Source organism: Nyctereutes procyonoides, unplaced genomic scaffold, assembly GCF_905146905.1.
Source record: "Nyctereutes procyonoides isolate TBG_1078 unplaced genomic scaffold, NYPRO_anot_genome, whole genome shotgun sequence".
Lineage (NCBI taxonomy): Eukaryota > Metazoa > Chordata > Mammalia > Carnivora > Canidae > Nyctereutes > Nyctereutes procyonoides.
The window spans coordinates 70,773,169-70,830,529 of NW_026575126.1; the positions used below are offsets into that span (position 1 = coordinate 70,773,169).

At 55.7% G+C, this 57,361-nt stretch overlaps 2 protein-coding genes across 2 annotated transcripts; both read right to left on the reverse strand.

The window, feature by feature from the left end:
• Nucleotides 1-15,882: 15,882 nt before the first annotated feature.
• On the reverse strand, nt 15,883-17,279 carry HSPB1 (heat shock protein family B (small) member 1). The gene is made up of 3 exons (XM_055339310.1): nt 16,809-17,279; nt 16,323-16,386; nt 15,883-16,202 (listed from the first exon to the last, which is right to left on the reverse strand). Exons 1-3 carry the CDS (start codon nt 17,182-17,184, stop codon nt 16,013-16,015), a joined length of 630 nt encoding a protein of 209 aa, XP_055195285.1. The 5' UTR covers nt 17,185-17,279; the 3' UTR covers nt 15,883-16,012.
• A 5,421-nt stretch (nt 17,280-22,700) lies between these two features.
• Nucleotides 22,701-57,035, reverse strand: SRRM3 (serine/arginine repetitive matrix 3). Its single transcript, XM_055339215.1, is given in 16 exon segments — nt 22,701-24,241; nt 25,598-25,630; nt 25,632-25,677; nt 26,014-26,151; nt 26,254-26,478; nt 27,317-27,705; nt 37,907-38,084; nt 38,483-38,587; nt 39,059-39,109; nt 40,917-40,952; nt 41,072-41,134; nt 41,552-41,581; nt 42,047-42,127; nt 42,213-42,341; nt 50,659-50,760; nt 56,803-57,035. Coding segments are annotated over 16 exon segments (2,340 nt in total). The 3' UTR covers nt 22,701-23,740.
• Nucleotides 57,036-57,361: the final 326 nt, after the last annotated feature.

Genomic DNA, 57,361 nt, shown 5'->3' on the forward strand with positions numbered 1-57,361 from the left:
TGCAGATGGCAGCTGTTACACTGCTCCCACCACGTGCATCATGTCCCTGGGTGTGGGGGTGTTCTGCTTTCTATAGGAAGGAAGAATGCCAGAGCAAAGGCTTTCTTCCATCAGCTTGGGTGTGTTCCAGCAAAGGGGTAGAGGCTGCAGGGCATTGAAAGAGGGTGTGGCCTTTTAATTTTTTCAGTCGGAATTCACATTTTAGGAATAATTTGTGTGACCCAGGGTTTTGCCATGTACTGGATGAATTAACTTCTCTTGGCAATTTGTCACTCAGGACCACTCTAAGTGCCACTGCTGGCACAGCTGTGAACATAGAGGTGGCCGATGTGCCTAAGTTCCCACAGTCTCGGAGCCTCCTGAGCCTTGCCTACAAACACCTAGGCTGCTTCAGCTCAGCTAGGAAACTAAGAAACTGAGCAGCAGCCATGTGGTGACAGCTCTTGCAGTGTGGGAGTTACTGAGGGTAGAGAGACATCAGACAATCTCTTACTCTCTTACCAATAGGACGGTACACACGTGGGCAGCATCAGAGCAGTGATGTAACAAATTCACCAAAGCTTATCAGAAAGAAGGGTGGCTGCTGGAAGTTGCTGCTGTTGCACTCTTATTTCTTCTGTGGAACTTCCCATTATTTCTAAGTGCCTAGAATTTGACAGAAGACTGGAATTTGCCCAGAGTACTCCCACGTACATTTAATTTTCCTTTTTTTTTTTTTAAGATTTTATTTATTCATGAGACACACACACACACACATACACGGAGAGGCAGAAACACAGACAGAGGGAGAAGCAGGCTCCATGCAGGGAGTCCGACGCCGGACTCGATCTTGGGACTCCCAAGATCACACCCTGGGCTGAAGGCAGACACTAAACCACTGAGCCACCCAGGGATCCCCATTTAAATTTCTCTTAAGATAAAATGTAATCTGTTGCTGTGTTGCCATCCAGTTTGGAAGAGTTCCCCTTAATGCAGTGGTTCTCAAACTTTGTAGGACTCCTTTTCACAACTGTAAAGAGCTTTTGTTTATGGGGGAGATGGATCAAAAACCAGAAATTAAAAATATTCATCTAAAAAATTTAAACGGGATGCCTGGGTGGCTCAGTGGTTGGGCGCCTGCCTTCGGCTCAGGTTGTGATCCCAGGATCCAGGATCGAGTCCTGCATCGGGCTCCCTGCGAGGATCCTGCTTCTCCTTTTGTCTATGTCTCTGCCTCTCTCGTTAATAAATAAATCTCGTCTGTCTCTCTCGTTAATAAATAAATCTTTTTAAAAAATAAATAATTTAAAAACCCATTACATGTTGAGATAAGTACAGTTTAAGGGACACCTGAGCATCCCAACTCTTGGTTTCGGCTCAGATTGTGATTTCAGAATTTTGAGCCTTGTGTGAGGTGCTGGGCATGGAGCCTGCGTAGGATTCTCTCTCCCTCTGCCCCTCTCATCCCTCTCCAAAAAAAAAAAAAAAAGAAGAAGAAGAAAAGGAATTGTGTTGTCGTCCTTGCCCCCTCCCCCCCAAAAAAGGGAAGAGAGGAGCATTATTTTGCAGCTTGGGTGATCTCTTCGTAGAAGTTAACTGGACTCAGTCCCTGTTACTGCACTCGATCCACTAAGATGCTTTTGAGCTGAAGCATTTGGAAAGAAAAAAACCTGGCATTGCAAGGATAAGTAGTTGGAGATGGATGGCCCTAAAGAGTTTAAGAAAGTTCTAATTCAGGAACTGAACGATGTCCCCATATTAGGCTCCAATGATTACGGCCTTCCTCTGCACTCCAGAATGTCAAGCTAACTGATACTGTGAAGCAGTTAAACAGTGGTGATGGGTAAGGGGGAGGAGAGCAGTTAGGACTAGATTCACTCTGCTTGGGTCATCCATAGAGTAGAATTCTCCATTCCCAGAACTTTGAGGGTGGGGTGGAAGGGCTGTCAAATGAGATTCAAAGTGGCAGGGGACTTTGAATGTAGCAAATACGTTGCTGTTGAGTGCCAGTGCAGTTTCCCTCTACTCTATTTATGTGTCATTACCACATGCATTGGCCTCTGTGCTGGTCAGCTGAAACTGCATGTTGACTCACATGCGCTGATCAGAGTGACTAAGAATGGCAGCTACATCCTCCCGGGTGTACAGTTCTCAAAGCAAGCTTGGAGAAACAACCTGCTGAAAACTAGCTGGGTAACACCTCTCTGATTCTAGGATTTGACATTAAGTGGTAAGCCAGCCTAACCAGAACATTGAAATATGGTCTGCCAGCTTGCTACTTAGCCTGCTGGTTTGAATTCTCCGGTTCTGGTGTGGATCTGGATAAATGGTTTGAATCTGAATGGCCACAAACTCTATTCCCTGATTAACAGGATTACCTGTGGTCAGTGAGTGGGTGGGGCAAAAGTGGCTGGGTTACAGTGACAAGAGTCTTTAGTACCAGGTCAAGTTTTTTGGTATCTCATGTTTGTGTTCTGTCTACACCTGACAAGACAAATGGGTTTTTAAGTAATAGTCTGAGATGGTACTCAGTTATCCCCCTGTGGGAGAGGAAAGTCAGGAATTGGGGGAACATGATACGATTTTTTTGGTTTTTTATTTCAGTAGGTAGTGCAGACACATTAAAAATACAAAAGTGCAGTCTAAAACAGGTTTTTGTACTACCTTTGAGCTAACAATGTTTTCCACATTTTGAAAGGGCTGTAAAGAAGAGTGCAAAGGGACAGTGTGTTGCCTGTGAAAAAATGTTTACCACCTGGCCAGTAGTTTGGCGACCCCTGGTTTATCAGTAACTCATTCTGTGATGCCCGTTTTCCAGCCACCCATTTCTCCTTCATAGAGGTAACCACTCCTCTGTTGGCTTGGTTTGAGAGAATGGAGTTGACTCTGGCTTTGAGATGGAAGGATTTCTGCTGCTTTTAAGCAGTGGGTGACCTTTGATCCATAAAAGGTTTTGCCTTGTGGTTTTTAAATAGGGTTCATTGAAATTTGGTGGTTCCTTGGGGACACCTGGGTGGCTCAGCGGTTGAGTGTCTGCCTTTGGCTCAGGGTGTGACCAGAGTCCCAGGGTTGAGTCCCACATCGGGCTTCCTGCAGGGAGCCTGCTTCTCACTCTGCCTATGTCTGCCTCTCTCTGTGTGTCTTTCATTAATAAATAAAATCTTAAAAAAAAAAAAGTGTGTGGGGGGGGTTCCAGTAGTAGCTCTCAAATTAGATTTAAGCCTGTTTTTTTAAAGGGTAGCTAGGTGGTGTAGGGTAGGGCATTTTACCCCTAACATTTTTGAGAAATTTCAAACAAAAGGTGGAAAGAATGGTACAGTGATAACCAAATACAATTGGTACGGCAGTTAACATTTTTTTTTAAGGTTTTATTTATTTATTCATGAGAGATGAGAGAGAGATGGAGACACAGGCAGAGGGAGAAGCAGGTTCCATGCAGGGAGCCTGATGTGGGACTCGATCCCGGAACTCCAGGATCACGCCCTGGGCCGAAGGCAGGTGCTAAACCGCTGAGCCACCCAGAGATCCCCAACATTTTTTTTTAAAGATTTGTTTATTCATGAGAAACGGGAGAGAGGCAGAGAAACAGGCAGAGGAAGAAGCAGGCTCCTCCCAGGGAGCCTGATGCGGGACTCGATTCTGGGATCACGACCTGAGCCAAAGGCAGACACCCAGTCACTGAGCGTTTTGTTGCAGGTATCCCAGCGTTTTGTCGTGTTTGCTTTATATTTCTCTGTATCTTGTGGAACCCTTGAGAGTACTCAGTGGAGTCTGCTTCTCCTCACCCCCAAAAAGACCATCTCTTAAAGATGCCTAGTTTCTTGAAAAAGTCATTATCCTAAAGAAGGGGGAAAGAATAGAGACTAAAAAAACCCTAATAATGAAATTATTATGATGAATCAATTAAATCCGAGCTAGTGGTGGGGAGAGGTGGCTAGAGCTATCAAAGGCATTCTGGGGGCAATATACTCTATATTCATCTCTCTTAAAAATAAGGATAGTCTCTCACATAATCACCTCATTATCAGGACACCTAAGAAAATCAATAATTCCCTGTCAACCTATTTTCAAATTGCCCCCCAGAATGCCTTTGTTCTAAGATTTTATTTATTCATGAGAGAGACACACACACAGGCAGAAGGAGAAGCAGGCTTCCTGCAAGGAGTTCAATGTGGGACTCGATCCCAGATCCTGGGATCACACCCTGAGCTGAAGGCAGACAGTCCACCGCTGAGGCACCCAGGCATTCCCCCAGAATGTCTGATAGTTCTAGCCACCTCTCCCCACCACTAGCTTGGATCTAATTGAATCATCCTAATAATTTCATTATTAGGTTTCTTTAGCCTCTATTCCTTCCCCCTCTTTTCTTTATAATGACCTTTTCAAGAAACCAGGCATCTTTAAGAGATGGTCTTTTTTGGGGGGGTGGGGGGGAAACAGACTGCTGAACACAAAGCCTGATGCAGGGGCAGCCCCGGTGGCCCAGTGGTTTAGCACTGCCTTTGGCCCAGGGCGTGATCCTGGAGTCCCGGGATGGAGTCCCACATCGGGCTCCCTGTGTGGAGCCTGCTTCTCCCTCTGCCTGTGTCTCTGCCTCTCTCTCTCTCTCTCTCTCTCTCTCTCTCTCTGTGTGTCTCTCAATGAATAAATAAAATCTTTAAAAGGGGGGGAGCCTGATGCAGGGCTTAATCCCAGGACCGGGGATCCCTGGGTGGCTCAGCGGTTTGGCACCTGCCTTTGGCCCAGGACATGATCCTGGAGCCCTGGGATCGAGTCCCACGCTCCCGGCATGGAGCCTGCTTCTCCCTCTGCCTCTCTCTCTCTCTCTCTCTCTCTCTCTCTCTCTCTCTCTCTATCATAAATAAATCTTTAAAAAAAAAAAAAAAAGATCCCTGGACCTTGGAGATCATGAACTGAGCTAAAGGCAGATGCTTAACCTGTTGACTGAGCCACCCATGTGCCCCTTTAAGATTTTATTTTTTAAAGATTTTATTCATAAGAAATACACAGAGAGAGAGGTAGAGACATGGGCAGAGGGAGAAGCAGGCTCCATGCAGAGAGCCCTACGTGAGACTCGATCCCAGGTCTCCAGGATCACACCCTGGGCCAAAACCCGCTGAACCACCACCCTACCCTGGTGCTAAACCGCTGAGTCACCCAGGCTGCCCAAGATTTTATTTTTAAATAATCTCTACACCCACTGTGGGGCTTGAATTTACAACTCCAAGATCAAGAATTGCACTTTACCAGCTAAGCCAGCCAGCAAGGCACCCTTCAAGAGACAGTCTTGTACAACGTCCAATGATCTGGGTTTGTCTAGTTTCCTCGTGTCATTTTAATTTGTTCCCCCTCCTGTTGGGGCACATTTTTGTCTTGGGTAAGGCTTTCACTTTGCCCCTCCATCCAGTCTTTTCAGTGGTTTATGTCAAATTGAATTTGAAATGGGAACCTGCCAGTGCTTTACTGGAAATCGGGTGATCTTAAGCAGTAGTCACCAACAGGGTCTTTTACGTGAACCCGTGAGGACTGAGCTGAAGGACAGACTAGAGAGAGTGCCTCCCACCCATGGGAACCAAATGTTTAGGGTCTCCCAAGCTAGGATATTTTGCCTCAAAATCCTCTGCTGCCTCTCCTGGATGGAGAAAGTGTTAGATACGTGCTCAGACATTACTTGCTTTGACTTAGCAAGCCAGCACATGCACCCCACGCGGTGAGTCCTGGTGGTATGCAGCAGTTCTGCCCTATGCCTTGCGGAGGTGATGAAATGGCGGAGACCCTGCCATGTTCCCAGGAGTTCTCAGAGACATGCAGGCATGTCTGAGAGAGGGTGCCTTTATACTGAATCTATCTACATCAGGAGAAAGAATCTTGACACAATCTTGTTTTAACACAACCTTGGTGTTAGCTGGCTCTTCCCACAATGATAAGTTCTTCTACTTGCTGACTCTTGGGGACCAGAAGGGACATCATACCCTAGTACCTGTTTTTCATTTAGCCTGAAGCTATATTTTTAGGGATGGGGTTGTGATGGCTGGGAGGTTCCTTAAAGCCTGGTGGAAAATTCGTTTTGGGTACCATTGGGTTTGTTACCAAAGCCTTCTGAAAGGCCTTGCCTCCCCAAATATGGAGGTAAAATGTCATTATGGTTTACAGGTCTTTTTGCCTTCTCCATTTGGGACCTGCTCAGTTTTTAAAACATTTCTTTTGGGGAATGTTGTCCCAGTGAAAAGTTCTAGGTTGCAGAGGATTGGGTAGTGGGCAGACTAGGAGTGAAACATTCTCTTGCCCTAAATTAGGAGATTGCATTAGAAGTAGAGACAAGATAGATTTAGGAAATAGCTAGGTTACCCGTATAAAGGATGAGCAGCTTATGGCTGGCTGCAAACATTTTTGGGCGAGTCCCTTCTATGTCATTTCCCCAAATTATATCCAGATCCCCAAGATCAAACAGTTACTACAGCCTACTACTGGGCGAAGGCGAAGGAGCAACAATAATTACTCCCCACCGTATATGGGGTAGAATTTAAGGTTTCTTTAGCCTGCTGGTGACAGGGCCCAAAATGAACCTGACAGAGCTAAAGAGAGACCCCAGAAATGCTCATTGTCGACTGGTCGGGTCCCTTCTGGGCCATTGTTTCGGGCTACCAAATGGTTTGCTGGGTCCTGGAGTCGGTGGTGGTGGGTGGTGGTGGTGGTGGTGGTGGTGGGTGGTGGTGGTGGTGGTGGTGGTGGTGGTGGTGGTGGGTGGTGGTGGGTGGTGGTGGGTGGTGGTGGGTGTTCCCGCATCCACCCGGCCCGTAACCACCTACGTGCTGTCCCCGCCGCCGGGCTCTGCGACACCCATGCTGGACCCAGACCTCTGGGCCGCCGCCCCGCGCCAACTCGTGTGGGAGCCCTGTCCGCGGGCTTCTCTCCGGCCACCTCCCACCCCAAACACCTGGGCCGCGCGGGCGAGCCTGCCTGAGGGCGCCGCACGGCCCCCCGCACCCGCGAATCGCGCGCTTCGGCCGGGCGTCCGTGCGCGTGCGCCCCGCAGGTGCTCGCCCCCACGCGTCCGCCGCGCGGCCACGGACGAGCACGCTTCCTGACGAGCTGGGGGCTCCCCCGAGCCGGGCTCGCGAAGGTTCCAGGATCGGCCAGACACCCGGATGTGAGGCGGGCGGGACACGGCCCGCCTTCCCAGCTCGGACGGTGGCGAGAGCCAATCACAGCCTAGTCTGTCCCGCTCATCCAATGGTCGGCTTGTTGCTAGCCCGGTGCTGGGATCTGCCTGCGCGGCTGCCCGGCCGATCCGCTCCGACCGCGGGCCTCGGCCCTCGTTGCCGCCCCCCGCCGGCCCGCTCTCGCGCTCCGCGTGCGCGTCTGTTACCCGGAGTAACTTCGTGGGGGCGCTGCGGGGCCTTGTGTCGCGGTCTAGGCCGTGGCCACGTCTCTGCGCGCTGTTCACCGCCGTGGTCGGTGGAGGGCGCGTGGAGGTGGGGGACGGGGGAGACAAGTCCTCAGGCTACAGCTTTCCCGCAGACCTCGGCCCTGCCCCTCGGTTTCTGAACCGCGGGCCCAGCCTCAAGTGCCCCCAGCGGGTTTCCTATACTCTCTTATCTACGCAGGCGTGGCCCTGGCACCAACCCCCGGGGGCTGCATCTCCCCAGAGTGCAGAGGAGGAAGCCGGGGCTCCTTAGACCCTGCTTGATCCTCACCATATCCCAAAGGGCTCAGGGCGGGTGGCGACTCGGGTCTGTCACACGCTGGCCCGATGGCCCAGTAACCTGGCATCGGGGTACATTGAAACTGCTCCTGCATCTCCTTGGCATCTCCTTGGCATTCAAGGCATGTCCAGCCTCACCTGCCGCGCCCCTCGCGCCCCTCGTGTCACAGCCCGCCCTGAGGGAGTGCTGGTTCCACCCCTGAAGGCCCTCTCCCCCCACACCTCTGGACAGACGCCCCCAACTTTGGAACTGAATGGTGGCCGCCCAGGGTCGGCCCCAGAATCAGACGGCAGAAATGTTAGGGAGCTCGGGCACCCCAATCTCTGCTCTAAACATAGAGCTAGTACAGCCTGAGGCCGGGGAGCGGAGGCGGGTAGGTCAGCTTCAGCCAGGCTAGCTGCTGTTTACGCAGGTGAGATTTCTGTCCCCAGTGTCTGTCTTGTTCCAAAGGAAAGGGCTGTTGGGGGCAGTTTCTGAATTCTCACCCTACCACGTCCCAGTTATGTGGTGTAACTTCTCAAGTTCCTTAGCCTTTCAGACTGACAGTTTCAGTATCCGTAAAATGGGAATAACACAGTCTACCTCATAAAAATTGCCTCACATTGACTGGTGTTTACTGTGTGGTTCAGGCTCTGTTTCAGAAACTTCACTCACATTAATTCATATACTCTTCACTTGGCAGAGGAAGAAACCATGACTTAGTAACTTGCCCAGGGTCCCACAGTTACTAAGTGGCCCAATGAGGATTTGAACCCTGGACAGTTTTGTCAGTGTGGGAGAAAGCATAACCATAAGGCTCTGCTGCCTCTCAGCAGCATAGGGTTGCTATGAGGATTTCATAAGCTAAGGAGTGATTGGCAGCTAGCAGGTGCCCAGGACATGCCCGTTGTGATAACAGAAACAGTGGTGAACACCTATGCAGCAGGGCGGAGCAGGGGCCCCAGCTCCAGGACTTGGCTGCCAGACCCTGCAAAAGCAGACACGGGGGTGGCAGCCAAGGGAGTGAGCTGGGTCCCCCAGATAGGATCTTCTGGGAGGCTTGAGAGTTCTCAGAAAGTGAAGCCCAGAACAGAGAACAGGACCAAAGGTATAGAAGGTGGGGGGGGGGGGTCCTGGGAGTGTGTTTTCCAAGACTGGATCTACTGCCGTTTCTGCTCTTGGCCTTCCAGGACCTAGAACTTAGGCAGAGATTCCTGAAGGTTCTGGTAGGCAGTGTTAGATATCTGAGTGTCTCTGGAAGAGCACCAGGGGGCAGTCATTTACAAGTCCTGTCTGGGGGATCCCTGGGTGGCGCAGCGGTTTGGCGCCTGCCTTTGGCCCAGGGCGTGATCCGTGATCCTGGAGACCCAGGATCGAGACCCAGGATCGAGACCCAGGATCGAGTCCCACGTCGAGTCCCACGTCGAGTCCCACGTCGAGTCCCACGTCGAGTCCCACGTCGGGCTCCCGGTGCATGGAGCCTGCATCTCCCTCTGCCTGTGTCTCTGCCTCTCTCTCTCTCTCTCTCTCTCTCTCTCTCTCTCTCTCTCTGTGTGACTATCATAAATAAATTTTAAAAAATTAAAAAACAAAAACAAGTCCTGTCTGGGCCTGGGGGAAGGGAGGGGAAGATGGGGACAGCCAACCCCAGGGGATCTTGCAGGGGGCAGTCAGGGCTTGCCTTGTCCCTGCTCCCTCCCCTTTGCAGGTGGGGCCTAGGCTAGGCTTCCTTTCCAAATCTGACCCGTACAGAGCTGGCAGGGCTTGCAGCCTGCTTGGTAGGGATTAGTTTCTCCTCCAGAATCTCTCAAACCCAGGGCCTTGGAGTGCCAGGACCCCTGCTGAAGGATTGGGGGCCACTCCCAGGGTTCAAGGCTTTCAGGCTGGTCACACTGTTCAGGCTCAGAGAAAGGGGTCTTCAGGATGTTCAGCAGGCCCACTGAGAGGATTGTAAAAGCATAGCTCACCCACCAGGGCTCAGAGAGGTGGGGGTGGGCTTCAGAGGGGGAGAGAGGCTCAATGAAGGAAGGGGGTGTGGTGAAGTGAGAAAGTACAATGATGGGTAGGGGTTCAGTGAAAATGGGAGAACTCTGGGCTGCCTGGGTGGCTCAGTCTGTGGAGCATCCAACTTGATTTTGGCTCAAGTCATGATGATCTCATGGGTTGTTGGAGCCCATGGCTCTATGCTCAACATGGAGTCTGCTTGGGTTTCTCTCCCTTTGTTCCTCTCTGCGCTTATGTGAGTGCTTGCTCTCAAATAAATAAATAGAATCGTAAAAGAAAATGGGACAACTCTGAGAAAGGGGGTGGCTCAGAGAAGAGGGTTGAGGTTGGGAAGGGGGATGCAGTGAGGGGTGGCTCTGAGTAAGGAGGTTCAATCAGAGAGGGACAGGGAAGAGCAACCAGGGCAGTGGGAGGTCAGAAGGGTCTTGGAGAGGGCTGAGAGAGGGTGTGATAACTCAGGGTGGGGGGCTTTGGGGAGAAGGCTCAGTGACCTCTCTGGTCATTCATTCACCTAAATAAATCCTCAACTACCCTGTCCCATTGTCCCACCAGCCTGAGCACACAGACTCAGCAGCCATTCTGGAGGAACTCTGAGAAAGACTTTCAGCCCCTCTTGTGGAGTGGGGCGGGGGGGGGGGAACAATGTGAGAAGGAAAGGGTTACCCAGACCTGCCCTGCGGTCAGGACCAAGACTGAAGGCCTTCCCAATGCCAGGCCCTTGTTGGTCCTGCAGAGCTGTCCTTATATCCTTGGGCACCCCTGGGACTTGGGCCTTCCTACCATTGTTAGGAGACCCTGGGCAGCTGCCAGTCTTCATGCTTTTCCCTTGATTCCCATCCTGCAGAGGGCCGACAACAAGGCAAGAGAGGCCTCAGAGGTCACCCAGACCCCCAAATGGAAACTGAGCCCAGAGCATGGTGGATCCCAGACCATACCTTCAACAGGGGTAGAACTGGCCTCAGCCCGGTGCTTTTCCTGCACGGAGTTGCTCCTGCCACCTCAATCCTGTCTTTAATCCAAGTCTTCCTGTTAGACTCTACCCTGTTCAGCCCAGGGGAGGGAGGAGGGATAGACTTTCTGACTCTGAGGCAGCCTCTGGGCCACCAGTGCTGCATCTTGATCCAACCACTGCCACCACAGTTTGGACAGAGTGATGTACCAGGCCAGTATGTGTGCAAGGCTGGAAGGAAGGATGAAGGGGGTCATGATGCTGCAAGACTCCTTGCAGGGGTGGTGGGTTTTTCCCAGGGTCCCCAGACAAGACCCTTTCTCTCTGGATGTTGGGAGCCCTGGCTGGGCACTTCCTTTGCCTTCAGTCTACCCCTCAAAAAAGATTGAGATGAAGGTGCCTGGGTTGCTCAGTGGTTGAGCATCTGTCTTTGGCTCAGGCTCTCTCATCCTCCCACATCAGGCTCCCTCACAGGGAGCCTGCTTCTCCCTCTGCCTCTGCCTCTGCCTCTCTCTGTGTCTGTCATGAATGAATAAATAAATAAATCTTAAAAAAAAAAAGAAGAAGAAGGGATCCCTGGGTGGCACAGCGGTTTGGCCCAGGGCGTGATCCTGGAGCCCCGGGATCGAGTCCCACGTCGGGCTCCTGGTGCATGGAGCCTGCTTCTCCCTCTGCCTGTGTCTCTGCCTCTCTCTCTCTCTCTCTCTCTCTCTGTGACTATCATGAATAAATAAAAATTAAAAAAAAGAAAAGAAGAAGATGCCCATGAGGACATGGCTCATCCTTGGGATATAGAATCAGGTGCACACAGTGAAGTCCAAAGTCACCTGGCCGGGTGGAAGAGGTGGAGAGGACTTAGAGCCCTTAGCTAAGAGGATTGTGTCTGGGATGGAGATATTTCCCACGTGTATGTGCCCCCTCCCACCATGGAACCCTGCGCTCCTCAGGGCTGGCACACAGGGGCATTGTTTGGTGGACAGACAGTACATATTTGGGGGTGAGGGGCCCATGCTTGGCCACTTTCCTGTTTCTGGGAGGGCAGCATGGGGGTAGGGCTTAGCCCCCATTTCACCAGGCCCAGTGCCAGATCCTGGCTAAGACCAGCCTAGGCTTGCCTTCACCCATACAGCTTCTTCCCTGCTTTGGTCCTGAGCTGGCAGCTTATTGCTGCTATACAAGTCTGGGCCAGAGGCCAAGCCTGAGCTCCAGGGCTGTCCCAAGTCCCCAGGTCCCACTGTGTGCATGGAGGGTGGGCAGGGGAGGGAGGTGTAGGGGAATCCAGGATAAACTGAGCAGACAAGACCCTCACCATCCTGATCCCTGCCCAGACTTAGGCTCTGCCAGGGTGGAATAGTGCTTGGGTGGCTGCCAACAGACCAGGGGGTCTGGGGTGTCTTACCCCATGGCCAGTCCCTGGGCAGGGTTCCAGTCCCTCCTGACCCTCCTCTCCTTTCTTTGCTTGGTTGCCCTTCCTCCCATCACAGAGGCACTCTGACCATGCCCTTTGGACCCAGCACTAGGGACCTCTGCAGCCACTGTCCAGGAGCTTTTGCTTCCCACACCACCCTCTTCACAGAGCAGTCTGTGCCTGGCAAACCCTCGGTGGTAGCAGGGAAGATGACGCTCCCTGGAAACAATTCACTCCTCCAGCAGCAGAGGTCTAGGGTCTGTCCGACCTTGCAGAGACAGGTCAGCAAGCCCTGGGCAGAGAGCCATGAGAATCCAGGGCTCAGGGCCTCAGCAGATCCCTGTCTTCCCCTGCCCCTGCACCCCCACATCCCAGTCTGTCACCCCACACCTGACCTCCTTTCTCCCTCTCCCCCTTTCCCTGGCAGTACCCATGCCCAAAACGCCTCAGCAGCACATCCTCCCCTGCCTCTTGACTGGTTCCTCTACCCACTCTCTAAGATCTGGACATTTATTTATTTATTTATTTATTTATTTATTTATTTATTTGATTTTATTTATTTATTCATGAGAGACAGAGAGAGAGAGAGGCAGAGACACAGGCAGAGGGAGAAGCAAGCTTCATTCCATGCAGGGAGCCTGATGTGGGACTCCATCCCGGGTCTCCAGGACCACACCCTGGGCTGAAGGCGGTGCTAAACCGCTGAGCCACCCGGGCTGCCCTGGACTTTTTTTTTTTTTTAATTATTTATTTATGATAGTCATACAGAGAGAGAGAGAGGCAGAGACAAGGCAGAGACATAGGCAGAGGGAGAAGCAGGCTCCATGCACCGGGAGCCCGACGTGGGATTCGATCCCGGGTCTCCAGGATCGCGCCCTGGGCCAAAGGCAGGCGCCAAACCGCTGCGCCACCCAGGGATCCCCTTTTTTTTTGGAGATTTTATTTATTTATTCATGAGAGACACAGAGGGAGAGAGAGGCAGAGACACAGGCAGAGGGAGAAGCAGGCTCCATGCAGGGAGCCCGATGTGGGACTCGATCCCAGGACTCCAGGATTACGCCCCGGGGTTAAAGGCAGTTGCTAAACTGCTGAGCCACCCAGGCTGCCCAGGACCCTTATTTTTAAAGCGGGGATGCTGGGGTAGCCTGCATTTAGCAGTGCACTGCCCCCACCTGAGACTGGTCCCACCCACCCCCCTCACTTGCCCTCTTGCTCTTCCTCCAGCCTGCCAGCCCTGGCCCATACCATTCCCACTTGCCCGTCCAAGGGTCATTTCTGGAAATCTTTCAAGATGCCACAGGATGTCCCGCCCTCTTGCTAACGGCATAATGCTGCTGGTCACTGAGCTGTTTCCTCCATTTGGCCTCTTGAGCAGGGACTGGAACTGGGCTGGGTGCCAGGCCAAGAGGAAGTGCAACAGGGAGGGCAAATTTCACAACTGGGAGGGAGAGAGAAAAGGAGAGACTCAGGGTTGGGCCTGGAACTGAGGATGGCTTGTGTACTCCACAGATCCTTAGGGAAGCCAGAGCCAGTGCAGGGTGCCCAGCAGCCACAGGCACTTGAGGTCCTCAAAGAAGCCTTAGTCATCAGCCTGGAGCACAGAGTATTGCCCCTCAGATACCCTTCACCTGGGCACTTGGATTACTCAGTGGCTGAGCATCTACCTTTGGCTCAGGTCGTGATCCTGGGCTCCACCCTGGGATGGAGTCCCGAATTTGGTTCCCCGCAGGGATCCTGCTTCTCCCTCTGCCTATGTCTCTGCCTCTCTCTGTGTGTGTCTCTCATGAATAAATAATCTTAAAAAAATTAAAAAACATACCCTTCAGCTGAGTGGTCTAGGCCAAGGTCTTGAGTCTGCAGACCTGAAGGACGTCAGAGGCCTATAGAGAGGCACCCGCTGAAAGGCCCGGAGAAGTTTAGAACTGTTCCTGCCCCACAGCAGTGCAGGGACTCACCAGGTGTGCCCATCCTGATCCTCCAAGACCTCAAAGCCGTTGTCTTTGGACTCACTCCTATGATAGGCACTGACAGCCTCCTGAGCGCTGACCCCTACCTGTCCCAGGCTGTGGCCCTGGCTCCCTGCAGGTCACTTGCAGCCTGGCTCCCTTGAGCGGGGTTGGAGGGGAGAGAGGGTGGGGAGTGCTGCATCTGAGTCCTCTTCCTGTGGTCCCATCAAGTCTCTTTCAGAAGCACTTAGAGCTTTACATATGGAACACTTCAACATCCCCTCCCCTCTCCAGTCTTCCTGTTTGATATAACCCTCCCCTTCACTGCCAGTGGCCACACTGATGTCCCTCTGCCCCTCTAGGACTAGCTGCATGGACCTCGCAAGTCTGTTTACTTTGAGGCTCTCTTTTGCCCAGGTGTTAGGCAGGATTTACCACACCTCTTCGCAGACTTGATGTGAGGATTACCTTGTCAAAGGCTTGGCGTCAGTTTTCCCACACTTCCAGAGCACTGGCAGACGAGCTGGCAGCCTTGCTATTGCTCGCTCTGATCTGACAAGACTGACAAGATGGGAGGAGGCAGTCACACCCTTGCAGGCCAGGACCATCCTGTTGCCAGCCAGCAAGGAGCTGGCGAGCAGAGCAAGGGTGAGCCGTAGACAGACTGATTCAGCTGTGACCGCAGGAATGTGGACGTGTCCAGGAGACACCTGAGATGTGGCATGTCTGTTGTCAGGGAGGAGGATGGCAGATTTAGGAGACTGGAGCTCAGGAAATGAATGGTGGTAGGGCTGGAGAGACTGGGCAGTGCCCTGGCCGGTAGGCCCAGACCTGCGCTGCCAGCTGGGCCAGCACACCCCTTGTTCCATGTGTTTATTTCCCTTGTTGGCCTCCCTCCAGGCCCAGGGAGGCCTCTGAGGGCTGGGACCTGCTTTGGCTTCCTGCCTGCTCCAGATTGTGGTATCTCAAGGGAGCCCACACCAGGGAGTGGAAATTAAGAAGCTGGGCGGTGTTGAGGGTGGCTCACACGTGGCTCTTCCTTACAGGGTGCTGCTTCTCTCAGAGACCCTAGGAAAGTAGGGCTGTGGGCTTAGAAAAGAATGTCATGGTGTCTTGCCAAAGCTTCAGGCTCTGTGACCTTAGTAGGTGGAGATGGAGTAGAGATGGTGATCTCTCAAGCTCTTAGGGACCAGGGACTTGGTTCTAAAGCCCCTATCTGCTCTACCCCTCCTTCAGGTCCCTCCAAACCCTTCTTGGGCCAGGTGAGAGGGTGGTGGGTAGGATGAAGGCAAAGGAGAGGACCTAGGTAGGTGTGACTTCCTACCTGTGCTAATCTTCCCTATCAGGGTCTTTGCTTCTCTTCCACCAAAACCTTGGCCCCCTGTCCTCACTCTCTGCAGAATGTCCTTGACCCTAGAGCCCCGGCCTCATCCTGCATGCATGAGCAATGGGAGATGGAACACTGCCAACCTCCTCTCAGAAAGTCACCTGGAAGGCCATACCTCCCGTGCCTTCTACATGGTCCTGCCCCTCTATGGGAGAAGAGTGAAATCTCAAATTCAGTGATCAAGGGACTCCAAGCTCCTAAGAAGCTCTCCCTCCACCCCGGCCCTGCTCTGTCCCCCTGTACCTGAGTCCAGTCTAGGGGTCCCCAAGTGCCCCAGTGTGGGCCAGCCACCTCTCCTGGTTTCCCTTATCATTGCTGGTTATGATCATTGCTTCTCTCTTAACGAACGGACACCGGGCTAGAGAGCTGGGGTATGCCCTTGCCATACATCACTGTACCCACAGGGCCTAGCATGGGGCTTGGCACACACACAGTAGGCCCTCAGCAAAGGTGATCAATGTGTGAGCCAGTAAACGGCACCAAGCCCCAGGCCTCCACAAACACCAGGATCTGAAGCAGTGGCAGGCAGTTGCTTTGAACTTTATTTGAGAAAAACAAAAGGTAAATGTATCAAAAGAGCATACAGGTTAGTGTGCAGGGATGGTCAGTGATGGCTACTGAGGTGAGGATGTGGGCTAAGCAGGGCTAAGGCCTTTACTTGGCTCCAGACTGCTCCGACTTTCCAGCTTCTGGGCCCCCAATCTGGGCACGTGCCTCGAAGGTGACGGGAATAGTGATTTCTGCCGACTGGGTGGCTGGCTTGGGCATCGGAGCCTCCACCGTGAGAGTGCCCTCAGGGGACAGGGAGGAGGAGACCAGGGTAGGATCCACACCAGGGGGCAGCCTAGACAGGCAGAGAGGGAGGGCAAGAGTTACACACCTGTGCCGCACTGCTGCCCACCCCCACCCCCCACCCCCCACCCCCGACTCCCTGCATGCCCCTCCATCTGGGGCCAAGACTCACGTGTATTTTCGAGTGAAGCAGCGGGAGATGTAGCCATGCTCATCCTGCCTCTCTTCGTGCTTGCCTGGGGGTGGGAGGGGAGGAGAATGAGGTCAGAAGCTTCTGGGAGGGGCACCCCCACACCCACACACGCCCCAGGGGGTGGTCTGACTGCTTCAGGACCCCTCAGAAGCTTCTGGAAAGTTGGGTTCAGTGTTTTGGAGGGTGGAGTGGGGTGGGGCTCGGCGCGGCGCGGCGCCAAGAAAGCGCACACGCCCTCTCCGCGGACCGAGGCTTAGGGACCGGGAGTAGGGACAGCACCGGGGAGACCTGGTCATTTGGGGGCGGGGCTGTGGGGGGTCTCCGCTGGAAGGGGGCGTTTCTTCCCTCACTGGAGCGTTTTTCGGGCCAGAGGGGCGCTGAGTCCCAAGTCTTCCGGGGCCCGGGGGGAGTTCCCCTGCCCAGTTCGCCGCCCCACCAGCCGGGTCCGCGCAGGCCGGGGCTCACCAGTTATCTCCACCACGCCGTCCTTCGTCTTGACCGTCAGCTCCTCGGGGGCGAAGTGGTTGACGTCCAGGGACACGCGCCAGCGGTCGGCCGTCTGCCGGATCTCCGACACGCCGCTGCTGAGCTGCCGGCTGAGCGCGCGGCTGTAGGCGGGCGCGGCGGCCGCGGCGGCCGCGGCGGGGCCCTCGACCGCGGGGGGGATCGGGCGCACGTAGCCCGGCCAGCCGCTGTGGCCGAACCACTGCGCCCACTCCTCCGGCAGCCGGGGCAGCCCGAAGGCCTGGTCGAAGAGGCGGCTGTGGGCCGGGTACCAGTCGCGGAAAGGGTCCCAGCTGGGGCTCCGCAGGAGCGAGAAGGGCACTCGGCGCTCGGTCATGCTGGCTCGGCTCTGCGCGGCGGCCCGAAGCTTAGACAAGCGCGGGGCGTCGGGCCCGCCGCGCTTTTATGCGCCTCCAGCCGGGTATTTTTAGCAGGCGGTGTTTCAGGTCTCTATTAAAGGCAAGGACGGGCTGGGGGCAGCCCCTCCCCCTGCATTCCTCCCCCTGCACTCGGGCGGGGCGGGGGCGGGCCGCGGAAGGCCCTGCCCACATCTGGAACCTTCTCTTGTTCCAGAAAACAAATGACTGGAGCACTGGTGCTGGTGCCGTGCCCACAGCCCGGCGCTCGCCGGCCTGGGCGCAAAACCCCTGGGCCGCGGCTGGGGGACAGTCCCATCCTTTTTGTCCGCAGGACAAAGCCCAGAGAAGCCGGGCTGCTTGTCCCAGACCACATGTATCTAGAAGTGACCAGAGCCAGGATTTGAACCACAGGCGTCCCTGAAATAATGTCTTAAAAAGCAGTCTGGTGTTGCAGATAAGAGTGTGGGCTCTGCAACCAGACTGATCTGACTTCACATCCTGTTCTGCCACTAATGGAATGAACTTGTGCAAGTTAGACTCTAGGCCTTGGTTTCCTCATCTGGAAAATGGAGAGGATGATGATGATGATGATGATGATGATGATGATAATGATGATAGTAATAAAAATGCTTGCATCATTGGGGTGATGTGAGGATTCAGCAACTTTATGCAAGTAAAGACTTTATTTACTCCAGGGCCTGCTAATTGTTCACTATTGTTATGTTATCTATGTGCAATTAAAAGGACTGGGGAAGGAGGAAAGAGAATGTGTATGTATCCCTGTTGCAGGGACAGTGACCCAGGTCAGAAGCCCTGTGCTAAGAGGCCATCAGGAGACAGGTTGTCTGTTGTTCCTTGAGGAGCCCTGGACAGGGAACTTGTAAGGCAGTAACCATGGATCTAGCCTGGGTTTTGCTATTGACCTACTGTGATTTGGGACAAGGCCTCTTCTTTCTCTAGATCTCCGTTCCCTGTTTTGCAGAGGATGATGTCCAAGTCCCTTTTGTTTATGATTCACACAGGACCAAGGGAAGGAGAGCTCCAGGCAGTACAGTTCACTCAAATTTGCTTGGAGCCCGAGGCCTGCCCCTTGACCCCCCACCTCCTGTCTGACCACCTGTGAGATCCAGGCCCAGAAAGGGTGCTGCACATAGGCTTCTGCCATGATCCTGACATTTCCTCCCTCCCTTTGCAGGCATGAGCCCCCCCTCCAGTCTTCCTTCTCCTGCTTTACACCGTTATCCCTCTTTTTGAAATGAGGAAATTAGTTCAAGGAGATACAGTGAGTAGTGCACTGCTGTCTCCTATAAGACACCAGCAGAGTAATCCTCTTGCCTGTCTAGTGCCAGGGGCTCTTACCCTCATAGGACCCCCACCTTGGAGTCCTCCACTTTCTTTCTTTTTTAGATTTTATTTATTTATTCACGAGACACAGAGAGAGAGACAGAGACATAGGCAGAGGGAGAAGCAGGCTCCCGGTGGGGAGCCTGATGCAGGACTCGATTCTAGGACCCCGTGATCACAACCTGAACCAAAGGCAGATGCTCAACCACTAAGACACCCAGGCACCCCTACTTACTTTCTTTCTGAGGCCCACTCTGCTTACTGCCCCTTTCCCAGGGCTGGGCTGATGCTGAACCCCCACCAGTTTATAGGGGGCCTTGCCCTGCCCAGGACACCTGAGAATCTAAAAGCCAGACTCCAGCCACTCCTTCATGAGCTGGGGGTAGCAACAAATCTCATGCCTTCTCGGTGTCTGTTTCTTCTTCAAAAGGAAGCTCCTGGATGCTCTTTTTTCTTCCTTTGTTTTCTTCTTTCTTTCTCTTTTCTTTTCTTCTTTCTTTCTCTTTCTCTTTTCTTTTCCTTTTTTTTTTTTTTCTTTCTAGCTATCAGCTGCCCCCACCAAAGGGTCTCAGCTTCAGCAAGTCCCAGGCCTTCCTTCCCTGGCACTCCCAGCTCCACCCATTCCCAGCTCTATAAAGCCGAGGTGAGGTCAGGAGCCAGGGAGGGCCCTCATCTGCCCCTGCTTGCCCACCTTGGCCCAGACTGGAGTCCAGGAGCCCCACCCTACAGGAGCTGTCAGGTGTGGTCATGGATGCTTTCAAGTGTGGTTCCTCCAGGCCCAGCCACGCTTTTGGTGGGGGCTGCTGGGCTGTCTTGCCTGTCAACCCTTTGTAGACAGAGGCTCCCTTTGTAGTTCCCTGCATCTTGCCTGAAGGCAAGGCAGAGAGGGTCCATTCCTGCTGCCTCAGCCAGGGAAGTTGTGTAAACCAGGGCCCAACAGCTCCCAGCTGTCTGCCCATGGTGGGTGGGGGAAGAAGGACTGAGATTTCATATCCATCTTCACTGGGTCAGTTTTTGGGGGACCCTACCAATCACAAGGGAGGGGACATGGGTAGCTCTGGGTGATGGTAAGAGGGGGTAGGGTTGCAGGAAAAATTGGGTTTTGGAGTCAAGGCTGGGTTTGAACTTGGGTGCTGCTGTTCACTGGCCTGCTGACCTCCCTAAGCCTGCCCCATCTACAAAAACGTGGGTAGTAATAACGCACCCATCTTTCCGGGTTGTGGTGAATCTCAAATGCAGTTATGTGTGGGAAGTGCCTGGTGCTCAGTAAGTGTTCATCTTTATTAAGGAAAAAGGGCCTTTAATTTTGGATGCTGAGACTTAGGCTAATAAGAATTACCCGGTTGTATGCACTTTATAGCAAGTCCAAGTATCTTATCAGAGTCCCATTTCTGAGATGAGAAAACTGAGTTGGAATTCCTGCAAGGTCACAAAGGTGGTAAGGGGGTGGAGGGATCGGAACTTGAGCCTCCTGACTCTCTGTGAGCAGAGGAGAGATTTGCTAAGCAGTCTGGGGAGGGCTGTAGGCTGTGGGCTGGTGGGCACAGGGGGAGGTGTGCAGTCAAGGGGCGGGGAAGCTTGGGCCAGCCTCTCTGGAATCCCTTGGCTGTGACCAGGCACCCCTGTTCCCCAGGGCACAGAGCAAGAGGAGCAAGAGCTGGATGTCAGCCCCCACTTGCCCACCTGCCAAAGTGTTCTTTGACAACCTTCCACTCTAATCATTCTGGGCACTGAGCTGTCAGGGCTAGTTTTTCTGGAATTAAGAGGACAACTCCACCTCCAGGGATTTCCCAGTAGCTACAGGGGCAGTGGGGGGAAGGGAAAAGGCCAGAGTCTGGGATTCCTTGATCAGAGGGGCCCCTCCCCTCATCCCTAGCCCCCAAATCTCCGGTACTCTGCAGCAGCCTGCGACCAGCCTCCAAGTCTCCTCACCTGGCACTGAGCCCAAGGTCTTGGCCACACTAGCCACACCTTTGAAAGGCCTTTGCCAACTTCGGCTGAGCCAGCCCCTCCCTCCCTGGCTTAGCCTCAGAGAAAGCGCGAGAGCCTTCAGGCAGCTGCTGGAGCTCCCTGGAGAGACCTGACAGCTGATGGATTGTGCCAGTCAGTGGGTTTACTGGGAATTAAAAATGTGGGCAGAAGTAATTAGAGCACATGGGGGTGGGGGGCACCGGATCTTTCTGGAAGCATCTAGACACTGCCTCTCTGGGAGTCCCTCTCTGGCCTGCACATCCACTAAGCTTCTGGCTAGCCTTGGGTGGTCATCTCACTCCTTTCATCACTGAAGGGAAGCCAAGGAGGCGTCATGGGGGGAGCCAGGGATCCATTCTCTGGCCCCTCCTGCCCTGATGTCTAGTGGAAAGAATATGTCTAGCTTGGGAGTCTGGGGACCTGCATGTCTCTGGCTCTGTGACCTTGGCCAGGAGCCGGATCCCGTGACTCATTTTCTTCATCTGTACAATGAGACCATTGGACTGGATGTTCTCGAAGGCTCTTTCCAGAGTGTTGAATCAGGTTTCTCCTCCACTTGCCCTCACTCCCCCCAGGCCGTCTGCACAGCCTGCTCTGCCATCTAATACTGCTAGAGGGGGAGTGTGAATGGTGAGTGGAGGGGGGGGGATGAGGGAGGACCTGGCATCCCCTGTGGTGTCTGCGGGGGTGGGAAGCCCTAAGGCTGGGACACTCTCAACATCTTGGATGTCCTTGAGCAGAGAGGGGCCTAGAGAAGGAAGGACGGTGGGGGTGCCTGGTGGTAGGGCTGGGTTTGCTGAATATACCCTCAGCCGAGGAGAAGCCCGTGGGAGGCTAGGGGGCTTCCAAGAGCATCTCAGAGAGGCAGGGGATGGGAGATGCTTGCTGGGACACCCGTGTGCACTTGTGGCTTGCTACCCTGGGTCTGGGGCTGCAGGAAACCAATTAAGGAGAAGAGAAAATATCTAAAAGGACGCAGCAAGCCCTGCCCAGCCAGAGTCTCGGCTGCAGTGTGTATCAGGAGGGGAAGGACAGAGGGGTCCCTAAGGCCCCCAACTAGAGAGACACCAGGAGAGGACCAAGGACACCCCAGAGGCCCACATCCTGGGAAGCTTCCCCCACACGCATGCCCCATTCCCCCACCCCTGGCTACCAGAGTTTCCTGTTTTCCTGCTTGCCTTCCTGGAGATATTTTTCCTTTTTCCCAAGGTTAGAAGAAAGTTCAGGCTGAACTCCCAGTCCGTGGGAGGGCAGGGGCTTGGTACTCTCCCCATCCTTCCCCAGGGAGGCAGGGGGTGGACACTGCTTCCCTAAGTAGCCAGGATGGGCACTGAGGACGCGAGCTTTGAGTTTCCAGGCTGACATGGACCCTCCCCCAGGGCTCTCTCCCTCTCACTTCCAGCCTGTTCTGCGCCACTCCTGGCCCGCCACCCACAGGCAATTTTCCTCCTCTCTTTCGCCCTCTAGTGTCTATCTGCCACCACCACACCTTGCCTTTGGTCCCTCCCCTCCCCCAAGGTTTCTGGACCGCCTCACTTCCGGCTCCCAGGTTCACTTCTTTGCTCATTTGACAGACATCTCAACGGTCCCTGTTTGGGGGAGGCAGAGGCCAAGAAGGCATGGCCTGGGCTGCAGAGACTCAGATTTAGGGAGAGATCAACAAATAAGCCGAAAAAGAGCTTGGGGCCCTAAAGGCAGGGACAAACCCAAAAGAGCTGGAGGGACCCCTGGGTGAGAGTCGCCACTGCAGCTGGGGATCAGGAAGGCTCCTTGGAGTAGGAGGCAGCTGAGTTAGGTCTTGGACCATGAGCTCACTGGAACTTTTGGAGATGGAGAGGTCATACATGGAGGGCCCAAGGAGGCAGGTCAGCTGTATTGGTGTCAAGGACAATGATGGGAAAGGAAGTGGTGGTGTTCAAAGCCCCCAGAGTGTTTAGGCTGAAAGGAAAGTCTTCCTGGGTCCCTGGTTTTCCTCCCCACTTAAGCTGTGTGCTCTGCTGCTGCATTGAGGCAGGGGGATGGATGCAGCTGTGGCTCTGGCTCCTTGGTGCCAGATCTTCTCTCTGCGATAGAGTCTGCACCCCTCTCACTTCTTGGAGGGAAGGACCCCAGGACCTTATGCCCTCCCCACACTCCCCAGGTGCCCAAATCCACAGAGGCCTGATCTCACCACCTGCCATCCGGGCACCGAGTGTTTTATTGGAGTCCAATTTTTATCCGCACCGCGGAGAAAGAGGGAGGGGGATATAGGGAGAAGGGGAACCCGGACCAGACCCCAGACCCCTCCCCCCATGGGAGCCCAGGGCATGTGCCCTGTTGGGCCAAGGAAGACTTTGTGAGATCCCTGAGGGCCCCAGGAGGAGTGGGCTGGGAGCAGCAGAAGAGGGCTGGGGGCCACTGCTTCCCCATCGATGCCCCAGGCCAAGGCCCTCGGTCTAGATCTTACCCTTTCTTCAAAGGGCTGTAGCACCCTTCTCTGGGTAGCTTTCACTCACCACCTCCCCACCAAACCCCAAGAAGGAAGTGCTCCCTTGGGCAGGCCCTGAAGTGCATGTTATTCTATGCCTGTGACCCTGTGCTGCCATCTGGTCCATGTCCCAGACACAGGGCACACTGGGACACCAGGGCTTGCTCTGTCATCAGACTGCATTGCTTTCCCCCGATACTCCTTACAGGCTCTTCTTCCATCTACCCCTTCTCTCTTCCACCTCCTGACCTGAACCCCTTTTGACCTCAGGGTCAGATGCAGTGTGGTCTGACTGTCCCACCTCTAGTCATGCTGTAGGCCTGGCTGCTTGTCCCAGGGCATGGGGCAAAGACTGAAGGGGAGTGCCTGGCCCAGAGAGGAGAGGTGGGACCAGGAGTGAGCTCCCCTGCTCCTCAGGCTGGGACTTAGGGGCCCACCTAGTCATCTGGGTACTCCTGGGCCAGGGGAGGGGTTGGGGGAGGCTGTGGGGCCTGCCTCCAGCCCTCAGCCAGGATCCTGCAGCCAGCTCAGAAGAAAGCAGCTCCCCAGCCTGGATGGTGATGCACCAAGGGTTAGGTCATTCTTCCTTCTGTCTAATTTAGATCCTGCTTGCCTTCCTACCTCCTTGTCTGCCCATTGAGAGAGAGGAGCCGAGGGCCCTGTGGAGTGGGTAGGGGAGGCTCCCAGGTCTGGCACCTTCCAAGGTGTCCCCGGTTGGTCCACTGAGCTGTCCCCAGCCTGGTTAGCTGGCATCAAACAGAAAGGGGGACAGGGTGATCCCTGTGTTCGCAACGGCTCTTTGTTCCCTGGATGTGGTGGGCAGGCAGGAGGTGGGGGTGGGGACCCTCTAGAAGCAGCAGAACCCAGCTCCTCCTCAGCTGCAGGGCACCCACCCTCAAGGTCTTCCCTGGCCCAGGGACCTCTTTGAGTGGTGGGGTGCAGGCCCCCTCACAGGCCCTGGAGCCTGACCCCTTGCCTTGCCCTCTGCCAGGGGGCATCAAGCTGGGTCTGTCTGGGCTCAGAAGCCCCCACTCTCTGAGCTGCTTCGGCTGTGATAGCTGGGACTGGGACTGGGGGTCCGGGAGGGGCTGCGCGTGCGGCTGCGGGTCCCCCGGCTGCGGCTGCTGTAGCTTCCGTGGCTGTGGCCCGGGCTGGGGCTGCGGCTGGGGCTCCGGCTTGAGTAGTCGCTGCTCAGGCAGCTGGAGGAGGATGAGGGGCTGGGCCGGTAGTAGGGGATGGGACGCTTCCGGGCACTGCCAGGAGGGAAAAGCTGATTATAGGCCATTCAAGTCCCTGAGCTCCGCCCTGAGCTCTGTCTTGGCCCTCACTCAGGCCCCAGCCCTTCCCCAGCAGTGGCCAGGGCTTCCCTGCCTCAGTTTCCCCTGAGCTCTGGCTTGGAGTGCCCCCCTGCCCCAAAAGGATCAGACACTCAGTGGTCTCTTGCCAATTTCCATTGGTCATTTCATTTTCTCCTCCCCTTGTCTTCAGGGAAAGGGGACCAAGTCTCTGCCTCACCGAGTAGATGCTCAATAAATATTTGTCGGGTAAGTGAAACTTAAATATAAACAGCTCCCATCAACGAAGCTAAGCTGTGGTTTCTGGGCATGGAAAGGGTTGTGGATATAGTCCAGGCCTGCTTCTCTGTTCCCCCCCAGAATTGAGTTTGGGTTTGTCAGGTCACTTCAAGGAAACAAGAAGGAGACCCCTGGCCGCTGCTGCCCATGCCCAAGGCCCAGCCCAGTCCCGCTGGCCCCTGCTCCTCACTCAACTACCTCCCACCGGCCCAGAGTTAGTTTGAAGCCAGGAGGCTGTGACCCAGAGAAAAGAAAAGAGAGCGGTTAAGGAAGCAACAGTGCCCCATGGCGTGGGGTTAATTCTGAGGAAGAAAACAGGTGTACGTTAGTGGGAGGAGGAGGAGGCAGCCTGGGAAAGGGGCTGAGGGAGGTGCTAGGTGGAAGGTGCAGGGCAGTCCTCTAGGACCCTCCGCCTATGGGCGAGGTGTGGGCCAGTCGAAGGAGTGTCCCAATCCTGGCCATCCGGCCTCTTGTTCTGGGCTGAGGGGAGAAGGTAATGCCTTTTCCTCCCTCAGCTACAATCTGTATCACCAAGGACTTGGAAGGGTTGGTTTGATAATCAGTCCATGTAGGAGCTGAAAAGACACTCAGGGAGCCCTGCTTATTGTGCAGACATGAGAACCCAGATCCAGACTGACACACCAATGTCCCAAGGTAGCCTGCCCAGCAGGGCCTGTGGTGGAGCCCTCTACCCCAAGTCAGGGGTCTAGGGCTTCAGGCTGATTTCCACAAACATAGACCATAATTTCACAGGGATACCTAGGCCCACACCCTCCAGTCCTGGCACAGAAACTCTGAGGTGGCTTCTGCAGTATTTTCCCACACCCTCCACACAGCCCCATTGGACTTGGGTTGGGGCAGGGCAGAGTAGAAGGGATGAGACCTCCCACAGCTGCTCCAGAGAGCAGGCTGCTGGTGCTCCCTCCTCCGAATCCCTCCCTCCCCCACCCTGGGGTGGCTGGGAGGTGAGCAGTGAGGTTAGTGACAAAAGGAGAGGCAGACAGGTGACAGCTGAACAGAGCCAGATCAGCTCACATGGGCATCTCCCCTGCAGCCTGTGGGGAGGGGGTCCACCCGGCCCCCAGGCCGGCCACAGGCCACTCTGCAGGCTGGACCTTGAGATGAAGGAGAAAAGGAGACATCATTGCCAGGAGATGGATGTGGGGAGCATGGAGAGAGGGAGGGGCTCCAGGAGGGATGGCTGGCTGGAATCTTCGGGAGCTCAGGTCGGTGCCTGCAGGCTGCCCACCCAGACCCAAGGACACAGCCCCCTCCCCGCTGTGGGCATCTCAGTCCTGCGCTCCTCAACACGTCCAGTTCTCACCTCTCTCCTCCTCCAGGCCCTCTTCCCTCCCGGGAACCTCCCCTCCCCTCCCACCTCCCAGCGCCGGGCTCAGTGCGTCCGTCCGTCCCCCAGGGGTTTCCTGTGGCCTAGCCGGGCCCTTTTGTACCTGGTGATGCGCCGCGGCTCCATGAAGCTGGGCGAGTCCCGGCGCCGCTTGCGGATGGGCGAGTAGCTGCGGGAGCGGCGCCGGGCGCGGGCGGCCTCGGCCTCGGCGTGCCTCGCGCGGCCCTCGCTGTCCTTGTCCCTGCGGGCCCGGCCGAAGTGAGCCACGTGGCCCGGCTGGCTCGCCCGGGCCCAGCCCCGCCGCGCCCCCCTGCGCCCGGCCGGACCGCGGGCCCGCACTTACCGGCTCAAGGTTTTCTTGGGCGACGGCGAGCGGCTGGGGCTGCGGGTCCTCTTCTCCGCGGAGCGCGAGCGGGACTTGGAGGGCGAGCGGCTGGAGCTCCACGAGAGCGGGTGGGGGCCGGGGCTGCGCGACGAGCTCTTCCCCTCTGGGCCGCCGTGCCTGCCGTGCGCGCCCGGGGACGGGGAGGTGCTGGCCGGCCGGGCGCGCGGGGGCCGCTCCTTAGCCCTGGGGGGGGGGGGGCACGGGACAGGGACTCAGCCAGGGACGAAGTGGGCTCCGTGGAGGGCCAGGGACTCGGTACGGGAGTTCTATGGAGGAGGAGGTGTGGAGGAGCGAGAAGTGGTGCGTGAGTTGCTGGAGCCGAACTCGATTCCAGAGGAGGGAAAGCGGGGGAGGGGTGGGGTGGGGTGGGGGTGGGGGCGTGCGGTAGTGACAAGTGTGGAAGAGTGTTCCCGGTGTAGGGAGAGTGATCAGGGAGGGCGGGCAAATGAGGGAGGAGAGTGCTCCTCAATGGGAGGAGAATCATGGGGAGCGGGGGACTCTTGGGGAGGAGGGTAGCGTTGTGGGGAAGGGAGGGCTCCTTGGGGAGAGAGCGCTCAGGGAGGGGGGAGCTCAGTGAGTGGGGAAGGGGGATGGCCAGTGAGAGGGAGAGAGATCGCTGGGTGGGGGAGGGAGCTCCGTAGTCGGGGTGGGGGGCAGTGATCACGGAAGGGAGGGCTTGTTGAGAAGGAAGGAGAGGGGTCAGTGGGCGGGGAGGGGCGGGAGGAAGGGTGCTTCACGGGGGAGAGGGATCTCGGGGGGCAGGAAGGGTAGCCGGGCGGGGGGCGGGGGCGGGGGCGGGGGGAAGGCATCCGCGTGGGGGAGAGGAGCGGGCCGGGAGCAGGTGTTCAGGGCTGGGGGGGAGGAGGTGTTCCGTGGGGAGGGACGGGGGTCGGGGCGGGTAGGGTGTTCCACTGGACGGAGGGGGCGGGTGGGGGCGAGTGCTCCTCGCGAGCAGGGCGGGCGGGGCAGATGCTCGGGACCGAGAGGGGGCACCCGACGCACCCGGGGCCGCGCCGCTCACCGTTTCCCGTGCGCGCCGTGGCCTCGCTCGGAGCCGGGCTCGGGTCCCGGGCCGGGGGCGCCGCCACCCCCGCCGCCGCCGCCGCCGCCGCCGCCGCCGGAGTCGCTGCTGGAGCGGGCCCTGCTGAGCGAGCGCGACGAGCCCCGGGGCGGCGCGGGCCGGGCGCGCCGGCGGCCCCTGCGGCGGGGCGCGGACGCCGAGGACCGGGAGCGCCGCCGCCGCCTCCGCCGCCGCCGCCGCCGCCTGGCCGCCCCGCCCGCCGCGCGGCCTCCTCTGCCCTGCGACGACGGCGCCGAGCGCGGGCTCGGGCTCTCCTTGCCCCGCGCGGGCGGCGTGGTTGCGCCGGCCTCCGCCTGGTCGCGGGCCCTGGGCGAGGGCGAGCTGGGCTTCTGACGGGGAGAGAGGCAGAGAGGGCACGGAGGGGGTGGAGAGGGGACGGAGGCGCAGACAGAGACGGGGCGCGAGGGACGCCCGCAGAGACAGAAAGCGAGGCGGTCCCGAGTCCAGAGCAGAGAGAGAGGCAGAGGCAGAGCCAGCGAAGTTAGAGAAGCAGAGAGAAAAGACGGAGCCGGGCAGAGAGAGAGAAAGGAGAGGCGGAGAGAGGACAGACCAAGAGAAGGCAGCGAGGTCGAGGGTGAGAGAACGGGTGGGGGGGGTGGGGGGAGAGAAGGAGAGGGGGCTTTCACCGGGCCCAGGCCGGGGGCTGCCAGTCCCGGAGCATCGCACACACGGTTCCCCGCGCCTGCCCTGCCTCTGCCTCTCCTGAGTGTCCACCTTCTGGCCTCAACAGTGCAGCTCATGCAAGGTTCTCGGCATGCAAAACACAGGAGGGACGGAGCGGTGGAGGGGAGGGGGGCTGAAACGGAGGGGGGGCTCCAGGACGGGCACGGGGGCTGGCATTGGCCCCCGATGGGACGGACGATCCCGGCAGAGAGGAGAGAGAGGGCGGGCACCGGGAGGCCGGGCCAGGGCCAGCCCTCCCAGGCCAAGCCCCCCCCAGCGCGTGGGGGGGGTGAGGGGGATGGTGGGGGCACACGGCACACAGATGGGGGGTGGGGGCGGGGCGGGACAACTGAACTCAAAACTGAACCGAAGAAAGGGAGGAAAAACAGAACTAAAAAACAAAATCCACAAATGTCATTAGATACCAAAACCAAAAAACAATGTCTGAACTCCTGGGGGAACTGACATTTTTTTTTTTTTTCTGTTAACATTTTTCTTTCTTTGTTTTCCGGCCCTGCAGAGACCTGTGGAGCTGTCAGTAGCACCCGACTGTCTTTCTGTTTCTCTCTTTTCTTTTCCTTTTTTTTTTTTTTAAGTTCTGATTTTTTTAAGTCCCTCTTGGTTAACGTCCACTTACCAATAAAGTGGCACTTCCTCCTTTAGTAGGTAAGATGTGTAAGAGAAGGGAAAAGTGTGGTAGCGTAAGTTCATCATTAGATTCACAAAAATGCAAGAGAGATAGAGAGAGAGAGAGAAAAACGCAACCACCCCATTCTAGGCCGAGAGGAGGCCACACCGCCTCTGGAGGAAGGACTGGCAGCGCCCGGCTCCTCGGGCCTGGGCAGGCACCTCTTGGGTGACTGTCGGATAGAGATGTCAAATGTTTTTCCAAAAGTGCAGTTAGGACACAAGGGTGGGATCCAGAAAACCAGAAACGGAGCCTGGTACCATCTAAAGGGCCCTGGCTGGCAACCAGGGGGTCTGAGAGCCTGCTACTACCTCACTGAGTCACCCTGGCTAAGTCACTTCCCCATCCTGGGCCTCAGTTTCCCCATCCACAAAATGAGAGGGTTGGGCTTTGCTTCCTGAAGTCCCTTCCAGAGCAAATACTCCAGGATTCTCTGTGCACCCCGACCACCCTCTCCATCCTCCTCCCTTCACAGAACTGACCCCTCCTCCTGTCCTTGGGCTTCCTTCTGATAACAGTTGATTACACTCATCTGTTTGGAAAGCTGTCCCCCACTCCTACCCCACCCCCAATCACCAGCACCGACTTGGCTTTGAGCACCTCCAGGGCAGATTTTTTGTTTTTGGATTCAGCTCTATAAACTCAGTTTTGATCATAGAACTTGGCATTAGTAGGGCCTTGATGCCCTTTGCTGAGGAAGGAATAAGCGTCTTTACAAGGGTAGGGGGCCAAACCAGGAAGTCCTAAAAGAGGGGCAGGGTCGGGGCCAAGCTTTTTTAGCAGGCTCTTTGAATGAGCCAACAAACCAACTACCACCCCTCAGGGCACCTAGCTACCAAGAAACTGGAGGCAAGATGGTTTCCTCCAGACAGCCCTGGTGCTTCCTGCAGGAGGCAGGGTGGGGCCAAGGCCTTTCTGTGCAAGCCGGGATCCAGCCAGGGCTTGGAGGCAGAGCCAAGAAGTCAGTCTCGTTGGTGGAAAGGCACAGAGCTCGTGATTGGTGGCTGAAGCAGCCAATGAACACTAGCTGTAGCAGGTGTGTGCAGCTGTCCAGAGTCAAATGGGCCCTGAAGGCCTCCTGGGAGAGCCCATGTTTCCTTTCGGCTTTGAGTGGATGTCACTGGGTACTGAGGTGCCCCTCTGAGCACCCAGACTCTCCTAATCACCAGCTCACTCCTCATTCTAAGCTAGGAAACATGGGAACTGGGCTAACTAGCCATTGCCCCTCTGAGATGGCAGTTCCATTCTCAGCAGACGTTAGGGGGAGATCTCTGGCTCCCTTGACACATGTCCCTTCCACCCCAGCAGGTGGTCAGTGCCTACAGCTCCCAAGCCCTCAGCACTAGGTTCTCTCATTCAGCATCCTTTTCCCACCAGAGGAGGCACAATAGAAAGAAACCTCCAGGATCTTCACATTTCCAAGTTCTTCCCTATCTCCTGGATTGTCCAAAGATACTACGTGGGGGAGCCCTGGGAACCAAGGCATAGTGACCCATACATACCCAGGAAACACTGGACCCTGCCCTTAAGAAGCCCTTGCTAGTACTGCGGCCAGAGGGGGATGGGCAGCAAGGCAAACAGGGAGAATATTATTAAACTGTGGGAGGGGGGTGTCAGGACATGGCTGTGAACCCTGCCTGGCTCTAACCTAGACTCTGGATCTGCGCCATCTTCTCTGACTTCAGGAGAGAGGCAGTGGGAGAAGGACACTGGGGCCTTCCATGTTCTTTCCCACAGGCACCGTGGGGGCCCTCTCTACTTCCCACTGTTGTTGGGCTGGCGGTGGGGCAGGAATGTTAGAAACAAAACGGGTCGGGTCTGGGTTGGGTGGATGTCCACCCCTGTCATGCTGCTACCCCCAATCGCTGAGGCCCATGCCTCGGAGTCAGATCCCCTCTGCTCATCTGGACACTTCCCACCTGGTGAGCCTCAGAGTCGAACCCTTTCCCTTCCTCCAAGCCAAGTGCTGGATGATCGCTTCAGATGATAGCAACTGGCAAAGTGGAACACCCTGGAATCAGCCCTGATATGAGTTTGCTGTGAGACCTTCAGGAAGTGACCTGACTCTTGTGGGCCTCAGTCACCCCTTTGGTAAAGTGGGGATAACTGGGGTCTTTGCTGGATGGGTATGAATAGGGGTTGAGAGGTTCTTTTGAGAGCACATGTGACTTACAGTCCCCTCACAGATGCATGGGGTCAGAGCAGTGCAGGAAGGTCTGGGCACTCCCACGTGCCAGGATGGTGCAGGATGGGAGGAAGATACTGTTGGGCAGGATGGCAGATAGTGCCTTCCTTCGGGAGGCCTCCTACGGCCAATCTCACAGCCTTATCCACCCCATTCCTCCCTGGAGAAAGGGTCACCATGATCCTGCCACAGGGTGAGCCTCATCCTCAGATTGGCTTGGTCTCTTTCTTCCCAGGAATTTAGGGAGATCCAAGTCCAGACACCATGGGATTTCATAGCTAGACAGGACTGTTGTACCAGGGACCTCCTAAGATCTCCTCTAGAAGCCTGTTCCTTGTGACTGCTGTTCCTTCTTCCCCTTCCCTGCCCTTACCACCTCACCCCACAGCCTGGCTGATGCTTATAGGCCCTCAGCTCAGTACCACCTCCTCCATGAAGTCTCTCCTGCCTGACCCTCACCCTGAGTCAGGTGCGTTCCTCTTTGATCCCTTGTGCCTTGTTTCAGTAGGGACTGTGCCAGGTTGTGTTAGTGCTGAGCAGAGCTCCCCATCCACAGTTCAGCTTTCCACTCTAATTATCCTCCAGCCTGGCAGGTGAGGGCCTCAAACCCAGGTGAAGCCTGCCTCTCACCAGGCATGGACACTCAGACAGGGCCTGGCATGGAAGTGTGTTCAGGAAGTGCGACTTCGTGTGTGTGTGTGTGTGTGTGTGTGTGTGTGTGTGTGTGTGTGTATGGGTTCGCGGGTGCGTGAACAAATGAGTGAGTGCTCTGCACCTTGCCTGTCTCTGAGCCAGGCTTCGAGGGGTCCCTCTATTCCTTGGTACCACTTGCTATCTGCTATCTTCTCTTTTGCCTATGTAAGAAATTTTTGAGGGGGAAAATGACAATGGGAAAGAGTAGCGAGAGATGATGCGCTAGCCCAATCCTGGTATTTTTAAGGATCAGAACAATGCGTACCTGGCATGCTTTACCCTTGTTCCCCCCAGGCCTCAGATAACTACCTCCTCTAACTCAGCATTTGAGGATCCCATTATTGGGTCCCTGGTCACATCAGGTCCTCCCAGAAGATGGGCCTCTACTCCTCCCATCAAGCTGGGACACAGTCTCCCTGTGGGACCGACAGTGATTTCTCCCTTCCTGAAGAACTTCCTGTCTGCCTTCCCGACACCACTTACAGATGAGCAATGTTCTGAGTGGGTGAGCTCCTCACCACCTACCCCTGGGATCCACATGGGGGGAGGGGAGGATGAAGAGCCAGGCCTTCTCTTCCCAAAGGTGAGAATGGAAGCCCACTGAAGCCTCACAAGGGCTGAGATGTCAAACTTCCGTAGCTACTCCCGGATGCAACAGGAAAACAGTTTAAAGAGCAGGGATGGAGAGGCAGGGTCCCTGAGGACCTACTGCTGCTGTGTACCCTCACTGTGACTGGATGAGAACTGGGCTGGGAGTCGCAAGTCTCAGGACCTAGGCTCCAACACCTTGGGGAAACCCAGCCCCTACTGACTGTCCTTTCTGACTCACTCTGAATGTTAAACTCAAATTCAGAAGACAGAAGGGTGCTGGGGCCTGAGGGAGCCCCTGTCTGGGATGGGTAGTGGTCCAGGCTGGGGGGGTTGTGAGCTGAGAGTCCCCTCTGTCCCCTAAATTGCCCCACAGAAACTTTGCCAAGTAGGTCCTCCAAGACCAGTGCCAGCTCAGGTCCTCTGAAGTTCAGCTACCATTACACCCAAAATATAGAGATGTGAGGTCCAGCCCTGGTGCCAGCTGCTGCCCCAGAGTCTGAGCTCCCAACCTAAAGTTCTACCTGCTACCAGAACAGCTGGCCCTGGAGGGCTCTTTCCTCAGGCCTGGCCTCAGCCAGAACTTCTTCCAGGATCTGGAGGGCAAGAGGCCTGGCACAGGTGCCTCCACCACTGCTTATTGCCCAAATGGGCCCCAGGGGCTGGCAGGGGAGAGGGGCAGGGGTGCTTAGCAGCTACTCCAGACAACAGAAATCAAATTGGCTCAACCGCAGCATACAGTTCAGGAAGGGAACACAAATTTGGAATGCTAACCACACAGAAATGCATTCGGACAACAAAATGAGAGAGAGAGGGAATGGAGGGGGCTGGTGGGGGGGGCAGGGGTTGGGGTGGGAGAGGAAGGAGGAGCAGGGGAAGTGGACAGGAGGGGGAAAATGAACCAGAAACATTGTCAGGGTGGGAAGTGGAGGGGAGGTCAAGAAAACCAAACGACAAACCAGAAAACATAGCTGTGTAGCTCATTTGGAGAAAGATGCAAGTTTACAAATGAGTAGTCACTAAAATAAAGAAAGAAAAGGAGAGGGGGAGAAAACCAACCAGAGCGAGATCAAGAGAAAGAGAGAGAAAACCACATTCAAACCAAGCAGAGTGGCGGGGCTTATCTGGAGATGGGAGCGAGCGGGCGCACAGCTGAGCTGGGATACCTACCTTCTCAGTGGTCAGGGACAGGAATGCAATAATAAAAAAGAAAAGAAGGTCTCCGCATTGGGAATGCAGAAGGGAGGGGGGAAGACAGTGACTCTAAGCTGTTCTCCCCCTCGGGAACTGGCACTCGTGCAGCCAGTGTGGCTTTTGGTCTAGTCCCAGGGATGGGCAGGGGCTCCTGCCCAGCTATTAGTTTGCTTTTTTTTTTTTTTTTTTTTTGACAACCCACGGCTCCAATAGCCAAGCTTTCTTTAACTCTTTAAACAACAGAAAACCTCCAGAGGGCATGCAGGAAGCAGCTGATGGAAGCAAGAACCAGAGGGTGGGCTACTGAGAGGGGCTGGCAGCATGGGGAGAGAGGCCCATGTTGTGGGGAGAGATGGAGAGAGAGACAGAGACACACAGAGAGAGACAGAGAGAGAGAGAGAAAGAGAGAGAAACAAAGGCAGAAGGAAACAGACAGGCAGGGGATAGAGAGAGGTAGGTCCAGAAGGAAAAAGGAGAGAAAAGCTGTTTGGACAAGGCAGAGTGGATAGATGGGGTGACAAGATCGGTGCATTTAAAAGGGAAGGCAACCACAGATTCAGTGTGGAGACCCGGATCTACCACTTTCCCAGGGGCTTCTGCATCATTTTAGGAAAACTCATCCTTCCTGTCTTCTGGCTTCATCCTGGAAGAAATGCCAAGATGCCCCTTCCTATTCTGATGGCCTCCCTCCACCTGTGGTCACTGCTCTTTCCCAGTGAGCAGTCAGGAGGAGGCCTGGGATGGGGCAGCCCAGGCAGTGCCATGGCACCTCTTCTTGGAGTCACCCGAGGCTGCCCATTTTGTGATGGACTTCGAGCCAAAGGTAGAGGCCAGAGAGAGCCTATAGGGGCCTTGCTCAGGAATCTTCTCTGCCCCACTCACCCAACAGTGAGACTTCCTTCCCTTGACGTTTCCAATGCCAGGGACAAGTGGAGCCAAGGCAAAGGCGCTACTTGTAAGTCCTTAAACCTTGCATGCCTTTTCCGGAATTTGGGCTCAGCATCTTATTACTTCTCCCAAATCCCCATCCCAAATCATGTGACCTTGAGCGGCCCCCTTCCCTCTCTGCCTCACTATTTCTGTCCCTATATGTGTGTGAACTGGGAGGACATAGGGTTCCCTGAGTCACTGAGGCAGCATTCATATAGAATTGGGGTTGTTGGAGGCTGGGCCCACCTACACCCTGGTCTCTGTGTGGGCAGATCCCAGTGCCAGGTTGTTGAGAGCTGGAAGTGTGCCATCAACATCTGGAGGGGTTCCCAGGGGGAAGGCAGGAGCTGAGACAATCAGCATTCACCTCCCGAATCCTCCTTCTCTTAATCAGTGTTCCCAGAGTGTGCTTTCCATTGAGCGCTCTCTCCATATCTTGGCTGTGGCTGGTAGTCTTGAGGTTACAAGGCTGGAGTCTCCTTTTCAGTCTACTCTTAAAAGGTGTGTGACCCTGAGCTGATCACTTGACCTCTCTGAGCTGCAGGGGACAGTTAATAGCAGAACCCAGAAATCCCTTGGGGGTTTCACCCTGGCCTGGGATGGAACAACACAGAGGTGTGTTGGGAACCAGCACCCATCTGGCTTTAGTCTCAATGGGGATGGACTTCTCTTGCCTATGAGTGTCTGGCCTTGAGGCCCTCCCTGAGCTAAGCAATCTCAGGGGTGTACAGTTCCCTCCTCTAGGATCCGAGGCCTGGCACAGAAGGTGCTCAGCAACCTGTCCCTGTCATGCCCAGCCACCTTATACTAGACAGAACCGGGGAGACACAGGGTGCTCCCTGCCCTGGGATGCTCCTCAGGTGACCTGAGACAACTCTTCCTCCCTGGGTCTCCCAGCCTCCCTCCAAGGTTCCTTATAGATAGGGACCTGGGAGAATAATCTGGGCCACTTCTGTTCATTTAAAAGCTGAGACAGTTCCAGCACCTGCCCTGGAGTCGAGGAGAGGATTGGCTGCTGCTGCAGATTTGGCAGGAGCTGTTGGTGTGAGAGTCACTTTTTAAGAGTTATCTTCCCTTTTAAATTCTGGTTACAAAGGAAAAAAGAATAAGTCTATAGAGATATGTATACGATTAATGTTCACTTGAGATTCAAAACCCATCTCTGCATTAGGAGGAGAGGCTCCCACAGGAACACGCACAAAAGCAAAATTCTAGAACAACACAGAAGATAGGAAAAAAAAAACCAAAAAAAAAAAAAAAAACCAGAGAGATAGTTTGCATTTCTGTACATTACCAAAGGAAAGAAAAAAAATAAAAGAAAATACAAACAAAAACAAAATAACAGGAAAAGTTACATTAACTTCCCCACCCTCTTCCCTTGCCAACTAAACAAGAAATGGAATCACAATATTACCACGGTTCAAATGGGAGGCTAAAAAAAAACAAGCAAAAACATAGTCGGGATTAAAAATGGTGAGCTGTTCTTTTTCCCCCGTTTGTTCTCTCTCTTTTTTTTTTTTTTAAGGTAGCGTCCAAGAATTACCCCGTCCCCCCAATACTGGTCCCCAAAGATGTTTTTATGGTGAATGGCAAAGACTACATCCCCGCTCCCATCTCACCTCCCAGGAGGTGCAGGTGAGAGGCCTGGTCGTCCTGAGGTCCCAGATCTCGCAGGGCCCGAGGGCAGGGAGAGGATTTGGGGAGCATGCTTTGTGAGAGGAGTAACAATGTGCTATCTCCCAGGAAACTCCCAGGGCAGTGCCAAGATGGAATCTCATCCTGGGAGGGAGTCAAGATTTGGGTGCTGCTGAGGCAGCATCCTCCCCAAGGCTGGAGGCTGGGCTGTATTCCTTGAGTGCTCTCTCCTGGGGTCTACTTTAGCTGCTGTGGCCATTCTGTCTGTACATGCCAGGGACCCATGGTGGCCTAATGCCCAGGGAGAGGAGGGGACCAGAAGTGGGATGTGGAGCTCCCTATCAGCCCTGGCTGCATTCTGTGCCTTTCTAGAAGGATGAGGAGCTCCCTTGAGATGGTGTTTGGGGCTCTGGCTCTGTGCCCATGGCGGGGGGGGGGGGGGGGGGGGGGGGGGTGAGGGTGGGGGAATGAATTTTCCCAGACTGATCCATCATCTCTGGGGCTTGTGGCACCAGGTCTCTGCCCTGGCTGTGTTCAGCTACCTCCGTGTGTCCTCTCCCATCCCCCAAACAGATCCTGGGTCATTGGTGTAATCCTCCCTATGTGGCCCAACCGGGTCCCTGGGATCTAAGGAGCCTGGCACTCTGTCCAAGTGCGGCAGTCTGGAAACAGGTAATGTCCTTAAACAAAAATTAACCTTGAACCCAAGAGCCTTTTGTCAGCTGCCTTTGGCTCTCCTCAAGAAGGCCTTGGGAGTAAGGGTGTTTGAGAAAAGAAAGGGAGTGAAGGAAACAGCCAAAAATCAAAATGAAACTGACCAACACGGACATGTTTGCTGCTGAGACCTGATGTCTGGGGAGGGGCAGTTCCTACCCTCCCCGCTGAAGTGTCTGGGACAGTTGGGCTCTGGCGGGGGGGGGGGGGGTACCTGCAGGCCTGCCCACCCCTAGACCCCTGGACCCACCCAGTGCCCCTGCCGGTACTGCAGCCCCCTCTCCCTGAGCGGGCTCTATCCTGTACTCTAAGATCAACAGACAAAAGGGGATGTGGGCCTCCCCTGGGGCTCAGGAGGGCCCCCCCACCCCTAGTGCAGCCCCGCCACCTGGGCAAGTCTGACAAGCACGTCTGTCTGCCAGCCTCTACCATCACCACACCTGCTGGTGGCTCTCAAGGACTGCTGCCCCTCCTGGAGGATGAGTGGGGGCTGTTTATTTGAGTGGTGTTGGTGTGGAGTCTCTGAGGGAGTAACGGGTACACTGGCAGGCGCTTGAGGCAGGTTGGAGCACCGGGACATCTGTCCACGCGTGGGCGGCCCCGGGGAAAAGGACAGACTCTCCTTGGAGCAGGGACTTTTGAAATGCAGCTCAGCGGGGCTTGGGGACAGAGAAAGGGGAGGGCTCTGAGGGAGGGGGAGTGAGGCGGTTGGGGGAGGAGCGACGCTCGGAGTGGGGAGGAGGCTTGGTGGGAGAGAGGGAGACTCGGGGGGCCTAAGTAACGCCCAGGGGAGATCCTGTCCCTTGAATCCGGCTCCTGACTGCGACCCCAGCATCGTCCATGCCCCTCCCACCGCATTATGCCTCGGGGGAGGGGGGAGGGGGGAGGGGGGCCGGAGACCCCGGGTTCTCCTCAGCTCCCTTCCCCACCGGCTGAGAGCCCCAGTGGTCAGGCGCCCCCCCCCCCTCCGGGCGTCAGTTCGCCAAGCTCAGGGCTGGCCCAAGCCCGCAGGCCTCCCTCACCCTGACGCTAGGCCAGGTGGGCGCAACGACCAGGCATTCCAGGCCGCCCCCGAGCCGAACCGAGCCGAGCCGAGCCGGGAGGGGGCAGCGGCGCCTCCCTCCCCGGTGACCCCTCACCGCGCCCTCCCCCGCGGTGGCTCCCCCCTCCGCCCCCCTACCCGCCCACGCGGCGCAGCCCGCACGGCGCGGGAACCCTCCGCAAAGCGAAGCGTACGTACATCTGGCGGGCTGTGCGCCGAGCCGGGGCGGCCCCCGTGCGCTCCGCTCCGCTGTCTGTTGCTGCCGTTCTGCTGGGGCGACCCCCATCCGCTGCCGCCGGACAGGGAGGGCGACCGGCTCCCGCTGGACCGCTGGCTGCCCGTCTTCCGCCCATCATCTCGGTGCTTGGGGCTCAGCCTTGGTGGGGGGGGGGGACGGGAGATGGGGGGAGCCGGCGTGGGACGCCCCCTCTGCAAGTGGAACCGCTGCTCCCGCACGAAAGGCAGCCCCTCACGCGCCCGCTCACTTGCATTTAGAGAGCGAGGCCCTAGCCGGCACACTGCCTCGATTTCCAGTTCAGGATGTGGGGCGCCTCTGGGCAGAGGCCAAAGCTCTTCCTCGCCCACTTCCAGGTGGGTGGGCACCTGCACACTCCCGGTAGACTTCACGCACCGACTGCTGTTTGGTCCACCAGCCTCTGCCTCAGCCCCCTTCCCAGCCCTCCGGGGTGTTCAATCTGCAAGTCCCCCTCCCCTCCCCCAGCAAAAAGCTGAGCCAAACCACCCCTGGACTGCCCCCAGGGGTCCAGGACCTACCTGCTGGGTGATCTGGAATCGCTGTAATGGGAGGAGAGGGAGGGGCTCTGGGAGCTGCCGCTGCTGTGGCGATGGGACCTGCGACCTGGGGACTCTGTGTGCGGCCTGGGAGAGAAATCAGCCTGTACCCAAGTTCTGCCTGAACTCCCCAAGGGGACCCCACCCCCTGTAGTCTCCACAGAAATAGCCCTGCCAGTCCAGGTGGGTCGTTTGTGGAAATTAGGAAAAGGCCTTCTTTTGTCTAGACAACCCTGGTCCTTAAGACCTCACCGACCCCTCAGCAGGTGCTCTTGTGACTGCGGGTGGGGGTGGGAGGTGGGAGGTGGGGGGTAGAGGGGACGAGGGGACGTGGGGAGTAACCAGAGCCAAGCTTGAAAGAACTCTGGACTAGGAGGCAAGGGGCCTGAGTTCCAGTTCCTGCTCTGTGTCTGACTCACAAGGGCTCTTGGCTTCTTCTCTGGCTCTGACTTTTTCCATCTGGGCAGTGGGGACAAAATGAACTATCTCCAAGGGCCCAATTCTGTAATTCTAGAAGGGGGGAGGGGGAGGAGCTAGAGAATGGTGAAGGGTTCTCACCTCTTCCTCTCTTTGTTCTTCTCTTTTCTTTTGCTCTTGGGGCTTCGAGATCTGCAGAAAGCAGAGGCTAAGATGAGCACTTGGCCTGAGCCCAGCAGGCGGCAGGGTGGGGTGGGGGCCAGTGGAGAGGTGTGCCAAGGTGTGGATCTGAGATTTATTCCTGTCTGGGACCTGAGCCTCCCACCCCTTGCCCCACTGGTATGGACATGCTCATCCTACCCCCACTGCTTTGGTTCCTTTGACTCAGCCAAGCCTTCTTCCTTCTTTCTCCTGTAAGCCCTGTCCCACAGTCGCTGCCAGTCTGGGCCCCAGTTTTTGTTCCTCCTGAGGATGCCATAAATAATGTGTACACCACCCTAGAAGAAAGGCTGACTTGTCCTTTCCTTCTGGAATTGGTCTTAGCACAGGTCCCTCTATGAGTCACTGTGCTGGGGTGGCCCCTTCACACCTCATTTGTGTCTGCTGGGTCCCAGGTCCCCTGAGATGGGGCTTCCCAGGGCAGAGCCCCAGCTTTCCTACCTCTTTGCCCCTTCACACTGTGGCTCAGCTCTGGGCCAGCTCCCCAGGGGGTTAGGAAAGAAGTACTCTCCCTTGGGCATGATCTTTCTGCATTTGGGTCCTCTGGATTCTCCTCTAGGGCTGCCCCCAAAGTTTCCCATCCCACCAATCCCACCTCATCCTGTCCCATCCTGTCCCATCTCATCCAGCTCCCTGGGGCAGGCCCCACAGTCCTTCTCCTACCTTTGACAAAAGGATTGAATAGTTTACTAGTAGGTGTCTAAGGTTTTAGACACCTGTAGACCCCTCAGCCTCACCCTCCCTGACACCACCAGATTCCGGCTGGATCCTTCTATCCCTGAACAGATGCCTTCTTCTGACCAAACATCCAGGTGATGCTAAGAAACAACAGGGTGTATTTCTCACAGGAGCAGAGTGGGTGGGGCAGGCTCAGGAGGCCAAAGATTTCAGTTCTAGAACTCATGCTGCTTGCTTTGGGCCTCAGTCTCCTCATCTGGAGCTGGTGTAGCCCTAGGTCACCTCTAGGTCCTTCTCAGGACCACTGGGAGCCAGTCAGAGGATCTGTGCAAATGGATGGTGACCCCTGGGGGGCAGTAGGGGCCCACACTGGCCCCTGAGAGGAGAGGAGGCCAGGAAGGGAAGGGGGGGGGATGAGAAATTGGAGGATCAGGATTTTGGTGTTTATTTAGGCTCCTACCCCACCTGGCAAGTGGCCATGGGCAAATTCCCACTGCAGGAACGAGACTGGGGACTCTGACCCTCTTCTGGGCCCCTGGGCCGGGCTCTGGCTCCCAGGCCAGCCATGGGGATGTGACTGCAGTATCTCTTCCTTCCCTCCATGCTGAGAGTTTTCTACTTTCCCCACCCCAGTCTCTGCCAAGGCGCTTGACTTTCATCTCCTCATCCCCCCACCCCCAATCCATCCTGAACAAGTCACTGTCCTGCTCAGAGCCCCATGCTGGCCAGCTCCTTGGCCTGGCAGTCAGGCCTTTTGGGGGCTATCCCTCAGACACCACTGCTAGCCTCAGCCTGCCTGCAGGTCTCCAACCCACTGAGCTTTCCTTCTGTATGGATGCTCTTTCCCTGCAAATTGGGGGTCCTGATGCTTCTCCCTTCCCAACACCTCTATAGACACAGCCCTTGGATAATGACCTGCTGTGTTGTGTGGAAATTCTTAGGGCCCCGCAAGTCAAGGCTGACTCAAGGGACCAGCAAATGTTGCAAACAATTGGCTTTCATCTTCCTCCCCACCTTCCTCCCATCATTGCTTCCCTTAGGCCTTGGTCCCTAGCAGGATGGCACTAGCCTCTGTCCACATCCTCAGCAGGGCATTGCTCACCTGTGTCGTCTCTTCCTCCGGGACCCAGAATCAGACCTGGAGGGCCACAAAAGGGTTCTCTTGAGCTTGTCCGGGGTGGCCTGGGGACACAAATCTGCACAGCCACAGGCCTGGCCCAACAGAAGTGAGGGGAGGCCCCAGGGGAGGGAAGGTACCTGTCTCTACGGTGCTTCTTCACACTCTTCTTCTTCTTGCGCAGGGGTGAGGAGCTCCCACAGCTGTGGACATAGGGGGGCAGGCTCTAGTGAACTGGTGCTCTGGAGCAGGAGGGGCAGCTAGACATGGCTGAGAAGTCTGGGCACCTTGGGCATCTAGCTGAAGCCAGCTTCCCAGTGCACAAAGTGAAGGGAGGCCAGGAGGGTCAGCAAGGTCCCTCAGGGTGGGTGATGCAGTGGCCTGTGTTGTTCCCTAGCCACCCTTCAGCCTCCTTGGCATTGTAAGTGAGGGCTGTTTCACACCCAAATGTTAGAGGCTCCAGTGGTGGGATTTCTGGCCTGGGGGGTGGGGGGGAGGGAGCTGGCACCTTGGCAGCTGTTGTGGCAAGCCTCCTGCCGCTGGAGGGTGGCCTTGGGGTCTTGCCCACCCACAGACAACCCCACCACTGCCACCAGCCCCTGCCCGCCTTTATCACTGACCTGCACTCCGAGTCCACTCTCCTCTTTTTGCTGAGAGCCAGGAAAGAGAAGGACAGACAGTCAGACAGACTTAGCTGGGGCTCCAGACGTTTGCTAGGGTCACATTAAGGACAGGAGAGGGGGATATACAGAGGGAGAACCACATATATGACCCAGCTAAACCCTTCTTCCCCAGGTCACTCACACTTGGTGTGGTGAGTGCAGGACCCCTGGGGAAGGGAGGAAGGGGGACCTTGGGCAGGTGGACTGTGACCCGGGGCCAGTGTGTCCAGGTTTGGAGTTGGGTGAGTGCCACTGAGGGGACTCGGTGAGGGGAGGGGACTGGGAAAAGGGTAGGGCCCCCCCTGCAGGGTGAGGGGCCAGTGTGGGGGGGAGCGAGGGGTGGGGCTCCCAAATGCGTCGCGCGAAGGGGGGGTGGGGGGGCGGGGGCCGCGGGGACGGGACTCAACCCCGCACCGCGCCCTCCCGACCCTTCCCGCCAGGCGGCGCTCTCACCGGCTTCTCCGGTGGCCGCCTTTCTTCTTCTTCTTCTTCTTGGGAGGGGGCGACGCCGAGCTGCTGGACCAGTGCTGGGTCCTGGGGGAGAGGGGGAGGGAGGTGAGGGAGGAGGGCCGGTCCCGGGTGTCCCCCCCACCCCTCCCCCGCCGCGGCGGGTGCTGACCTGTACCCCCGGTGCCCGCGGTAGCAGGCGACCGGGCAGTCGCAGTCCACCGGGCCGTCGTCCTCGTCCAAGGGCGCGTACTCCAGGCCCGGTTCCGCGCCCTCGAGCAGCCGCGGGGTCTCCGCCACGCTGCCGGCGACAGGGACGCTCACCACCCGCGCCCCGGGGCCCGGCCTTCCGCCTGCCCCTTTCTTAGCGCGGCGCGCCCAGACCTGCCCAGCAAGGTTGGCGGGGTACGGCCCCGACCGCTGGAGGGTCAGGCGGGGATCCGGTGACCCGAAGGGCCGCCTCCCCGACAGGCCCCCAGGCTCAGCGGTGCCCTCCTGCCTCACTCCTTCTAAGGTCACACCTCTCAGTGCGACCCTCCCCTCCCTGGACCTCTCAGTCCCGTTCATGGCGCTCCCCCCCCCCCTTAGAGCCCCTTTCACCGACTCCTTCTCCTGAGCCCCACAGCCCTACCCTTGGCCCCCTGCCCCTCGCTCAGCCCAACCCCCTCCGGAGCCTGTGCTAAGACCAATTCCAGAAGGAAAGGACAAGTCAGCCTTTCTTCTGGGGTGGTGGACACGTTATTTATGGCATCCCCAGGAGGAGCAGAAACGGGGGCCCAGACAGGCTTCCCCTGGTGAGCCTCTCTCTCCCGGAGAGCCCCTTCCTATCTCCTAGCTCCCCTCTCCGGTGTCAGGGTGTCAATCTTTCCCTAAACTTGGCTCGCAGCCCAGTCCCCTCCCACTCCCCTGCCCAGCGCCTCGTCCTCCCCACCCCCGCCCCCATCCCCACCCCAGCCAGGCCCCCCAGCCCCAGGTGCCGCTCTGAAATATTCTTGGCCTGTCCTCGCCCTCCTCCCTGCAGCCTCCTGGCTGCTCTTCTCCCGTTGCTGGGCTGTCATCAATCACTGCTCCGTGGCAGCGGTGTGGGCCTCAGCCCTCCAAGGCTCCCCATCCATCCTGCAGAGCCTACCGTGCACTCAGCAGGGCCAGCTGCGTGTCCTGGCCCTGCTGCCTGCTCAGGAGCCCATGGCCATTTTCTGCCAAAGATGTTTGCTCCCTTCATGCACTTTGCGGTGTGTTTGGGGGAGGATGCTTTCTTCCTAGAGGCAGTTGGGCTTCCGGCAAGAGCATGAGCTTTGAAGCTGTGGAAGTGCCCTCATCATGCCCTGGCCGTGAGTCCTTATGTGACTGGGTACCTGTCATGAGCCCTCTCTGAGCCTCTTCGGCAAGATGACCATGATAACTATGTTTTGGGGCTGCTGGAGAATTCACTGAGGTAGCCAGTACTGTGCAACTTCTTTTTCTATTTAACAAGCCCAGAAGCGACCCCCCAAAGGCCCACCTCCTAGGCAATGGCTCCAAGGTGTGGCCTCCCCACCTTCCTGGTGCCTGCTGGTTCAGACAGGGCCCCTCCCAGATGCAGCCTCATCCCTAGTTCCATATCACTGCTCTCACCCCTGGAGGCTGTTCTTCAGGCTCCCTCTTTCCCTGCCCAGAGCAAGGCAGGCCAGAACTTGCATGGCAGATCATTCAGCATATGACATGAGCTTTGGATTCACACAGACAAGGTCTCAATCCAGGCATGACCATGCTCACTGAGTCTCCAGGTCCTTACATCTCCACAAGCAGGAAAAGAATATCCCAGCTGAGGAGAGGATTAAATAAGATTCTCTCTGGGAAACTCCTGATACCAGCCACAGGCCTGGCCCTCAACAGCTGTCCTGCACATGGTCACCACTGTTCAACAGAGGGACCCTCTGTCAGACACTGACACACCAACACCTTCTCTTCTCTTCCAGACACATGAAAGATAGACAGAGCAAAGGTGTCAGACCACAACTACCAGAAGAAAGAATTTTCAGGGGCACCTCTCCAGTAGAGCATCCACTAACCTGATCTTTGAAGAACTGAGTTTGTGTCAAAAAAAAAAAAAAAAAAAAAAAAGAAGGGGGTGCCTGGGTGGCTCATGGGTTAAGTGTCTGACTCTTGATTTCAGCTCAGGTCATGATCTCAGGGTCATGAGATCCAGCCCTGTGTTAGGCTCTGTGCTGGGGGTGGTGTCTGCTTGAGATTCTTTCCTTCCCTCTCTCCCTCTGCCCCTCCTCCTGCGCTCCTCTCTCTCTCTCTCTCTCTTTAAAAAAAAAAAAAATGCAGGGCAGCCCTGGTGGCTCAGCGGTTTGGCGCCGCCTTCAGCCCAGGACATGGTCCTGGAGACCAGGGATCGAGTCCCGCATTGGGCTCCCTGCATGGAACCTGCTTCTCCCTCTGCCTGTGTCTCTCCCTCTCTCTCTCTCTCTCTCTCTCTCTCTCCTTCTCTGTGTCTCTCATGAATAAATAAATAAAATATTAAAAAAATTTTTTTCAAAAAGACTACCTTCCCCCCAAAAGAATGCAACACAAACCTGACAGGGTTAGCTAGCCTTGAGGCCAATATCAAGAATGCTATTCAATTCCTAAACACACACCTGGTCCAGGCCACCCTGAAATCATACAGGTAGTATGGGAGGTGTTCCTGGGTGATGGAGGAGGAGTTCAGGTCATCCTCCCTATCCCTACAGAGCTAAACATCCCCACATCCCTCCATTCAAACCTCTCTGCTCTTCCCCTTGCTCCTCTTTCTGCAGCCAGTGGCTTCCTCCTTCCTGTTCCTGAAATCTCCAGCTCCTTGGCCTGTCCAGCTCCCCTTCTCCCCCATCTTCCCCCGCCCTGTCACCCCCACACAGTCCTCAGCCACACAAATGCCTGACACATAAAACACAGTCTTTAGCAAAACTTAAGAGCACCTCAAACATTGTGGGGGTGAGCAGATGGTAGGAGGGAGCTTCCTTTATCCTGACACAAATGTGATGAAGGTTATTTACAAAATAGAATAGCTCCGTGGGGGCACTGCCCTCAGCAGGGATCCTTTTTGGCCTGTATCCGAACTCCCCCTTCCCTGCACTGTACTCTCCCACTCTGCTGGCCACACCCCTACAGACATTTTTCTTCTTCTGGTCCAGGGACAGGTTTCTGGGTTCTTCTCATGTGGCCTTTCTCACTCTCCGGTCCCTTCTGAGGTGCTTACTTGGGGTTCTTGTCTGCTGGGAGCATTGAAAGGCAAGCATAGGTTATGAGTAGTGGGCTCGGGGAGAAGTGCAAGGGCTCAGAATCTTCTGGTAACACTTGCCCTGCATGTTCCAGAGATATAGATTGGGCCTAGGCTGTGACTTCTCTTGCTGACTTTGTGCAGCTGGTATCAGGACACCTGTTTTGTAGTCTTTCTTTAAAAATTATTTATTTATTTATTCATGAGAGACACAGAGAGAAGCAGAGACATAGGCAGAGGGAGAAGCAGGCTCCATGCAGGGAACTCAATGAGGAACTTGATCCCAGATTCCAGGATTACCCCCTGAGCCAAAGGCAGATGCCCAACCACCGAGCCACGCAGGTGTCCCCCCCCCCATTTTTTTAAAGATTTTATTTACTTATGAGAGAGAGAGAGAGAGAGAGAGAACAAGTGAGGGGGGGAGGGGCAGAGGGAGAGAAAGAATCCCAAGCAGACTCCCAGCTGAGTGAGGAGCCAGATGCCGGGATTGATCTCACAATCCTGAGATCATGACCCAAGCTGAAATCAAGAGTTGGATGCTTAACCGATTGAGCCACCCACATGCCCCTGTTTTGTAGGTTCTCCTAAGGCTAGAACCCTGGGTTCTCCTAGCCTGCCTTTCCTGGATGATAATGTCACTAACAGTCATGTTCTCTAATGTTTAAATAGCTCTCTATGGTTCACAAATCCCAATCAGAGCCACTACCTGATTGAGAGAAATTGCACACACACACACACACACACACATTTTACAGATGAGTAAACTGAGGCCCAGAGAAGAAACATCCCCCACGATTTTGGAACCTTTGAGTAAAGAATATAAGTAAGTTCACTTAGGCACTTGGCTTTGAGAATTCACGTGTAAACCAGCCTTGACTTTGCTGGCTGGCCTTCTCTGTTGCAGATGTTAGCTCAGCCACAGCCACTCTGTTTTAAAGACATAGTTATGGGTACATGTACCAAGTTCCAGATGTGTTCAGCACTTCCTGCTCTTAAATTCATGTTTGTTACCTAGTCGACTCCTCAGCACATCTGTGGAATAGGCAGGGGAGGCGTGACAAGACAAACCAAGCCCCACTATGCTAACCAGAGCCAGCCACACAAGTGGGGTCTAACCACAGAGAGACCACAATTGGATGGGGGTTCTGCACTGCACAGGACACTGTGGGACTGGCTGCCCTGGGCAAGGTTCTGACCTGAGGTAAAGACCGCCTGGCACATGCTTTTCTTCATGCCAGCAGTTTCTCTAATTAATGGGTTCTGTTTGCCATTAGTCAGGAGCATAATGGCCAATTGGCAGATGAATGAATCGAGGCAGAGGAGGGGAGGATTCCAGGCACAGGGTCTGCCCTTTTTGCTCATCCACTTGGCAAGTGTGCCAGGCCTGCCCCAGGGATGGGGGTGGGGAGCAGTGGTAGGAGGGGCATGAGGCAGGCCTGGGGTCTCTCCTCTCTCTCCTTACAGTGCCTGGAGCGTATGGTGATGGATAATTGCTAACACAGGTGTCAGGTACTAGTCTAAGCGCTTGATGTGATTATCTCATTTAATCATTAATGCATGGAATGAATCTGTGACATGGGTACCACCGTTAATGTTCCCATCTTCTTGATAAACTAATGAGGCACAGAGAAATGGCACGATGCATAAAATTAGATGCATGGGGGGAGAAAAAGACTGGAATTTGCTCACTGTGTTAGGGAGTAGCTTATGCATATTATTTTCCATAAACCCTCTCTCCCAAGCATTTTGTCATGTTACATAACTGTGAAAGCAATTATTCTTAAAGGTTGTCTATCAGAGTGAGGGAGGAAAAAAAAAAAAAGAAATGATAGCAACCACAGGAAGTAAGAAAACATTGTGTGGATTCCAAGGAGGAGAAGGTTTTACTTTTATCCTGAGAATATTGGTAAAGTGATTTTTAGAGGCAGCCCAGATGATGGGGTGAATGCGAGCCAGTGCGGAAGGGGCTAGTATGAACAAAGGCGCTGGACAGGAGGGAGAGTGTGCAGGAGGGAGCTGGGAACTGCCAGCAGGGCGAGCTGGCTGCTGTGTGAGGCTGGGAGTGGGGAACCAGGCTGGTTTGAGTGTGGAGAGCCTCTACACTGGTGCCAGACCAGTGAGTCCAGATGTGGCTGCATAGATGGTGGGGAACCACAGAGGATTTCTGGGGCAAAACAGGCTCCCCACATCCATCAGTTTCCAAGGACAAAGGCGTGTCCTCTCTCAATGTCTCTGGGACTTCCTCTCTATCACCCTGCTTCCAGATTAGAATGCCAGCTGCCCCACAGGTCTCCAGGCTGTGTTACCCTTCTGATCCTTCTACCCAAGAAGAAAGTCCCCAAACACCTGTTTGGCCACATCGCACCTTCCCAAAAACCTTCCATGGGCTCCCACCATCTGTGGAATCTGGTCCCAATACTGCACCAATATGGTGGCCTGGTATCCAGTGTGGAGAGGAAGGTGGTCTGTCTCAGGACACAGACCAGTCGATTAACTTAAGGAAAAAAGATGACCCCTGGGGACAAAAAGCTCTGGGAGTAACTCTGCCCCCTTGAGACTCTTCCTGAGTGGTGGGTGCCATGGGCTCTTACAGTCCATATCTGGTTAAAGTCAGACAACCCTCCTCACTTCCTCCCTTCTTCTGGCTCTAGCTTTGTCACCTCACTCTACGAGGGCACTGGATTTCTTCATATCTCCAAATGCCAGTTTGTGAGCGGGTAGAGTGTCAGGGTCAGGAAGCCAGAGGTAGGAGCACAGGGCCTGCTGGGTGGTCCATTTTATACATAAAGAAGTGAAGGCCCAGAGAATTCAAGGACCTGGCCAAGTTGCAGAGCTGGGGTATGGCAGAGCTGGGATCCACGGCTCCGGGGGTTAACACTGAGCTTAGAGGTTGGGACAGGGGAGGTGTCTGATGCCAGAGCCCATACTCTCCTTCCACTACCGCAGGCTCTGAGCTGGGGTAGGAAGTTGAAGACCTGCTCAGAGGCCAGGCCCACAGGAAGGCACACGACAAATCTGTCACCAGCTCTCTTGTCACCTCTCTGCCTTAGGTGTATTCCAGGTTGCTATCAGCCTCCTTAGCTTGCTGTAGTCACCCGAGTGCTATTTTCTCACTGTTTGGGCAGTGTTAGCTAGGAGAAGCCTCTGGCGCACCCCCTCTTTTCCCAACTAGAGGAAACCGACTCTGAGGAAAATTGGGCAAGCTTTACTGTTCTAGGCACCAGGGATATAAGAGTGAGCAAAACTGATAAAGATCTTGTCTTCAATGTCTTTTAGCATGTAAGTGGGATCCCAGGACTCAGCCAAGGCTAGACTCTCCTCTGTCTCCAGAGCAAGAGTCCTCCTCTCTGGCCATCAAGTCTTCTAGACACTGTCTCTTCCAAGGGACCCTTCCAAAGTGACCACTCCAGCCTCCCTCTCTCTCTTTCTCCACTGGACACACACAGGACTAAAGGTTAAGTGGCTCAGGTGGCCGTGCTGTTGTTTCTTCTGGTTGGGAGTTGCTGGTAATTCCTGGTTTCAGGTGGCAGAGGGCAGGGGTCCTACCTTCCCTCCTTCTCCTCCCTGCTCCTAGCACCTGCACAGACCCTCAGGGACATTTCTTCTGGTGATGGACACACCAGCAGATTTCCCAGCGTGTCCCTGGTTCTTAAATGCATCCTTCCTTCATTGGAGAGAAGATGAGATCAAGACTACTGGAGAAGACCTGAAGGTTACCTGCCCAGAGGAGGCAGTCCCAACTGGCACACAGATTGAGATTCTACCCAGGGAGTGGAGGGAAGGTGGAGGGAAGGTTCCCACGTCTGGGAGGAGGGCAGTAGCTGGAGAGATCAAGAGAGAGAGCCACCAGAGGGACAGGAGGAAACATAGAACTGCATCCTGGAAGCCAGGGAGGAAAGGAGGCTTCCAGAAGGGGAAGCACAGTGGTGGCACCTGCCAGAGAGAGGCCAGGCCTGCAGAGAAGCACAGGCCATGGGAAGGAGGACTCTGGAGGCTGCAGTGCGAGAACAGGTCACAGGAGTTAGGGCAGAAGTCCACCATGGCTCCCAAGGCCTAAGGAAGTAGATGTAACACATGCATGCACTCTACAGAAATTCGATTGAGAAAGAAAAGAAGAATTGGGGGTGGTGGCTGGAGGAGGAAGGATGGGAATTTGATTAAAAGGAGCCAGGGAGAAGGAAGAAGTGTAGGCTTCTTGCTGGAAGGGCCAGGGAAGATGGCAGGAGAGTCCACACAGCGCTCCCACCCTCACACTGTGTGGACAAGTGAGATTTTCCAGAGAAGCCCTGGGGTGAGATGAGGGGACACAGGATGGAAAGCCAGGACTTCTTGGTTTGGAGGTGGCATGGGTGGCAGCAGCAGAAGGGTCTGGTTGTCAGGAGCTTTGGGAAGGGAAGAGAGGCGCTGGCCCTGCTCCTGCAGGGTGAGGTCTGGGTGGGCATCCCTGAAGGTAGGGCACAGGAGTGGCTGAGGGTGCTGTGAGTACAGGGTAGTGGAGAGAGGGAGGTGGTGATAGCATCAGCTCATCACCTTTGATCCTGGCTCCCCCAGATCATCCACGGAGCCTCCACAAGCCTGGGGCTACTCTGACCATTTTTTGCTCCTACCCATACCTGAACCAGAGAGGGGAGGTGGAGGTGGGGTAAAGTGGGACTCCCCTACCGCTGGGCATGGGGCTCATTCAGCTATCCCCCTGGTGCCTGGACATGCCAGGGACAGGCTGCCTTCACCCTCTTATGGCAGCCTGTTGCAATCTCCTATGGCTTCAAGTGGTTCCCAGTTCTCTAACCCAAGACAAATCTGCTTCCCCGTAACATCCCTGTTTGATGCCCAGGGGCCCCCACACACTAGCACTCCTCCTGCCCCATGACAGGTGCAAGATGTGACACCACAGAGCCCTTGCTCTCTTTACCTGACAAGACTTCGGCCACACTAGCGATGGCCTTCGGTGTGTTGGTTCCTACTTTCTAGAACCTATGTTTACTCTGGGGCCCATTTTACAGGTGGTAACAGTTGGGGAAAATGGACTGGCCTGGTGGCCATGGTGGGGTCAGAACATTTCTAAGTTTCCCCGATTTGCAGTCCAGGATTCCCCAAGTTGGGCTCTGGGCTGCCTCCCCCACCGCTGAGCCATAGAGGGAACCCAAGGCAGCAGGGGAGACTGGGGTGACATCCAGGGGACCAGTGGCTCTTGATCTGTGCTCAGAGTCAGGCTGGAGCTTCCAGTGGACGGGATGCACACCCTGTCTTCCTCCTCTTCCTCGAGCTCGCCCCTCCAGCCCCACAGAGGGAGCTTGGAAAGCTCTTCTGGCACCCAGCTGCTGCCTGAGCTTGCACACTCCCCTGTCCCTCCCCCAGGCAGGGGAGCACTCACATGTGGCCCCCAGGCCGGTCCTCCCTGGTGAGCATGCCCTCCTTCTCCATCAGCATCTGCCGGAAAGTCCTGACCTTTTGCCGGGTCTCCTCCTCTGAGTACCTGCAGGGACGTTGGGATGGTGAGAGCTGCCTTCTTGGCTTTCCTTACCTCCTCGCCTCCCCCACCCTCCATCACAAGTGCACCTTCCAGCTTGCACTGACCTGTCCAAGGTCCCACCACGAAGCAAGGCTTTCATCCAAATGAACCAAGGGAAGAGTTATTCCTGGAGGTGGGGAGACCGTCCTGAGGAGGCTGTGCCCTTCCTCCCGGTCTTCCTCTACTCCCAGGGCAGACTGCTGGCCCACATCCAAACTACAGTCACTCTCTGGAGACAGTTTAAGGGAGAAATGGAGATCCAGGCCTTTTCTGCTTTCCTGGCCTCAAGGACATCTGATCCTGACAATAGCCTTGGGAAGTCCTCAGAACATCCCAACCTCTGCATGAGCAGGGCTGCCAAGTGGCTTGTCCCAGATCTCAGTGGTAGATCCATTGCTTCTCGGTTTGGGGAGGGGGGGTGATGGTGGGAGGAGGTGGGCAAAGTCTGGTCTTGAATGAATCCCTTGACTTCTCTATTCCCTTCCCCCTCCCTCCCTAAGCCCGGGCTCACGCTAGGGACCAAAGTCCAGAATGGTCACCCTTGCTCCCATGCCCTGGGGTCAGTCATTATCTTCTCTCACTGTGCCCCTGTGACAGCCACTGCAAGGCCTCTCAGCCCCTCTGAAATGTCCCCTCCAGCATGAGTCCATGCTGTCCCGGGAGCAGGTTCGGGGTGCGGGAAGGGAGGGGAGGTCTTTGCTCACCCAGTCCCTTGCCCTGTCCCTGGCACATAGCAGGTGTCATATCTGTTGCTGAATGAATCCTGGGGTCCTAAACCCCTCACACCCCCCTTCCTGGGCTGCAGGTCAGTGTCCTGGATGGAAAACATGGTGGCAAAATAGGAACAGGGTCCTGTCTTGTCTCTGTCATGTGCCCTCACTATCTGCTCTGTCCACACAGTAGACCCAGGTCTCTGCACTGAGCTTGTCCATGAAAATGGCACATTGTTGCCCCTTGGGGATACCACGGCTATGCTCCCTCCTCTTCTCCCACCTTCCCTACCCTTCTCCAACAAGCATTTGGGATTGGTCCAGCCTTTTTGGAGAACAATTTGGCAATTCCTTACAAAAGCCTTAAAAAAATGAACACGTCTTTTGACTCATAAAACTAACTTCCAGGTTTACCCTGTGGAAATAATCACAGCTTAAGCACAAAGATGGGACTCATGGGATGTTTACAGCAGGATGGATATCCCCAAACAAGTTAGGTGCCAACGTTTGGGTTTCCATAGAAACCTCTACCTCTAGGTGCCAGCAGGTGGCTCATGGGCTAGCTTTACCTGTTGACTGACTTCTCCATATCAGGCCCTGGCCTGGGAGTTCCCTAAGGGCAGGGACCTTGTCATCTGGATTGCCACTGTGTCCCCAGCAACTGGCACTGCGTCTGCCACATGTGGCATCCAATTTTTTTTTTAGACAAATGAGTGGCTGGTGATGGAGAGGCATTGAACCATTTGAAGGTTGGATTTTCATTTGGGACACTTGCCTCTGGTGGGGTTTGTGCAGGAGATGGTGAAGTCAGAGCTGCTGAGGATGCAGGGGAGGAAGGGATCAACAAACCATCAAGGATGCAGGATGACCAGGACCTGGGGACCGGCTGAATATGTCACGGGCTACATGAGGGGCACTAGCTGCTTCTTAGCCAGGTAGGTGCCCCTTGACTCAAGCTATGGTCTGTCCTTTTGTGGGTTCAGGCTCCTGTGTGGCCCACCATAGGGAGGACTATGTCCTGCCTGCCAGGCGGTGGGGTGGGGGGGCATCTCTTCCAAGCCTGGGGTCTTGGCTCATCAATGTCCACCACAATTGCTGTTAGCCTCTGACTTGGGCATTTGGCTGGAGGTGCCTTGGCCTTGCTTGCTGGGCAGTGCAACACTGGGCTGGCTTGGTTGTCCTGGAGCCCAGGGAGAAGGGGTGGTGGCGCTTTCTGAGCAGTGGAGGGATGGAGGAACTCCTCCTATCTCACCTGCTCCTCAAGAGACCAGCTTGTCGATGGCACCAGCATAGAGACAAACAGTGAGGGCCCTTCACCATTGCCCAGCCCCTGACTCACAGGGCTCTGGGAGGGAGGGACAGGTTGGCCAGGCCATTAGGTATGGGGCCCTGGGCTTGGTGGGGTTGGGGAGGAGATGGTCCAAGAGCAAGACTGGGCTAGATCCTCAGTGGAATGGGATAGGCTTCGGGCCAGGGTCCAAGTTCCCGAGACTCCTGGGGTCTGTGGCGTATATGAGGCTGGGAGGTAGGAGCAGAAATCAGGGTTTCGTTAAGACCTGGAGCAGGACACACATTCATGACTTAGGGCTCATCCCAGAGATGGCAGATCTAAGGCAAGTTGACTAAGTCCAGCATATATCATTGGGAGGCCAAGAGGGTTGGATTGAATAGACCTGGAGGCTTGGGGAGGACCTCCTATGCCTCAGGACATGCTGGAAGAATCTGGGGACCTGGGACGAACAACTGGTTATTGTACAAAAAGATCTCTGGTACAATCACTACCTCCAAGTCTCCTGCTCCTTCATGCCTTTTGAGGTCAACCCTCAGCCTGAGGCCACGTTGGACAGTGATTAAAGGAAGAGGCCGAGAGCCAGGTAGTCCTAGTTTTGGGTCCTAGCACCCTCCACTTTCTAGCTCTGTGATCTTGGACAAGAATATAATTTTTTTAGCCTTAGCCTCTACATCTGTGAAATGGGATAGTAACCTGTCTCTCAAGGCTGTGGCAAGGATTAAGGGAAATGATGCTTACAAAGCACTTTGTGCAGTGTGAAGCACATAGTAGCTGCTCAATAAATAGTAGTGACCAAGGACTATTTGTCTTCGTGCAGGAAGGATAGAGGGTCTAGTTGCCGTAGTCTCCCTCCCTTTTTCCACACCACACTCCTGCCAGGTCAGCATTGTCCCAGGTCGAGAATCACCCAGGCTTCTTCTCTCTGTTCTCTTGGAGGCAAAGGCTGAGATAGGGAGGCTGGTACTCAAATCATCCACTCCTTGGAGGTGGCAGCACCTGCTGACTTAAAGCCATGCATGAGGTCTGGCTGCCATGCTGGAGCCTCAGACTAGAAGTTGAAGGCTTGGCCAGGGAACTGAGGACAGGGTGGGTGGTAAGGCCTGTCTCAGTGTCCCTGCCTCCTGGCTGTGACAGTCTGGCTCCCTTGTCTCCCCTCCACTCTATGGGTCATGAAGGATGGACAGGCCAGATTCATTGTTCCTCCCTGGACCATCCTCTGAGGTTGGGGTGTGGTAAGGAGATCCTGCATTTAAAAAGGGGTCCCCAGAGTAGAACATGTACCATTCTGCCCGCTTCTGCCCAGACCTGGAGGTTCCCAAACTGTTGCTTCCTTGGTCACTGATTTGTTCTTCACAGCAGCTCTCAGGGTGTGGGCAGCTTTCCTCTTCCCATTTGATGGATGAGGAAACAGAAGAGGGAGAAGGGAGACCTCCAAGCTCTAAGTCCCAGGGGCAGAGCCATTCTCTGTGCGCCTCCCGTGTCCTCACAGGAAGAGGCACAGGTGGGTGTGTATGGGGGGTGGATAGGTGCTGGGGTGGGAGCAGCACACCACACTGGCCTGGGCCTAGCCCCACGGTGATTGCAGGCTGCACGAGGAGGCTGCCGGGGAAGGTGACTCCAAAGCGGCATCAATCACCAATGAATTAGCGGGCCATCCATCAATATTAGGGAAGGGATTGCTTTTTAATGGGGCCAAAGAATGTGTGTTCCTGTGACTAGTGGGAATATTTGTCAAATGCCCGAGAACCTGGTAAATAAGCTCAAATGAACCAGTGTTTGTAGAAATGGATATTAATGACTGGATTTTATAACAGAGCAAGGGTCCTTGGTGTTTGTGGAGCAGCTTATGGGCATTGGCTGGAGATGGGGGAGCCCCATACATCTTTAGCCCACAGTACTCTCAGAACGACTCCTTATTTTACAGGCCAGTAGCTAAGGTTTGTTCAAGTCTGGATTGTGGGGTTCCAGAGTGGCTGTGGCCTCCACTGGCTAGGCTGCTGCTAAGGGGTGGGAGTGGGGGCTGGTAACTTGAGAGCTAGCTTCCTGGGAGACTCCAGTGCAAGGCCCACCTGGAGTGAGGGCTTGGGTGGGGGAAAGGGCCCTGCCTGGAGACTTAGTGGGTCCCTCCCAGAGAGACACGTGTCCTTGATGCCAGGGGACTGACATCAAGGGCCTGGCCAAATGCCATCTCTTCCTGCCTGAGGCTGCCCTCATCTGATAATACCCTCCTATGTGCAGTGAGGGCCTGGGGGCTTCTGGAGGAGGAGATTCAGCCAGGGGGAGGAGGCTTGGGAGGGGAGGGGTGCCAGGAGATAGGGGCTTTAGGAGTTCCCTGAGAGAATGGGGCTCTGCAAGGAAGAGGGAGGGGGCTCAGGTAGGAGGTGGGGCTCTGGGAGGGGAAGGGGGCAGTTTCCAAGAATACAGCACAGAAGGCTGGCCCTCTTCTGGCCCAGGCACCCCTCCTGTTCCCTAACCTTGCCCACCTGCCCACAACCTCTTCAGAGCCGGAGTCTCCCAATTTAGCAGGATTTATAGGTTGCATTAAGGTCCTTGAGCTCTCCTCTTCCCACTCCCTAACTTGATCCTGCCCTTGGGGATATCATTTCCTCTGTCCACATCCACGGCTCATCAAACCTGGTTTCACTGCCAGCTGGAAGCCTCCTTTCTGTCTGCCTTCCATCCTTTTATCCCTCTCTGCAGGGACCCCCCCCCCCCAACCTGGTCACCAGGCCAGCTGGAGATGAACACCAAGTCTCTGTGCCCCAGGGGCCCTGCCTGGCAGCCCCCCTGAGGACCCTGGATCCAGTCTCAGCTTTGGCCCTGCCTGCAGCCAGTGACTGTCTCTGAGCCTGTGTCTCCCTGGGTGCTACAGCAATGGTGAGCCATGTCTCAGCTGCCTCTTGGGGAGCCCAGGAGGCCTGGATGGACAAAGGTGTGGTTTGGAAGCATTGCTGGGTCCAGGCTGTTGTCCCAATGTGGCTTCAAGCCCCACTGCACTGGGCATTTCTGATTTTTCAGCTTGCCGACAGTGCCAGTCTGATGGGTGGGCCCTGCTACCCATTTTGACTCCCTCGGCAGCCAGCCCACTAGTTTCAAAACACTCAGGGAAGATGCTAAACGGAATCTTGGGGACCACCAGCTTTCTTGGAGCTGCACAAAGAATGACTTTGTTCTGCTTCTTTACCTCCTGCTCCATGTGTTAGACCTATCCTGTTTCCCCTGGACTTTTGAGGGAAGTCCCTAAAAAGATCCTTACTGACTGATCAGTACATAAGCCCTGACAAACTCGTACTCAGCCCTCAAGGCCCATTCAAATATCCTTTCTCAGAATCTTTCCTCTGAGCTCCTGAAACACTTGGCCCCCTCACCATGATTCTAATCTGTTTTATGATGGAGTGGTCGTAAACATGCTTGTTTCTCTTCTGAGATGGGAGGAAGGGGTGAGGGGTGGTCTTTGAGGAGGTGACTCCAGTCTGGCTCTGGTTCTCCAACATTGCCCAATGCAGTGCCTAGGACACTTATGTGTCCCTCCCTGTCACTGGTTCTGAACTGGACAGGTAAAACTGAAGCTTCCAGGCATGGCTGCTGGAGGGACTCCTCTGCTGAAACCACAGGCAGCCTCCCTGGTAATGGTAATAAGGGCCCATTGTGCTCTCCTGGCTGGCAGAGTCCAGGAAGCTCAATAGAGCCATTTTAGAGAAGGGCAAACTGAGACCTTGACTTGTCATAGAGGTTTCTATGCTTCTCTCCTCCCCACCCCTGCCTGGACTGGATGTTTCTGGAAGACATGGACTGTCTCCTCCGCGTCTGTGAATCTGAGCTTAGTTCAGAGTTTGACGTAGAGCAGGCGTTCAAGACAGCTTATAGGCTGAATAAACTAATAAATGAATGAAGTTCGTCGGGCCTTGCGAGGGCTCTACCCCGACTGGATCAGTGCCTGGCCCCTCGCCGCCCCGCCCCGGCTCCTCCCCAGCTGCGGCCCCGCCTCGCCCCGGGCCCGCTCACCCTTGCTCCTCCATCATCTCTTGCAACTCCATGCACTTGAGCTCCACGCGCCGCTTGCGCTCGTGGTCCAGGATCTCGCGGTGCGCGCGCTTCACCAGGCCCGGCTCGGCGGCGCGCAGTTCCTCCTCTGCCCGCGGCCAGGCCCCGGAGGAGGCGCCCGGCTGCGGGAAGCCATTGGCCGCGTCGGGTGGGGACGGCATGCTCGCCGCCCCGTTGTTCACCGTGGAGGACATGGCGGCTGGCCCCGGAGCCGCCGGCCTCGGCCCTGCGAGACAGACACAGATACCAGGCCGGATGGTCACCTCTCGGCCACCTGCTAAGCTCCTCTGCGCGCGGGTTAATCCGGGAGATTTAAAGGCCCACTCATGGCTCTAATCCGCCTCCCCTCATGCTGCAGAGGGGGGCGGACGTCAGGTTAGCACCTTTGGGTCACACCTCAGGGCATGAGGGGGGGATTAGACACCAGGCTTTCCTGTCTGCAGAGTGGGTGGATGCAGGCCGGACTAGAGGGCCTCCTAGGGCCCTGGCCTTGGAATGGTCATCTCCAGGGACCTAGTAA

What these genes read in the sequence shown, in the direction of transcription:
- HSPB1 (XM_055339310.1), bottom strand. Translation starts at nt 17,184, where the DNA reads ATGACCGAGCGCCGAGTGCCCTTCTCGCTCCTGCGGAGCCCCAGCTGG. An exon ending in CGGCGTGGTGGAGATAACTG is followed by an intron (nt 16,387 to 16,808) that starts GTGAGCCCCGGC and finishes TCCCACCCCCAG; the next exon opens with GCAAGCACGAAGAGAGGCAG. An exon ending in TGCTTCACTCGAAAATACAC is followed by an intron (nt 16,203 to 16,322) that starts GTGAGTCTTGGC and finishes CTGCCTGTCTAG; the next exon opens with GCTGCCCCCTGGTGTGGATC.